A 72,089-nucleotide genomic window follows, 5' to 3' on the forward strand; every position below is an offset into this window, starting at 1 on the left:
ATCTAGGACATTTTGTGAAATCTTTTAAAACCGTGAAAACCTTGAAAGCAAATGCAAAATAAAGCAAGAAAAGAAAAAGGGAAAGAATGAGAAAGCTGAAGGCTCTGAGTACCAATGGCAATTTATTTGTTAAGTGCTTGTGGTGTTTATGTATCAAGCCAAATGCTTGGAAACAAAACACTTACAAGTCAAGGCTAGGCTCAAAGTGCAAAAGCACTCCCTCAAAGCTCAAGGCTCTGAGCATCAATGATTAGAGAGTTAAGAAAAAAAAAGAAAAATGAGCTTAATGAAGTCCTCTAATCAAATGCTTGTGGTGCTTATGTATCAAGTGGTAATACTTGAAAACAAAGCATTTAGAAGTCGTAGCTTTGTTATCAACTCATGGGGCAAAGCACCCAAAAGGAGAAGCTAAATAAGAAAATCAAAAGCTTGCTTCAAGGAAGAAATATAAAAGAAAGATTTCATAAATTGAGCTAGATGGAAGCATCAATCATTTACATTTCTTGTGTGATTGTAGCATGCGTAGAAAACTAGCTTACCATGAACATTGAGTTGCTATTCTTCTTGCCTTGGATTGTCAATCTTTATTGCATGATTCTTTTCTTGCTTGGGGACAAGCAAGGTTTAAGTTTGGTGTTGTGATGACATGTCACCATGTCATGTTTTTCTATGCTTTTTCATACAAGAAATTTATGATTAATGCTTAAATATTGCATTCTTTAGTGCTTAAATGGTACATTTCTTTGATCTTTTGATTTGATAAACTTTGTAGGAAATAAGAAGAAAAAGAATCAAAAAGAGCACAAATAAGCTAAAAAGAAGAAAAGAGAAATTTTGGGCACACTTTGAAATTGGAGCACACTTTGGAGGCTTAGGCCACGCTTCTAAAAGCGTGACCCATGACCAAATCAAGGAAGAAAAGCGTGGCCCAAAGGAAGAAAAGCGTGGCTCAAAACAAGGAGGAAGAGAGGACAAAAAGTTTTGGGTGAAAAGTTAGCCTCAAAGTTAGACCCCTAACTTTGAGGCTAACGTGAGAATTGGAAAATCACCCCCTGGGCTACTCACGTTTGCGCCAACGTTAGCCCCCTAACTTGGAGGCTAACGTTGGCATGAAAAATTTTCTCCTAGGGCTACTCACGTTTGCGCCAACGTTAGCCCCCTAACTTTTGGGCTAACGTTGGCGCCACACACCACAACAGCTTGAAGGGGTATACTTCCAACAAGAATAACTTGAGCTACAGAGCTCCAAATGAGGTGATTCAAGAAGAATTGGAAAGTAGGAATCAAGAGCTTTCCAAGCATATATGGCACTGCATGGTGGACACTAAAATTGAGGATGAAAACGGCCCCGCAATGTGCATAAACGAACATGGTGGCAACCTGCAGTGAGGCCAACTGACCTCTGCACCTTCAGCGGAGTATAACTCGAGCTGTAGAGCTCCAATTGATGTGCTTCCAACGGCAAATGAAAGTAGACATTCAGAGCTTTCCAACAATGTATAATAGTATGGGGTGGACAATACATTTGAGCCTCCAGAACTGGCGTTTTTCGCTAACGTTTGAGGCAAACTTTACCTCAAACGCTGCACACCAAAGCCAGCAACCATGTCCTCTTCAAATGATCGTAACTTGAGTTGTAGATGTCCAATTGAAGGGATTCTAAGTGGGTTAGAAAGCTGACATTTAGAGCTTTCCAACCATATATGATAGTCTATATTGGGCATAAAATTGGCAACATGACAAGAGGACAAAGTTGGCGCCATAAATGTGCATAAGGGAGGCCAACGTTGGAGCAAAAGTTAGACCCCTAACTTTGGCACCAACGTTGGTATCAGCAAATTATGCTAGCTGATATGAAAAGTTAGCCTCAAAGTTAGACCCCTAACTTTGACTCTAACTTTTCCTCCAACTTTTACTCAAGCTTTCATGATTCCAACCCGGTTCAATTCGGTTCTTCTCCAAACTCCAAGAGCAATCAACCAAGGCCTCTCTCAACCCAATTCCATCAAGAGAAAGGGCCCATGATCATCACTCAAAGGCACAAGAAATAGATAAAATAGGAATTTCATTTAAGTGTAATTTGTTTTTAATTTCATTTTCATTTCCATTTTGTAAAGCCTATATAAGGCATCATTTTCATATTTGTGAGGAGGCTGGCTCCACTAGGGAGCATTAGGAGTAGTAGTAGAGAGCTCTCTCTTAGTTTTCTTTCCTGTTTTAAATCTTGGGTTGGAGAATTGAAGGAATTCTATTTCAATCTCATCCTAAGATCTCTCTGCTTTATTTACTGCACACTTGAATTTCAGTTTTGGTTAATTGCTTCTTCATCTACTCCTTCTGCACTTTACATTTCTTTAATTTCTTTGCAATTGCTCTTGTTGAATCTAGGAAGGCATTGAGATCTAGACTTGGTTATCTAGTCTCTTGGGTCCTGAGATCTGAATTCCAATTTCACATTCTCTGTTTAATGCTTTTCATGTTTATTTACGTTTCTGTTTTTTTGATCCGATTCAATCAAGTTATATTCCAATCTTCTAATTGTTGCAATTTACTTTTCCTTGTTTAAATTCTGCAAATCTAATTCCCAATTCCCTTTACAATTTCATGCAATTTATAATTCTTTCAATTTAAGAGTCTTGCAATTTACATTTCTTGCTCTTTAAGTTACTTACCAATTTACATTCTGCACCTTTAATTCTTGCAATTTACTTTCTGTCGGTCACTCTTCACACAATTCACCAATGTTAGCTTGACTAAACTAATCAGCCACTAAAATTGCTTGATCCATCAATCCCTGTGGGATCGACCTCACTCCCGTGAGTTATTATTACTTGATGCGACCCGGTGCACTTGCCGGTTGGATTTGTGTCGGATCGTTTTCCGCACATCACTTACTGGCGAAAAAATGCCAGTAAGGGGCATTTTGGGCGTTAAACGCCAGAATGGGTATCATTCTGGGCGTTTAACGCCAGGAATGGTGCCATTTTGGGCGTTAAACGCCAGAATGGGGACCATTCTGGGCGTTTAACGCCAGGTGTGCAGCATCCTGGGCGTTTAGAAAAACGCCCAGTGATAAAGGAATTCTGGCGTTTAACGCCAGCCAGGGCACCTGGCTGGGCGTTAAACGCCCAAAAGGGGCATCAAATGGGCGTTAAACGCCAGAATGGGTGCCATTCTGGGCGTTTAACGCCAGAAAGGTGGGGGACCACAATTTTGTTTTCAAACCAAATTTTTTCAAACTTTCCTTTTCTTACCCATACTTTTCTACAAAATCACACTTCAACCATTCATCATTCACTTTCAAATCTTCAAAAATCAAAACCATTCTTCAAATCCATTTCAAATCAATTCCAAATATTGTTCACAAACTCACCTTTCTCTCAAATTCTTTCCATATATTTTCAAACTTTTCTCTTTTTTTCGAAATCTCCCCTCCCCACCTTATAAATACACGTTTGTCCCCCTCATTCCACCACACCATTCGAATTTCCTCTTCCTCTCTCTCTCTTCTCTTCTTTCTTTTGCTTGAGGACAAGCAAACCTCTAAGTTTGGTGTGCTTTTCCGTGATCACTAAGCCAAGATTCATCAAGATCATGGCTCCTAAGGGAAAACAAACCAATTTAAGAGGAAAGAAAGAGAATAATCCAAAGAATCTTTGGAACCAAGAGAAGTTCTTAACCAAAGAACATGAAGACCATTATCACAAGATAATGGGTCTGAGGTCAGTGATCCCGGAAGTTAAATTTGATCTGAAAGAAGATGAATATCAGGGGATCCAAGAGCAAATTCGAAATAGAGGATGGGAAGTTCTAACCAATCCTGAGATAAAGGTTGGAAGGAACATGGTTCAGGAATTCTACTCAAATCTGTGGTTAACAGATAAGCAGAGAATGACTGGAACTGCTTACCATACCTACAGAACTATGGTCAGAGGGAAAGTTATGTACTTCCATCTGGACAAAATAAGAGAAATCTTCAAACTGCCTCAACTGCAAGATGATCCTGAATCCTTTAATAGGAGGATGGTGAGAGCAGATAAAGGGTTGGATCAAGTTCTAGAGGACATATGCCTCCCTGGAACTAAGTGGATAACCAATTCTAAGGGTGTCCCAAACCAACTCAAGAGGGGAGACCTCAAACCAATTGCAAGAGGTTGGCTAGACTTCATTGGGCGTTCCATACTGCCCACTAGCAACCGTTCTGAGGTCACCATCAAGAGAGCAGTGATGATTCATTGCATTATGCTTGGAAGAGAAGTGAAGGTTCATCATGTGATTGCTTGTGAGATCTACACAATTGCAAATAAGAATTCCACTGAAGCCAAATTGGCTTACCCAAGCTTGATCTCCTTGCTCTGTAAAGAGGCTGGGGTGAAGATGGGAGTAGATGAATTCATACCCATTGAACATCCAATCACCAAGAAGTCAATGGAAGGACAAATGCAAGACAACTCTATCAAAAGGAGGGCGCAGGAGTTCCTCCCTGAATTCCCTGAAATTGGCTACTGGGCCAACCTAGAAGCATCTATCACCAAGTTGCAAGAAACTATGGAGCAACTGAAGGAAGAACAGCAGAATCAGAACTGCATGCTCTGCAAATTGCTGAAAGAACAAGAGAAGCAGGGGCGTGAACTCCAAGAGATGAAACGCCAAAAGCTCTCCTCTCAAGCTGAGGGAGCATCCACTTCTCAAAATCAAGGTTGTTGAGTCCTAACTCTGTGAAAACCTCTATCATTAGGAGCCTATTTTTGCGTTTTTCTTTTGTTTTCTATTCCTATTTTTATTTTTTATTTTTTTAGTCTCATCTTATATTATATTAGAGTCTTGTTCTTAATTCATAATTAACAAAATTTATGCCTTAAAGTTATGAATGTCCTATGAATCCATCACCTCTCTTAAATGAAAAATGCTTTAATCACAAAAGAACAAGAAGTACAGGATTTCGAAAATTATCCTTGAAACTAGTTGAATTAGTTTGATGTGGTGACAATACTTTTTGTTTTCTGAATGAATGCTTGAACAGTGCATATGTCTTTTGAATTTGTTGTTTTAAGAATGTTAAAATTGTTGGCTCTTGAAAGACTGATGGAAAAGGAGAACTGTTATTGAGGATCTGAAAAATCATCAAAATGATTCTTGAAGCAAGAAAAAGCAGTGAATACAAAAAAAAATTCGAAAAAAAAGAAAAAGAAAAAAATAAAGTTGTGAACCAAGGCAAAAAGAGTGTGCTTAAGAACCCTGGACACCTCTAATTGGGGACTCTAGCAAAGTTGAGTCACAATCTAAAAAGGTTCACCCAATTATGTGTCTGTGGCATGTATGTATCCGGTGGTAATACTGGAAGACATAGTGCTTTGGGCCACAGCCAAGACTCATACACTAGCTATGTTCAAGAATCATCATACTTAACTAGGAGAATCAATAACACTATCTGAGTTCTGAGTTCTTATAGATACCAATCATTCTGAACTTCAAAGGATAGAGTGAGATGCCAAAACTGTTCGGAGGCAAAAAGCTACTAGTCCCGCTCATCTAATTGGAACTATGTTTCTTTGATATTTTGGAGTCTATAGTATATTCTCTTCTTTTTATCCTATTTTGATTTTCAGTTGCTTGGGGACAAGCAACAATTTAAGTTTGGTGTTGTGATGAGCGGATAATTTGTACCCTTTTTGGCATTGTTTTTAGTATGTTTTTAGTAGTTTTAGTTGAGTTCTTAGTATATTTTTATTAGTTTTTAGCTAAAATTCACTTTTCTAGACTTTACTATGAGTTTGTGTGTTTTTCTGTGATTTCAGGTATTTTCTGGCTGAAATTGAGGGTCCTGAGCAAAAATCTGATTCAGAGACTGAAAAGGACTGCAGATGCTGTTGGATTCTGACCTCCCTGCACTCGAAGTGGATTTTCTGGAGCTACAGAAGCCCAATTGGCGCGCTCTCAACGGCGTTGGAAAGTAGACATCCTGGGCTTTCCAGCAATATATGATAGTCCATACTTTGCCCGAGATTTGATGGCCCAAACCGGCGTGGCAATTCAGCCTCAGAAATTCCAGCGTTTAACGCTGGAACTGGCATAAAACTTGGAGTTAAACGCCCAAACTGGCATAAAAGCTGGCGTTTAACTCCAGAAAAGGTCTCTACACGAAAATGCTTCATTGCTCAGCCCAAGCACACACCAAGTGGGTCCGGAAGTGGATTTTTCTGTCATTTACCCATTTCTGTAAACCTTAGGTTACTAGTTTACTATTAATAGGATCTTTTGACATTGTATCTGTACCTCATGACACCTTACACGTTTCTTTGTGCACTTTCCACGGCATGAGTCTCTAAACCCCATGGTTGGGGGTGAGGAGCTCTGCTGTGTCTTGATGGATTAATGCAATTACTACTGTTTCTTATTCAATCATGCTTGCTTCCATTCTAAGATATCACTTGTTCTTAACCCGGATGAATGTGATGATCCGTGACACTCATCATATTCTCAACTATGAACGTGTGACTGACAACCACCTCCGTTCTACCTTAGATTGAGTAGATATCTCTTGGATTCCTTAAGCAGAATCTTCGTGGTATAAACTAGAACTGATGGCGGCATTCAAGAGAATCCGGAAGGTCTAAACCTTGTCTGTGGTATTCTGAGTAGGATTCAATGATTGAATGACTGTGACGTGCTTCAAACTCCTAGCAGGCGGGGCGTTAGTGACAGACGCAAAAGAATCAATGGATTCTATTCCGGCCTGACCGAGAACCGACAGCTGATTAGCCTATGCTGTGACAGAGCATAGAAACGTTTTCACTGAGAGGATGGGAGGTAGCCACTGACAACGGTGAAACCCTACATACAGCTTGCCATGGAAGGAGCCTTGCGTGTTTGATGAAGAAGACAGTAGGAAAGCAGAGATTCAGAAGATGGAGCATCTCCAAAACCCCAACCTATTCTCCATTACTGCATAACAAGTACTTATTTCATGTTCTTTTGCTTTTCACAATCAATCCTGATAATTTCTGATATCCTGACTAAGATTTACAAGATAACCATAGCTTGCTTCAAGCCGACAATCTCCGTGGGATCGACCCTTGCTCACGCAAGGTATTACTTGGACGACCCAGTGCACTTGCTGGTTAGTTGTGCGGGATTGCAAAAGTGTGATTGTAATTTCGTGCACCAACATTCAAAGTGTTCTTGCATGCATCATTGGTTTTGATCCAAAATTTTCATGTTTTTAGTCATTTTGTGGTTTTTCTCTTTCCTCATTAAATTCAAAAAAATCAAAAAAATATATTTTCCTTATTTCACCCATGAAGTTCGAAATCTTTGGGTTGACTTAGTCAAAAATTTTTAAAATAAGTTGTTTCTTGTTAGTCAAGTCAAGATTTCAATTTCAAAATCTTTTTCAAAATCAAATCTTTTCTTTTTTCTTTTATTATTTTCAAAAATTCTTTAAAATTAATTTTCAAAAAAAATCTTTTTCTTACTTTTATCTTTTATTTTCAAAATTAATACTAACAATTAATGTTTTAATTCAAAAATTTCAAGTTTGTTACTTTCTTGTTAAGAAAGATTCAAACTTTAAATTTTAGGATTATATCTTTTGATTTCTTATGAGTCAAGTCATTAATTCTGATTTTAAAAATTAAATCTTTTTCAAAATAAATTTCAATCATATCTTTTCAAACATATCTTTTTCAAATCATATCTTTTTCAAACTTTAATTTCAAAATATGTTTTTCTAACTTCTTATCTTTTCAAAACTAATTTCAAAATTTCTTTCAAAACCACCTAACTACTTTTCTCTCTCTAATTCTCGAAAATCACCTTCCTTTTTTTCAAAATTCTTTTAATTAACTAATCATTTCAAATTTTAATTTTAATTTTATTTCCTCTCTTAATTTTTGAATTCTAACTAAATTTTAAAATAAAAACAAAAATATTTTCCTTTTCCTTTTAATTATTTTCGAAAACTCCTCCATCTCCCCTTCTATTTATTTTATTTATTTACTAACACTTCTCCTCCACTCATCAAAAATTCGAACCCTCTCCCTCTCTCCGAGTTCAAATTTTTCCCTTTCTTTCCTCATTCTTATTCTTCTTCTCTTCTACTCACATAAATGAATCTCTATACTATGACATAGAGGATTCCTCTTCCTTTTCTGTCCTCTTCTTTTTCATATCAGCAGGAGCAAGGACAAGGACATTCTTGTTGAAGCAGATCCTGAACCTGAAAGGACTCTGAAGAAGAAGCTAAGAGAAGCTAAAGCACAACAATCCAGAGAAAACCTTACAGAGAATCTTGAAAAAAAAGTAATGGCCGAACCCAACAACAATGCAAGGAACATGCTTGGTGACTTCACTACACCAAATTATAACTTCCATGGAAGAAGCATCTCAATCCCTGCCATTGGAGCAAATAATTTTGAGCTAAAACCTCAATTAGTTTCTCTGATGCAACAGAATTGCAGGTTTTATGGACTTCCATCAGAAGATCTTTTTCAGTTCTTAACTGAATTCTTACAGATCTGTGATACTGTTAAGACCAATGGAGTTGATCCCAAGGTCTATAAGCTTATGCTTTTCCCTTTTGCTGTAAGAGACAGAGCTAGAACATGGTTGGACTCTCAACCTAGAGATAGCCTGAACTCATGGGATAAGCTAGTCACGGCTTTCTTAGCTAAATTCTTTCCTCCTCAAAAGCTGAGTAAGCTTAGAGTCGATGTTCAAACCTTCAGGCAGAAAGAAGGTGAATCCCTCTATGAAGCTTGGGAAAGATACAAGCAACTGACCAAAAAGTGTCCTTCTGACATGCTCTCAAAATGGACCATCCTGGATATATTATATGATGGTCTGTCTGAATTGTCTAAGATGTCATTGGACCATTCTGCAGGTGGATCTATTCACTTGAAGAAAACGCCTGCAGAAGCTCAGAAACTCATTGAAATGGTTGCAAATAACTAGTTAATGTACACCTCTGAAAGGAATCCTGTGAGTAATGGGACGCCTCAGAGGAAGGGAGTTCTTGAAATTGATGCTCTGAATGCCATATTGGCTCAGAACAAAATGTTGACTCAACAAGTCAATATGATTTCTCAGAGTCTGAATGGATTGCAAAATGCATCCAACAGTACTAAAGAAGCATCTTCTGAAGAAGAAGCTTATGATCTTGAGAACCCTGCAATGACAGAGGTAAATTACATGGGTGAAGCCTATGGAAACACCTATAATCCCTCATAGAGAAATCATCCAAATTTCTCATGGAAGGATCAACAAAAGCCTCAACAAGGCTTTAATAATGGTGGAAGAAACATGTTTAGCAATAACAAGCCTTTTCCATCATCCTCTCAGTAACAGACAGAGAACTCTGAGCAGAGCCCCTCTAGCTTAGCAAATATAGTCTCTGATCTATCTAAGGCCACTCTCAGTTTCATGAATGAAACAAGGTCCTCCATTAGAAATTTGGAGGCACATGTGGGCCAGCTGAGTAAAAGAGCCACTGAAACTCCTCCTTGTACTCTCCCAAGCAATACAGAAGAGAATCCAAAAAGAGAGTGCAAGGCCATAACCTTACTTGGTGTGGCCAAACCTAGAGAGGAGGAGGAGGACGTCAATCCCAGTGAGGAAGACCTCATGGACGTCCTCTAGAAAAAAAGGAGTTATGACGTTAGGATTTTCGTTAGTAAAGAATTTCATAAAAATATAGTTGCGTTGTAAGTATAGATTCTAAACCAACAGAAAATCCCTTCGTACAAACATTTTGGTTGTCACAAGTAACAAACCCAATAAAATTTATAAACCAAAGTATTCAAACCTCGGGTCGTCTTCTCAAGGAATTGCAGGGAAGTATGATTTATTATTGGTTATGGAAAACAATATTTTTGGGTTTGAAAAAGGTTTTCAACAGGAGAAATGAATTGTAGGAATTAATAAATTAATAACTAAGAATTCTCTTGGCAAGGTATGAAAATTAGAAGTCCTATCCCAGTTATCCTTATCAATGGTGATGAGAATTATATTTTTGCTCGCACTTAGTTAACCTTTGCTAAATAAAGGAAAGTCAAGTGGACTAATCAATTTGATCCTAAGGTCCTAGTTAATTCCTAAGGAAAGACTAGAGTTATTGGAATGCGATTCGATTAGCGAAAATAACAATTATCAATCACGATGAGTTTGATAACTCAAGAGTCTCTAATTAATCAATTAAAGCCAAAAGGAGAAAAATCCAAATTAGTTATATCATAAATAAAAGAAACAAATCATAGATCTGAAAATATCTCAAATTATATTAAATAAAAAGTTAGATTGAACATAGAAATCCATAAACCAAATTGGCAACATCAAGTAATCAACTAAAGTAATAAATAAAAGTAGAAAATAAATTAAGGAACATTGAACCTGTGATGAAGAAGATGAAATCCTAATCCTAAATCCTAAGAGAGAGGAGAGAACCTCTCTCTCTAAAAACTACATCTAAACTATAAAGAGTGAATAATTGGAGATCTCCCTGAATGGATGCATTCCTCCACTTCATAACCTCTAATCTGTGCCTCTTGGACTTGGATCTGGTCCAAAAAGGGCTTCAGAAACTGCTGGGAGCATTTTCTGTAATTTCTGGTGTGTGGCGTCTGTCACGCGTCCTCGTGGGTCACATGGTCGCGTCATTCGAAGTTTTCCTTGTCACGCGTTTGCTTTGATCATGCGTCCGCATCATCTGTGTTCTGCTTAAGGCGCACGGCCGCGTGGGTCACGCGATCGCGTCACTCCCTTTTTGCGTTGGGCATGCGGACGCGTCGTCCATGCGTTCGCGTCGCTGCCAGTTTCTTCAAAAACTCTATTTTGTGCTTTCCTTCCATTTTCGTATGTTTTCTTTCCATCCTTTAAGTTATTGATGCCTTAGAAGCTCTGCAACTGCTCAACACACAAATCACGGTATCGAATGGTAATAAAGGGTAATTAAAATAATTACTTTTAAAGCATAGAAAACATGTATTTTACATATATCACATAATAAGAAAGGGAAAGCAAAACTATGCAACTTACATGAATAAGTAGGTGAAGGGTTGAATAAATCACTTAAATTGAGCACAATATATATCATAAAATATGGGTTTATCAAGTTCCCATTTGAGGAACCTAAGGAATCTGAGGCTCATCTAGAGACCATAGAGATTCTATTGAACTTACTTCTGCCATTCATGAGCTCTAATGAGTATTCCTCCTCTGAAGAGGATGAAGATATTACTGAAGAGAAAGTTGCTAAGTACCTTGGAGCAATCATGAAGCTGGATGCCAAGTTATTTGGTAATGAAACTTGGGAGGATGAACCCCCTTGCTCAACAATGAACTGAATAACTTGATTAGACAGACATTACCTCAAAAGAAAGAGGATCCCAGAAGGTTCTTAATACCTTGTACCATAGGCCCCATAACCTTTGAGAAGGCTTTGTGTGACCTGGGGTCAGGCATAAACCTCATGCCACTCTCATTCATGGAGAAACTGGGAATTTTTAAAGTTCAAGCTGCAAGAATCTCACTAGAAATGGCAGACAAATCCATGAAAAAGGCTTATGGACTAGTAAAGGACGTGCCAGTGAAGGTTGATGGCCTTTACATCCCTGCTGATTTCATAATCCTAGACACTGGGAAGGATGAGGATGAATCCATCATCCTTGGTAGATCTTTCCTAGCCACAGCAAAAGCTGTGATTGATGTTGACAGAGGAGAGTTGGTCCTTCAATTGAATAAAGACTACCTTGTATTCAAGACTCAAGGTTCGCCTTCTGTACACATAGAGAGGAAGCATGAAAAGCTTCTCCCACTACAGAGTCAAACAAAGTCCCCACATTCAAACTCTAAGTTTGGTATTGAGAGGCCACAGCCAAACTCTAAGTTTGGTGTTGAGAGGCCACAACCAAACTCTAAGTTTGGTGTTGAGAGGCCACAACCATGCTCTGATCATCTGTGAGGCTCCATGAGAGCCCACTGTCAAGCTATTGACATTAAAGAAGTGCTTATTAAGAGGTAACCCAATTTTTTTCATCTATGTTATTTTATATTTTCTTTAGGTTGATGATCATGTGGAGTCACAAAAATAACTGCAAAAATCAAAGCAAATTCAAAAACAGCATTAAAAATAGAACATCCTGGAGGATAAGCTTACTGGCGTTTAAACGCCAGTAAGAGTAGCAGAATGGGCGTTAAACGCCAAGTCTGGCACTATTCTGGGCGTTTAACGCCAGAAATGGGCACTAGACTGGCGTTTAACGCCAGAATAGGGCACCAACCTGGCGTTAAACGCTAGGAAAGGTATAAAACCTGGCGTTTAACGCCAGAAACAAGCAACAGTCTAGCGTTAAACGCCAGGATTGCACATTAAGGGCATTTTTGCACGCCTAAATGGAGCAGGGATGAGAAGTCTTTGACCCCTCAGGATCTGTGAACCCCACAGGATCCCCACCTACCCTACCTCTCTCTCTCTCCCCCTCACACATCTCTATAACACTCTACCCAAAACACCACTCACCTATCAAATCCTATGCTCTTTCCTATTCTCTTCACCAATCACTTCCATCCCTCTTCCCCAAAAACCCCACCTACCTCCAAAAATTCAAAACACTTTTCCCTCCCAAACCCACCCAATTCCATTCGGCCACTCTCTCTCTCTTTCCCTATACTCCTTCATTTTCACACATCACAAACACTCTCCTACCCCCTTGGCCGAACCTATCGCTCCCTCTATCTCCTCCATTTTCCTCTTCTTCCCCTTCTTTCTTTCTTCTTTTGCTCGAGGACGAGCAAACTTTTTAATTTTGGTGTGGTAAAAGCATTGCTTTTTGTTTTTCCATAACTATTTATGGCACCTAAGGCCGGAGAAACCTCTAGAAAGAGGAAAGGGAAGGCAAAAGCTTCCACATTCGAGTCATGAAAGATGGAAAAATTCATCTCAAAGGTCCATCAAGACTACTTCTATGAAGTTATGGCCAAGAAGAAAGTGATCCCTGAGGTTCCTTTCATGCTAAAAAAGAATGAGTATCCGGAGATCCGACATAAGATCCGAAGAAGAGGTTGGGAAGTTCTCACCAACCCCATTTAACAAGTCGGAATCTTAATGGTTCAAGAGTTCTATGCCAATGCATGGATCACTGGGAACAATGATCAAAGTATGAACCCGAATTCAAAGAATTGGCTTACAGTGGTTAGGGAGAAATACTTAGATTTTAGTCCGAAAAATGTAAGGTTTGCGTTCAACTTGCCAATGATGCAAGAAAACGCACGCCCCTACACTAGATGGGTCAACTTTGATCAAAGGTTGGACCAAGTCCTCATGGACATATGTGTGGAAGGAGCTCAATGGAAAAGAGACTCAAGAGGCAAGCCGGTTCAATTGAGAAGACCGGACTTTAAGCCTGTGGCTAGAGGATGGTTGGAGTTCATCCAACGCTCCATCATTCCTACTAGCAACCGATCCGAAGTAACTGTGGATCGGGCCATCATAATCCATAATATCATGATTGGAGAGGAAGTGGAAGTTCATGAGATCATACCTCTAGAACTCTACAAGGTGGCAGACAAGTCCTCTACTTTGGCAAGGTTAGCCTTTCCTCATCTCATTTGTCACCTATGCAATTCGGCTGGAATTGATATAGAAGTAGACATCCTCATTGAAAAGGACAAGCCCATCACAAAGAAAAGGATAGAGCAAACAAGAGAGCTCACTCATGGACCAACTAAGGGTGGAGCACCAAGAGCACTCCATCATTTTCCATGAAATTAGAGAAGATCAAAGAGCCATGAGGAAGGAGCAACAAAGGCAAGGAAGAGACATAGAGGAGCTCAAGAGCACCATTGGTTCTTCAAGAGGAAGACGCCACCCTCACTAAGGTGGACCCGTTTCTTAATCTCCTTGTCTAATTGTCTTTCTGTTTTCGGCTTTGAGCTTTATGTTTTACTATGTTTTGTGTCTTTACTACATGATCATTAGTGTCTAGTGTCTATGCCTTAAAGCTATTAATAATTCCATGAATCCTTCACCTCTCTTAAAGGAAAAATATGCCTAATTACAAAAAAACAAGAAGTACTTGAATTTCTAATTTTATCTTGAAATTTGTTTAATTATTTCGATGTGGTGGCAATACTTTATGTTTTCTTAATGAATGCTTGAACAGTGCATAATTTTAACAGTGAAGCTTATGAATGTTAAAATTGTTGGCTCTTGAAAGAATGATGAACAAAGAGAAATGTTATGGATGATCTGAAAAATCATGAAATTGATTCTTGAAGCAAGAAAAAGCAGTAAAAAAGAAAAAAATTAGCGAAAAAAAAGAAAGAGAAAGAAAAAGAAAAAGCAAGCAAAAAAAGCCAATAGCTCTTTAAACCAAAAGGCAAGGGTTAAAAGGATCCAAGGCTTTGAGCATTAATGGATAGGAGGGCCCAAGGAAATAAAATCCAGTCCTAAGCGGCTAAATCAAGCTGTCCCTAACCATGTGCTTGTGTCATGAAGGTCCAAGTGAAAAGCTTGAAACTGAGTGGTTAAAGTTGTGATACAAAGTAAAAAGAGTGTGCTTAAGAACTCAAAACACCTCTAATTGGGGACTTTAGCAAAGCTAAGTCACAATCTGAAAAGGTTCACCCAGTTATGTGTTTGTGGCATTTATGTATCCGGTGGTAATACTGGAAAACAAAGTGCCTAGGGCCACGGCCAAGACTCATAAAGAAGCCGTGTTCAAGAATCAACGTACTGAACTAGGAGAATCAATAACACTATCTAAAATTCTGAGTTCCTATAGATGCCAATCATTCTGAATTTCAAAGGATAAAGTGAGATGTCAAAACTGTTTAGAAGCAAAAAGCTACTAGCCCCGCTCATCTAATTAGGACTAAGTTTCATTGATATTGTGGAATTCATTGTATATTCTCTTCTTATTTTTCTATTTTGTTTTTAGTTGCTTAGGGACAAGCAACAATTTAAGTTTGGTGTTGTGATGAGCGGATAATTTATACGCATTTTGGCATTGTTTTTAGATAGTTTTTAGTAGATCTAGCTACTTTTTAGTATACTTTTAGTAGTTTTTAAGCAAAATTCACTTTTCTGGACTTTACTATGAGTTTGTGTGTTTTTCTATGATTTTAGGTATTTTCTGGCTGAAATTGAGGGACTTGAGCAAAAATCTGATTCAGAGGCTGAAAAGGGACTGCTGATGCTGTTGGAATTTGACCTCCCTGCACTTGAAATGGATTTTTCAGAGCTACAGAAACCCAAATGGCACGCTCTCAATTGCGTTGGAAAGTAGACATCCAGGGCTCGAGTTTTGACGATGCAAACTGTCGTTCAAACGCCAACTTCCTGCCCTATTCTGGCATTAAACGCCAGAAACAGGATAGAAGCTGCAGTTAAACACCCAAACTGGCATAAAAATTGGCGTTTAACTCCAAGAAAATTCTCGCGATGCATGGTTGCTTCTCCTAACAACAGAGCCTTCCATTCCGTGAGATCAGAGTCTTCGTGGTATAAGTAGAATCAATTGGCAGCATTCTTGAGATCTGGAAAGTCTAAACCTTGTCTGTGGTATTCCGAGTAGGATCTGGGATGGGATGACTGTGACGAGCCTCAAAAGCAAGGCTGTTGGGCATAGTGACAAACGCAAAAAGGATCATTGGATTCTATTCCAATACAAGTGAGAACCGACAAATGATTAACCCTACGTAACCCGTAGCTGGACCATTTTCACTGAGAGGACGGGAGGTAGCCATTGACAACGGTGATACCCGAACATACAACTTGCCATGGAAAGGAGTATGAATGATTGAATGAAGATATTAGGAAAGCAGATATTCAGAAGGAATAACGCATCTCCATACGCTTATCTGAAATTCCCACCAATGAATTACATAAGTATCTCTATCTTTATTTTATGTTTATTTATCTTTTAATTATCAAAACTCCATAACCATTTGAATCCGCCTGACTGAGATTTACAAGGTGACCATAGCTTGCTTCAAGCCGACAATCTCCGTGGAATCGACCCTTACTCACACACTACAAGAAAAAGGCGTATTTGTAACAAAAAATATTGTTACAAAACGTCGAAATTTTGAAACAAAAGTTTTTTGTAACAAAAAAAGGGTCCATTGCAGTAAGTCCCGTTACAAAAAGTTTTTGTAACGAAAAATGAATCTGTTACAATTCAATACCATATTTTGTAACAATTTTTCCTGATACAAAAAACCAAAAACTGTTACAAAAGTGGTAACAAATTTTGATCTTGAAGGTATTTTTTGTGACAGTCAATTTTTTTTCTATCAAAAAATTTTGTTACAAAATGTAACATGATTTTGTAACATTTTTTCCTTTAGTTACGAAAGTAAATTAATTATTTTGTAACAACTTTTTTTTATTACAAATTACATGCATAATTTACTAAATTATTTTTTAAATTAACTAATATATTAACGCTTTTAATAAACAAGTTTACATGTATATAATATGCAAAAACATACATAAGTCAAACAAGATCCTTTTAGCTAAAATTGTCTTGAAACAAAATAACATTAGCTAGTGAGTACATTGATTAGTTCAACCAAAACATAAAAGTTCTAACATAAAAGTTCAACCAAAACATAAAAGTTCTAACTTCTAACATAGATTAGTGTCTCTATGCATCAAAACATTCTTGAGCCCTCAAGGTAGCATATGGTCACCATTTCAGCACTCCTGTAAATAAGAAAAACCGAAATAAAAAAGTTAGAAACAAGATATAACACTAATTATAATTTTTTCACTAAGTTTTATCCAAAATGTTTAGAAAAATTTCGACAAAACCTCCCCTAAAACTTGGATATTTCCACCGTCCACGGTTCCAACAAACACAACCAATTCACAACTTGCACCCTTTCAAACAACACAATGCAGTTTAATTGAACAACCAAATAGGACAACAACCAAATAGTGAATAACAAAACCCAAAGCTTCCAGCTTCCAACAACCAAAACAGTGAAGCACTTAGCCGGATAATCAATCAATTGAGCTTAGCAACAGTTGAAAACCAAAAGCAATTAAATACCAACTCAATCAATTAATTGAATCAAAGATGAATATTGAAAACAGCTTAAAATAAATTCCGGCAACATTTCAGCAGTAAATTTGCCTATTTCACAATTTCAATCAATCAATTCAAATTCCATATGAATTCTTTGACAGTTAAAAACACAAAAAAAAATCATAATGAATTCATAGGAAGAAAGTAAATAAGCCAATTCCAGCAAGAAAACATGAGGAAACAATTAAAACCAATCCAACCAGCAAGAAGCAGAGCAGCACTCAGCAGAACAGCAATCAATGGCCCATCATACAGCACCCAAAACAGTAAAATGAACAAAGGTAATGGATTTAGGCAGCATTCTATTCATTGAAGCCCATAACCATTACACTTGCAAGCAGCAGGAGCATAGCAGTTTATCCATTAATTCAACAAAAAATCAATCAGGTCAAACTAAACGATTTCAGCAACAGATTTATCAATAAAACCAATCTCAGTTCAGCAACCATCATCTATTCCAACACAAACAATAATAACTCAGCAGCATTTTCTTTCTCATTGAATTTAACAATCATTCAATAAGCAAGCAATGAGGGGGACAAATCAGCAGCAACCAACAGCAAGTATAGAGCAGCAATAACAACTTAATGTAAGAAATTATTCAACAACAAATGCACACACAAATACAAAGATTACTTAAATGACTCATCATGCTTATCCACATAAGTCTGCAGTGAAACCACTTACCGTTTCACTTAAGAGGCTTGTAACAACAGCTTTTTTATCAACTTCTTTCTCATTCTCCCTTTCAGGCTCACTGTCAGTATTGGTAGAAGGTGAAAGTGCTGAAGCACCAAACATGGCTTCGTCATGAGCAGCTTGGATTTGTTCCTCCCTTCTTGCCTTGATAAGAAAATGGATTCGATCTATGTTTAGTCTTCCATACATAAATGATGCATGTATGTTAACAAGGAACAAAACTGACTATTCATGAATATAAGAAGAGGAATATACCTCTATTTTAGAATACTGGAAACTCTGGCCAATTTGCTTGACCAAGGAAGCATCATCTTCAGCCACTGCAGATAAGTGGGCAAATATAATTAGTTCAATTAAGTTTCAGGCTTCAAGCCAAACCCCAAACCAGTACTCATTATCATTTATAAGAAAAAATATCATTGGCATTCAATAATTAAAAGAATCACCATGACTAAGCAATGCAATGAACAATTAAAATCAGTAAGTATTGGTGGTATTAACAAGCACACAACAACAGTACTCAACATTGGATTAATTAAAAATGAAGTTTACATTATCAGGATTCAAGACCCTATATTCAAGCCTAGGATTCATCTAAAACCACATTTCTAACTTTCAATTGACTAACCAAAGTTGCCCAAGAACTCTTAATTCAATACATCACAATTTCATATCATCGGTGCAACGTAACCATAGCAACATTCCATACACAAAATCAACATCAACAAGTACTAGCAGCAAGTATAACTTCAAAATACACAACATCGTCAATAATTACTACATTAAATCATTAAACTAATCACCAACTACAGCCATGATTCAACTCAATTCCAACAATTATTCACACAAAGCAACCATAAACCATTTGCAGTTACTCATTTATATTTATTAGCATTCATAACTTAAATCATTTATTTTTAAAACAAATCTCCTATCATAAATCGACTCAGCCACACGAGTTACACCAGCAGCGATAACCCGTCAGCGGCAACAACAACAGCATTCATTTCTTATTGCAACATCAATGACCACAGCACCTGGAGAAAATATTGGATTCAAATTGAATGAAAACAACAAGAAATAGTGCGAGTTAGTGCCATCGGTGGTTCTAGTAGTGTTCTTTGGTGAGGAAAATGGCAGGTCATGGCTAAGCAAGGGAGTTACAGTGGCTACCTCAAAAGTTTCATCAATAAGGACGACAGTTTGGTTCACCACCATCAATGACGCACAGCTCAACGGTAGACTCCACCTGGGGTAATGGCGGTAGAGCAACAACACAGATGCAATGGTGACGACAGAAGATCTGACCGGAATGGAACCCTTGGCGGCGGTAGGACCTGACAAAGCTAAACCCTGGCAGTGGCAACAGTGGTGGCTAGGGTTTGGCAGTGGCGGTAACCCTAGCGACAGCGAAGGCGGTGGTGCTGTGCGACAGCGGCGACGCTACCTCCCTCTTTGGCTTTCACGTTCTCCTTCCCTCTTGCGTCTTCGCTCTCTCGCGTGCTACCCTTTCTCTCCTCATCTTCTTTGCAATGGTGACGACCATGATAGCGGCAGCAACAGCAGTTTGGAATAGCGAACAGCGATGGTTGAAGCTTCAACGGTGACGGAGGCAAGGCGCGGTGACGACGGCGCGAGACAACGCCCTTTCCTCTTCTCCTCGATCGCGGCCTTCTCTCTCGATCTTTGTTTCTCTCCTCTGGGTCTGGCGGTAGCGACGGCAACCGACGCAAGGAGCGGCACAGCGCAGCGATTCTCCTTCCTCTCTTCTTTCTCTGTTCCGTCACTCTCTTCCTCTGTTCTCCGTTTCCCCCTCAAGCCTCCTATTTCCTTTCTTTTTTTATTTCTTTTCTCCTTTTGATTTTTGTTGCTGTATGTTAGCATTTTGGAAGAAAAGAGAAGTGGTGTGGCGGTGAAGAAAGCTAAGAGTGGCTTATTGCAGAGTGAACAGGTGGTGGAAGGGTATACGTGTGTGTGTGGGGGTTGGGTAGAAAGAGGTTAGGGTTAGTGAATTAGGAATTAGGGTTTAGAATTAGGAATTTAGGATTTGAGTAGAGTTTTGATTTAAAATCTAATTTAATAAATATAATTAATTTTAAGAACACTATTTTATTTTTCAAATTACAAATTATTTATAATTAAATAATTTAATTTAAAATTATAAGTAAATAAATAAATTTTCTTTTAATTTATAATATTAATCAAAACTTTAAATTATTTCAATTTAAATTATATACAAAACTTTCTTTCATCTTCAATTACTAAAATTTTGAATTTTAATTAAGCAAAAACCATTAATTTTAGTAAATCATAAATATCTAATTATAATTAAAATTTATATAAAATCAAATTAATTTAAAACATGAAATTTCATCATCTTTCTCAAAAGAAAATTATATATATAATTATAAATAATTCATTATTTATTTTTTAAAAATCTGGGGGCTTACACTAGAGTTCCTGGGTAAAAGGGGAAAATTATGGGTTAATTAGGGTTAGGGTTTATAGGGTTTAATTTGGGAATTAGGGTTTAATTTGGGACAAAAGCAAAATTAATAAATTTTGGGTATATTGGGGTTGGTAAATTTTTAATAAAATTAAAGTATATTGTATAAATTTAAAATCTAATTTAATCTCTTAAAATTACTTTAAAAATATTACTCAATTATCAATTTATTAATCAGCTTTTAATCAAGTATTCTAAGTTAAAATTAGAAATAATATAATTTATTTTCTGTTTATAAAAATTAAAGTATTAAATTCTAAAATCTCAATTATTTAAATTAGATCGTATAAAATTCTTATTATTTTATATTTGCTAAACTTTATTACTACAATGTATCCCTTTTTACAGCTTTTAGTATTTTGTTTTTTTTCTTTTATATTTAGTTACTTTTATTTATATTTATAATTTAATAAAATTTCTTTAAGTGACATAAATTAATTTCTAGTTAATTTTAAAAATCTGATTATTAATAAAAATTATATATTAATTATTTAAAAGAATATAAAATAATATTTATAACTTTTAAAAATTAATGAATACATATATTATGTAAAAATTTTTAATTTTTGAAACAAAATAAAATTATTTTTAAAAAAATATATACACATTTTTTTATTTTTAAGGTATTTAACATTTTGAAAAAAGAATTTGTTATAAAATATACTTATATTTATAATAAATAATTAACTTGTTACAAATAATATTGAATTTGTAACAAATTAATTTTTTGTTACAAAACAATTAGAGTTTTTGAAACAAAAAGTTGTTTTGTTACAAAACAATTAGAGTTTTTGAAACAAAAATAAAAATTGTTACAAAATGTTTTGAATTTTTGCAACTTATTTTTTTTTTGTTACAAATTATTACAATATTTTGTAACAAAACATTATATCGTTACAAAAACTAACATAATTTGTAACAAAATAAAACAGATTGTTACAAAATATTATCATATTTTGTAACAACTTGTAATGTTGTTACAAAATATTATTCTTTTGTAACAATAAAAAATTGTTATTACAAAATACTATTTTTTTGTAACAATTTTAAATTTGATACAAATTTTTTGTTACAAATGTTCCATTTTCTTGTAGTGACATAAGGTTTATTACTTGAACGACCTAGTACACTTGCTGGTTAGTTGTGTGAAGTTGTGAAAAAGAGTTGAGATTAAAATTGTGTGTACCAAGTTGTTGATGCCATTGAGATCACAATTTCGTGCACCAACCTCTCAAGGCTGTGGAAAGAAATATGGGATATCAATGTTCCACAAAAATCAGGACATTCCTTTGAAAAGTTATACACAATATTATTCCAGTGAAATTCAATGTGTATAAAAAAAGAGTAACCTAACAATCCTATTTGTCCTCTTTGTTTGCAGGAAGAAGAAATGACAGAATATGTCATTTTTCTTTGTGGATGGACTAGGGCTACTTAGTTCGGGTCGCAAGTGCAATGCATTCCATTAGCATATTCTATTACGTCACTGGATATATGGCTACTTAGCATGATGGACAAACTAAAAGGAAGCAAAAAGTGAGGAATTTGATATTGGATGGAGCAAAATGGGAATAATGGCTTGGAATATCTGAAAAGCAAGAAACTCAATAATTTATCAACACTAAATACCTGACCCACTAGCAACTATAATTCAAGCAAAGTCACAAGAGACAGAGATAATGCAAACATGTAATAATAGCCAAAAATAACAAGAAACAAAACAGATAAATAGAAAGAAATTACTAATCTTCTGGAGATCCCTCTTTCTGGCTAGCTCAAAATAAATGTAAATGCATCCTTTAATAAGGAATTTGGCAAGGAGTAGCAGAACATCTGATCAGAGGCAGCAATAATAACTTAAGAGGAGGAACAACAAAGAATGTTAGCTCAAATTCAGCCTTGGTAGTTAAAGCAGAAGCAATAAGAGAATCCCTTATTTTAATAAGAAATCTAGACATCTAAAGAGTGATCATTGAGTCAGATAATCATACTTTGGTGCAATCTATCAAATCAAATACAAAGCTCTGAAAAATAGATGTTATCCTTAAGGATATCCAATTTATTCTCAGAGACCTCCCCTAAGGTAGAATGACATGGACCCCAAGAGAGGACAATATACTAGATCATACCATAGTAATATTGAAATACTCAGATCAACTTCCTCATGCTTGAGTAACAGACTGCTTCATTCTATTGAAGTCATTCTCAAAGAAGCGGCCCAAATGGTGTTCAAGCAAACAGGTAATTAGTATCCCAGCTACCTAATCAATTGGGACCGGTAATCAGAGATACCATCTCTTTCTCTCCCTCCCTCATTGTTGGAAGTAGTTTGATCCACATCCTTTTCTTCGATGACATGGAGCAGTAGCTATCATTTCTTAGGTCGGTGGAAGAGTTTTTGGTCAGATATTTAAGAATAGTAGATGTTTACGACAGTCATGCTTTATATCGATTATGAACTAAACAGGAGATCATATTCCATCCAAGTGTCGGCGATGGAAGCACAACAATAGCATCAACATCCTCATGGTGGAACCATTAATGCCTCAAGAGTTTATCATCTAGCCTCTATTTTGCATGAGAATTAGGAATTAGTTAGAGATATTAAGGTCAATAAGTGGAGCTTTAATTTCAAATGAGGTGGATTTTTGTAAACTGGGTTTTTTTTATTGCATTGGTTGGGTAACTAACTTAATTTAATGACCAAAAAATAAATCAATCAATGTACTTATGTTAAAGATTTAAGGGCTAGTGAAAAATTTATAAGTCTTATAAATTATTGGAAGGGTTTCTGGTGAGGCAAGGTACAAAAATGGCATTTCTGTCTACTAGTGTTTGATACCATTCAGATTTAAGTTGAAATATTGCAATGGTTAAGATTATGCAAAGCAGTGCTGATGTGAACACAGTGTGGTTAGGGTCTATGGTAGGCCTTTAACTAGTTAGGTAATTGAGGCATAGTGAATGTTGAATTTTCTCAAAGCTAGCTTGGAGTGAAAGTCTGAGAGAACACTTTAATTGGCCACACTTTACTTTACAAAATTAATTTAATCCCATTTCCTGGGCTTCCTTTTAGGACCATCCTTACTTACACACCTATATAGGTATTAACCCATTATCTCAATAATCAAATGTATTTGCAATTCCAAACCACACCTTCAACCACAACACGTTCATAAAATCACCCTTAAACCCTTCACTGAAGCATCACAAGACACTTCAAATGGTTCATGAGGTTCAGGCAACACAAGCACTGGTACTGTGGTCAACCTCTCTTTTCAGAGTTTGAAAACTCTCCTCATATTCGGACATCCATATAAATGGCATATCTTTACAGGTCAACTTAGTCATAGGTAACACAATCTGCGAGAAACCCTTGATAAACCTTCAGTAATAATCAGCTAATCCCAAGAAACTCCTCACCCCCATAACAAATGCTGGTCATCACCATTCAATCACTGCTTAAGGTTTTATACCTTCTCGGCTTACCACATGCCCCAAGAATTTTGCTTCTTCCTTCTAAAATTCACACTTGGAAAGCTTTGCATAAAGCTTCCTCTCCTTTAAAATCTGCAAAATTATTCGCAAGTGCTCTACGTGCTCCTCTACAGTCTCGAAGTATATCATAATATCATCAATAAACACTTCGACAAATTTGTCTAAGAAAGGTCCAAATACCCTATTCATGTAATCCATGAACATGGCAGGGGCATTGATCAACTCGAAGGACATCACCGTATATTCGTAATGACCAAAACGAGTTCTGAAAGATGTCTTAGGAATATCTTCTTCTATCACCCTTATTTGATGATATCTGGACCTTAAGTCAATCTTGGAGAAAACTTCGAATCCTTGCAACTAATCCATCAAGTCGTGAATTCTCGACAACGAATACTTATTCATCACCGTCACCTTATTCAATTGCCTGTAATCCACCCACAGTCGCATACTACCATCCTTCTTTTTCACTAACAAAATGGTGCTCTCCACAGAAAAACACTTCGTTGGATAAATATCTTATCCATTAGTTTCTCCAACTGAACCTTATATTTTGCCAGCTTCAATGGTGACATCCTATAAGGCACAATCGAGATTGGTCCTACTCCTGGCACTAGTTCTATCACAAATTTTATCTCTCGAGGAGGGGGAAATTAAGGTATATCCTCAGGAAATACCTTGAGAAATTCATTCCCTACCAGAATCTAATTTAAATTATGTTCATCTCTCGATGAGCTAGTGGCTAATAGCACATACCCCTGACATTTACTTCCACTACAAATTCACCATTACTGGGTTCAAATAGTAACCCTAGGCTACAATCGGCCCTTCCACTACCCTTCCATTAGCAAATGCTCAAAATAGTATAATAACACATGATACTTTGAAAACCAATCGAAACCTAAAATCAAATCAAGTCCAGTCAAAGGCAAGCATATCAAGTCATGAACAAATTGTCTATTTTCTATTAGAAAAGGAACTTGTTGACAACCTAACTTAGTTATCACAACCTTGGAGGTTGAAGTATGCACATACAAGTCATAGGCTAATTCAGATAATTATAACCCTAATTCCTCAACTTTGTCAAATGAGATGAATGAATGTGATGCTCGAGTGTCATTCAAAGCAATTAAGGTTTAGTTACCAATTTCATAGTTACCTCTAATCAAAGTATCGGACCTAGCAGCATCATTCGCAGTCACAGCGAAGACTCGATCCTGTTGTTGAGCTTTACTAGCATCCTGAGTCCCCCAACGTGGACAATTCTTGGAGATATGCCCTGTCAATCCACAACTATAGCATAAACCCAACTCGGCCCTACACGAATTGTCTGGATGGTACCTTCTGCACCTTTGACACTTTAAGTCATATGATTGAGTCCTTGCCTGCTTTCCTTTACCATTACCCCATCGGTTGTTATTCCTTCGGAAATCATTTCGGCCTTGAGTATGTTGCAGCACATAGCCCCTTCTCTTGAAACTTTGAACCCTCAACAGTCACTCTTAGCCATAACAGCCTTCTTTGAGTATTCTTCCATTACTCTGCTTTTATTTACCAACTCAGAAAAGACTCGGATCTCCTTAGGCAGAATGGCACTGATATCACTCTGAAGTCTACCTTCGTACTTAATGCACTTCTACTCTTGATAACCCTCTAGAGCACGTTGGCAAACTTTAGAAAATTGGCACAGCTAATCAAATTTGTTAGTGTACTCAGCCATAGTCATAGAACCTTGCTTCAGCTGCATCAGTTCCAACTTCTTTACCTCCCTAACTGAGTTTGGAAAATACTTCATGTAGAAATCAATCTTGAATGCATCCCATGTAATAGTAGCATCACCCTGCTGCAACAAATGGCGAGTTCCTTACCACCAGAATTGAGCTTCTCCATCCAACCGATACGCAACAAACTCCACCTATTGGTCCTCTGGCACTTGCTAAGCTTACAAAGCTCTCTCCATGGCTTGAAACTAATTATCGGCCTCAGTGGGATTGGCTGTACCCCTGAAAGTTGGTGGATTCACCTTCAAGAAGGTGGCCAAAGTCATTGGCCCTCTATTGCCCCCATTAGGCCTATTGCCTCCTCTGCCATTTCCATTCCCGACCTACTATCCCAACACCTCAGCAGTAGCTTACATGGTAGCAACCATGTTCTCCAAAGTGGTCACAAAGTTAACCGGATTGTCGACCTTGTCCACGTCCACGAGATGCTATTTGGGTCATGTTCACACCAAACAATTGATATCAAGGTGACCAGTCTCAATATCTCAAGTCTAGTGCATTAAAGTCCCAAAAGCATGATCATGAACAATTATGCTATATTTATCAATAAAATATCCTAAATAGCACATAAACACAATCCAAATATCCTCAGAAGCATAGTCAGTCAGAACTACTTTGATACCATAATGTAACACCCTACCATACAAAGCCTTATGCTATAGTCGTAAATCAGAGGTGGTGAGACATTACGACACCTAAAAGCAAAATACATACATAGTATTCAAAGGATAATAATATAACAAGAAGCCTGTGAAAAAAAAGATAAACGAAATAATATTGTTACCACACACTGGTGTACAAAATTGTGATCATCAACAATGGCGCCAAAGACTTGGTAGCGCTCTCAAACGTGAATCACACTTAGTCACAACTCCGCATAACTAACCAGCAAGTGCACTAGGTCGTCCAAGTAATACCTTAGGTGAGTAAGGGTCGATCCCACGGAGATTGTTGGTATGAAGCAAGCTATGGTCATCTTGTAAATCTCAGTTAGGCGGATAATAAATGTTATGGAGTTTTCGAATAGAAAATAAAGCAGAAAATAAAGATAGAGTTACTCATGTAATTCAATGGTGGGAATTTCAGATAAGTGTATGGAGATGCTTGTCCCTGTTGGATCTCTGCTTTTCTACTACCTTTCTTCAATCCTTCTTATTCCTTTCCATGGCAAGCTGTATGTAGGGCATCACCATTGTCAATGGCTACATCCCATCCTCTGAGTGAAAAAGGTCCAAATGCTCTGTCACAGCACGACTAATCATCTGTCAGTTCTCAATCATGTTGGAATAAAATCCCATGATTCTTTTGCGTTTGTCATCACGCCCAACAATCGCGAGTTTGAAGCTCGTCACAGTCATTCAATCCCCGAATCCTACTTGGAATACCACAGACAAGGTTTAGACTTTCCGGATTCTCATGAATGCCGCCATCAATCTAGCTTATACCACAAAGATTCTGATTAAGGAATCCAAGAGATATGCGCCCGGTCTGAGGTAGAACGGAAGTGGTTGTCAGTCACGAGTTCATAGGTGAGAATGATGATGAGTGTCACGGATCATCACATTCATCATGTTGAAGTGCAACGAATATCTTAGAACATGAATAGCTGAATTGAATAGAAAATAGTAGTAATTGCATTAAAACTTGAGGTACAACAGAGCTCCACACCCTTAATCTATGGTGTGTAGAAACTCCACCATTGAAAATACATAAGTGATGAAGGTTCAGGCATGGCCGAATGGCCAGCCCCTAAAACGTGATCACAAGACCGAAAAATACAATCCAAGACGACTAATACACTAGTAAAAAGATCTATTTATACTAAACTAGCTACTAGGGTTTACTAAAGTAAGTAATTGATGCATAAATCCACTTCTGGAGCCCACTTGGTGTATGTTTTGGTTGAGCATGATCTTTACACGAGCTGAGGCTTATCTTGGAGTTGAACGCCAAGTTATAACGTGTTTTTGGCATTCAACTCTGGTTCGTGACTTGTTTCTGGCGTTTGACTCTAGAATGCAGCATAGAGCTGGCGTTGAGCGCCAGTTTACATCATCAAATCTCGAATAAAGTATGGACTATTATATATTGCTGGAAAGCTCTGGATGTCTACTTTTCAACGCCGTTGAGCGCGTGCCATTTGGAATTCTGTAGCTCCAGAAAATTCATTTCGAGTGCAAGGAGGTCAGAATTCAACAGCATCAGCAGTCCTTTGTTAGCCTTTTATCAGAATTTTGCTCAGGTCCCTCAAGCTTTGGATCACAACTTTAACTACTCAGTCTCAAGCTTTTCACTTGGACCTGCATGCCACAAGCACATGGTTAGTGACAGCTTGATTTAGCTGCTTAGGCCTGGATTTTATTTCCTTGGGTCCTCCTATCCATTGATGCTCAAAGCCTTGGATCCTTTTTACCCTTGCCTTTTGGTTTTAAGGGCTATTGGCTTTTTTTGCTTGTTTTTTTTTGCAAGCTTTTGCTTTTTCACTTCTTTTTCATTGCTTTTTCTTGCTTCAAGGATAATTTCAAAATTCATGTACTTCTTGTTCTTTTGAATTAGAAACATTTTTCATTTAAGAGAGGTGAAGGATTTATAGAATTATTTATAGCCTTAAGACATAGTTACTAAATACTAATGATCATGAGGTAGAGACACAAAACATAAACACACATATAGCATAAAAATCGAAAAACAGAGATATAAGAACAAGGAAGTTAAGGAATGAGTCCACCTTAGTGAGGGTGGCGCCTTTTGAAGGACCAATGGTGCTTTGAGCTCCTCTATATCTCTTCCTTGCCTTTGTTGCATGATCCCTAGTGATTTTGGTGCTTCTATCCTTAGTTGCTCCCAATAATTATGTGGAGGAAAATGTAACTAATGACAAGTCATCGTATACCCATTTTTCAAGCTAAATTTCACTTGTTTCACTAGTTTTCATGTACTTTCTTGCATTCTAGGTAAGTAATTTGGAATGAAAATGCATGACTTCTTTAAATCAAACAACCACCATTTAATTGATGCTAAATCATAAGGTTTGGGCTAAAATTAATTATTTTTTAATGATTTATAAACTTTGTGAATTTGGTGATACTTTGATTGGTTGTTTTAATTAATTGTAGGCGAAGAAAAGAAGAAAAGAAGAAAGCGTGGCCTAAGAAGCGTGGCCCAAGGAAGAAAAGAGTGTGGCAAAGAAAGGTGAGAAGCGTGGCACAAGAAAGGAGCACAAAGGAAAATTCCAATGAGGCAATGTTTCAATGCTCTGCTCACTTTGTGAGCTGAGCATTATTTGAAGCAAAGAAATAAGGAAAGGAAAAACAATGCTCAGCTCACCAAGCGAGCATTGTCGAAAGCATTGAAGAAATAATCAAAGGAAATAAGTTGCCAATGCAAATTTTGGCTAAGTTGAAATCTGGGTGCTCACAGCATGACCATGCCTCCTTCCAAGGACTATAACTTGAGCTACATATGTCCGATTGATGTGCTTTCAGTTGCGTTGGAAAGCTGACATTCAGAGCTTTCCAACGATGTATGGCAACCTATATTTGGCATGAAATTGAGGCACGAGTGAAATGCATCTTTAAGGGCTAAAAACAAGCAAAAATAGACCAAAATGCTTCCACCAAGGCTTGAAGAGGGAAACACAAGGAAACCCAAGGAAATTGCACCAGCATGCTTCTCTCAAGTTTCGAACCAAGGACCTCCCCTTGGAAGCCAATGCTCAGCTCACAAAGTGAGCATAGCGCTACTTCATGGGCATCACGCAAGCACAAGACACGGACCAAGGGAGGGCAACGCGCAACAATTTGGCACGGTCCAGCATCACAAGGCCCGCACAAATCCACACAAGGCCTCAATGCTCAGCTCAACTTGTGAGTTGAGCATCCTCCTGGGAGCAAATTTTCACATGGGCCAAAATTCAACTAAAATCCAATTTAATTCAATTCTTCTCCAAATTGAATCAAGGCCAACCAAACCCATTTCTCCTCAAATCCAAAGCAAGCAAAGCCCACATCATCACTCAAAGGCACAAGAACAAGCTAGAATTAGGATTTTCATTTTAATTTGTTTGAATTTCATTTTCACTTTGTAAAGCCTATATAAGGCATCATTTTCATCTTTGTAAAAAGGGAGCCCCATTAGAGAATACTGGAGGGTAGCTCCATTAGAAAGCTCTCTCTCTTTAGTTTTCATTTTCTATTTTTGAATTTTGGATTGAGGGGAGAAGGAATTCTGTTTCCCTCTTAGTCTAAGATTTCTCTTGGTTCTTCTTCTGCAAACTTTCACGTGAATTGTGATTTGAATCAAAGTTCTCTTCATTGCTTTCATCTTTAATTTCCTGCATCTTCTCTGTTGGATCAAGGAAGGATTGGAGATCTAGACTTATTTTCTAGTCTCCTCCACCCCTGAGATCTTCAACACCCTTTTAAATTGCTGCAAATTAAGCATTGCTTTTCTGTTTTTAATCTTTCAAGCGTTTTTACTTTCTGTTGCATTGCTTCCAATTTACATTTCCTGCAAGTGCTCTAAGTTCTTGTTCACTGCAATTTTACTTCTCTGCTTACATTGTTCCCAATTTATTCTTCCTGTACTTTTGTTCCTCTGAAATTTACTGTGAGCTTGATTTAAATTTTCCTGCACTTTAAGCTTCCTGTTACTTGTTCTCAAGATCTCCTTGATTGCTTGCTTCGTTGCTCTCTTTAATTTCCAGCACCCAACCCCCTTTACATTTGATGCAATTTACATTTCTTGCAATTTAAGTTTCAGCTATTTTACTTTCTTGCACTTTAAGTTTCTGCAATTTTACTTTCTGCACTTTAATCTTCCTTGCTATTTACATTCTGCTGCAACAATTCTCACTCACCAATGTTTGCTTGACTAAACTAATCACTCACTAAAGTTGCTTGATCCATCAATCCCTGTGGGATCGACCTCACTCTAAGTGAGTTTTACTACTTGATGCGACCCGGTACACTTGCCGGTGAGTTTTGTGTTGGATCATTTTCCACACATCAGTAACCCCTGAGGTATCTCAGGAATTTCTTGATGAGGGAATTCCTCATGCTCTCTTGATGTGCAGTCAAATGCTCTATTACTGAGCTATGGACCCTTGAGATGAATCTCTCCATCTCCAATGACTCAGAGGTGGAAGCAATTGTCTTCCCTTTTCTTTCTTCTTCTTTTTTTTTTGAGGTTTCTCTGGCCTTAGGTGCCATCAATGGTTATGAAAAAGAAAAAAAGCTATGCTTTTACCACACCAAACTTAGAATGTTGCTCGCCCTCGATCAAAAGAAGAAAGAATAGAAGAAAAAGAAGAGGATATGGAGGAGAGGGAGAGAGGTGTGTATTCGGCCATGTAGGGTGGGTTTGGGTGGGAAAGAGATGATGGATGTCAGTGGTGAAGAGGTAATGGGGAAGAGAGTTATTGGATTGTGTGAAAAAGAGAGAGAGGGTGAGTTGAGGTAGGTGGGGATCCTGTGGGGTCCACAGATCCTGAAATGATCCTGTGGGTTTTACAGATCCTGAGGTGTCAAAGATTTACATCCCTGCACCAATTAGGCATGTAAAATGCCTTTGCATACAATTCTGGCGTTTAAACGCTGAAGTGGTGCTTATTTTGGGTGTTCAACGCCCAATTGCAGCATGTTTCTGGCGTTGAACGCCAGTTCCATGCTTGTTTCTGGCGTTCAGCGCCAGCTCTCCTCAGAGTATATTTCTGGCGTTCAAACGCCAGGATGCTGCTTGTTTCTGGCGTTCAACGCCAGATCCATGCTCTGTTCTGGCGTTGAACGCCAGCCAGATGCTCCTTACTGGCGTTTGAACGCCAGTAAGTCCTTCCTCCAGGGTGTGATTTTTCTACTACTGTTTTTGATTCTGTTTTTAATTTTAGTATTTTTTTGTGACTCCACATGATCATGAACCTAATAAAACATAAAAAAACAATGAAAATAAAATAAAATTAGATAAATAAAAATTGGGTTGCCTCCCAATAAGCGCTTCTTTAATGTCAATAGCTTGACAGTGGGCTCTCATTGAGCCTCATAGGTGATCAGGTCAATGTTGTAGACTCCCAACACCAAACTTAGAGTTTGGATGTGGGGATTCAACACCAAACTTAGTGTTTGGCTGTGACCTCCCAACACCAAACTTAGAGTTTGATGGTGGGGGCTTTGTTTGACTCTGTACTGAGAGAAGCTTTTCATGCTTCCTCTCTATTGTTAAAGAAGAAGATCCTTGAGCCTTAAACACAAGGTAGTCCTCATTCAATTGAAGGACTAATTCTCCTCTGTTAACATCTATCACAGCTCCTGCTGTGGCTAGAAAAGGTTTTCCAAGGATGATGCATTCATCCTCTTCCTTCCTAGTGTCTAAGATTATAAAATCAGCAGGGATGTAAAGGCCTTCAACCTTTACCAACACGTCCTCTACCAATCCATAAGCTTGTCTTACTGACTTGTCTGCCATTTGCAATGAAAATATGGCAGGCTGTACCTCAATAATCCCCAGCTTCTCCATTACAGAGAGTGGCATAAGGTTTATGCCTGACCCCAGGTCACACAGAGCTTTTTCAAAGGTCATGGTGCCTATGGTACAGCGTATTACGAATTTTCCAGGATTTTATCTCTTTTGAGGTAAAGTTTGCTGAACCCATGTATCTAGTTCATTAATGAGCAAGGGAGGTTCACCTTCCCAAGTCTCATTACCAAATAACTTGGCATTCAGCTTCATGATAGCTCCTAAATATTGAGCAACTTACTCTCCAGTTACATCTTCATCCTCTTCAGAGGAAGAATAGTCTTCAGAGCTCATGAATGGCAGAAGAAGGTTTAATAGAATCTCTATGGTCTCTATACGAGCCTCAGATTCCTTTAGGTCCTCAATAGGGGACTTTTTCTTGCTTGAGAGATGTCCCATGAGGTCTTTCTCATTGGGATTCATGTCCTCTCCTTCCTCTCTAGGTTCGGCCATGTTGATTATATCAATGGCCTTGCACTCTCTTTTTGGATTCTCTTTAGTATTGCTTGGGAGAGTACTAGGAGGGGTTTCAGTGATTTTCTTACTCAGCTGGCCCACTTGTGCCTCCAGATTTCTGATGGAGGACCTTGTTTCATTCATGAAACTTAAAGTGGCCTTAGACAGATCAGAGACTAAATTTGCTAAGTTAGAGGTACTCTGCTCAGAATTCTCTGTCTGTTGCGCAGAAGATGATGGATAAGGCTTGATATTGCTGAGCCTATTTCTTCCACCATTATTAAAGTCTTGTTGGGGATTTTTATTGATCCTTCCATGAGAAATTTGGATGATTTCTCCATGATGAATTATAGGTGTTTCCATAAGGTTCACCCATATAATTTACCTCTGTCATTGTAGGGTTTTCAGGATCATAAGCTTCTTCTTCAGAATATGCCTCTTTAGTGCTGTTGGATGCATTTTACCATCCATTCAGACTTTGAGAAATCATGTTGACTTGATGAGTCAACATTTTGTTCTGACCAATATGGCATTCAGAGCATCAATTTCAAGAACTCACTTCCTTTGAGGCGTTCCATTATTCATGGAATTCCTCTCAGAAGTGTACATGAACTGGTCATTTGCAACCATGTCAATAAGTTCTTGAGCTTCTGCAGGCATTTTCTTTAGGTGAATGGATCCACCTGCAGAATGGTTCAATGACATCTTAGAGAACTCAAATAGACCATAATAGAATATATCTATCATAGTCCATTCTGAAAGTATATCAGAAGAACATCTTTTAGTCATCTGTTTGTATCTTTCCCAAGCTTCATCGAGGGATTCACCATCTTTTTGTTTGAAGGTCTGAACATCCACTCTAAGTTTGCTCAGCTTTTGACGAGGAAAGAACTTAGCCAAGAAGGTCGTGACCAGCTTATCCCAGGAGTCCAGGCTATCTTTAGGTTGAAAATCCAACCATGTTCTAGCTCTGTCTCTTACAGCAAAAGGGAAAAGCATGAGCCTGTAGACTTCAGGATCTACTCCATTAGTCTTAACAGTCTCACAGATCTGCAAGAACTCAGTTAAGAACTGGTAAGGATCTTCTGATGGAAGTCCATGAAACTTGCAGTTTTGTTGCATTAGAGCAACTAATTGAGGTTTCAGCTCAAAATTGTTTGCTCCTATGGTAGGAATTGAGATGCTTTTTCCATCAAACTTGGACGTAGGTGTGGTATAATCACCAAGCATCCTTCTTGCATTATTGTTGTTAGGTTCGACTGCCATCTCCTTTTCTTGTTCAAAAATTTCAGCAAGGTTGTCTCTGGATTGTTGTAATTTAGCTTCTCTTAGTTTCCTTTTCAGAGTCCTTTCAGGTTCTGGATCAGCTTCAACAAGAATGCTTTTTTCCTTGTTCCTGCTCATATGAAAGAGAAGAGAACAGAAAAAGAAGAGGAATCCTCTATGTCACAGTAAAGAGGTTCCTTATTATTAGTAGAAGAAGAAGAGAATAAAGAAAGGAGAATTCAAACACAAAGGTAAGGATAGGGGCAGTGATTTGAGATGAAGAGAGGTGAAGAGAGGCGTTAGTAAATGAATAAATAAATAGGAAAAGATGAGAGAGGGAGAAATTTTCGAAATTAAATTTTGAAAAGGAGTTAAATGATTTTCGAAAATAAAGATAAGAAATGAAATTAAAATTAAAATTTAAAACAATTAATTAATAAAAAAAAGAATTTTTTTGAAAAAGAGAGAAGTATTTTCGAAAATTAGAGAGAGAAACGTTGTTAGGTGGTTTTGAAAAAGATAAGAAACAAACAAAAAGTCAAATAGTTAGTTGAAAAAGATTTGAAAATCAAATTTGAAAATATAAGAAGATAAGAAGTTAGAAAAGATATTTTAAAATCAAATTTTTGAAAAAGATAAAATTTTGAAAAATATATGATATAAAAGATATGATTAAAAAGATATGGTTGAAAAAGATTTAATTTTTAAAATTAATTACTTGACTAACAAGAAACTAAAAGATATAATTCTAGAATTTAAAGATTGAACTTTTCTTAACAAGAAAGTAACAAACTTCAAATTTTTGAATCAATCACATTAATTGTTTAGCATAATTTTCGAAAATAAAGATAAAATTAAGAAAAAGATTTTTGAAAAATATTTTTAAATTTTCGAAAATCATAAGATAAAAATGAAAAAGATTTGATTTTTGAAAAAAAAAAAGTTTTGAAAAGATAGGATTTTTAAAATTGAAAATTTGACTTGACTTATAAGAGATAGCTAAGTTTTAAAAATTTTTGACTAAGTCAACTCAAATTTTCAAAAATTAAGAGGGAAAAAAAAGGAAAAGATATTTTTTTATTTTTTATTTTTTTGAATTTAATGATGAGAGAGAAAAACATGAAAATGACCCAAAATATGAAAATTTTGGATCAAAATACATGATGCATGCAAGAACACTATGAATGTCAAGATGAATACCAAGAACACTTTGAAGATCATGATGAACATCAAGAACATATTTTTGAAAAATTTTTGATGCAAAGAAAACATGCAAGACACCAAACTTAGAAATCTTTAATGCTTAGAAAATATGAATGCAAAGATGCACATGAAAAACAACAAAAGACTCAAAACAAGAAAACATCAAGATCAAACAAGAAGACTTACCAAGAACAACTTGAAGATCATGAAGAACACCATGAATGCATGAATTTTTCGAAAAAATGCAAGGACAAGATAAATATGCAATTGACACCAAACTTAAAACATGACACAAAACTCAAACAAGAACAAAAAATATTTTTGGTTTTAATGATTTTATTATTTTTTTGTATTTTCTTTTATTTTTTTTCGAAAAAAACATATAGGAAAAGAAATTAAGAGATTCAAAATTTTTAATAAGAATTCCAGAAATCTTTCAATGTTAGTCTAAAGCTCCAATCCAAGGGTTAGGCATGGCTTAATAGCCAGCCAAGCTTTAGCATACATAGTTCAAGCATGTGAAGAGGAAGCCTCAGTTCAAAAGAAATTGGATATGGCTTTATAGCCAGCTTGGATTCAACATGCTTCGTGAAACTCTAGAATCCATTCTTAAAAGTTTTGAAGCCATAGAATAATTTATTTTTAATTAAAATTTTTTCGAAAATAGGAATAATTTTTTTTTGAAAAATTTTTGAAAAATTTTTGAAAATAAAACAAAAAGAAAATTACCTAATCTGAGCAACAAGATGAACCGTCAGTTGTCCATACTCGAACAATCCCTGGCAACGGCGCCAAAAACTTGGTGCACGAAATTGTGATCATCAACAATGGCGCCAAAAACTTGGTGCACGAAATTGTGATCATCAACAATGGTGCCAAAGACTTGGTAGCGCTCTCAAACGTGAATCACACTTAGTCACAACTCTGCACAACTAACCAGCAAGTGCACTGGGTCGTCCAAGTAATACCTTACGTGAGTAAGGGTCCATCCCATGGAGATTGTTGGTATGAAGCAAGCTATGGTAATCTTGTAAATCTCAGTTAGGCGGATAATAAATGTTATGGAGTTTTCAAATAGTAAATAAAGCAGAAAATAAAGATAGGGTTACTCATGTAATTCAATGGTGGGAATTTCAGATAAGTGTATGGAGATGCTTGTCCCTATTGGATCTCTGCTTTCCTACTGCCTTCCTTCAATCCTTCTTATTCCTTTCCATGGCAAGCTGTATGTAGGGCATCACCGTTGTCAATGGCTACATCCCATCTTCTCAGTGAAAAAGGTCCAAATGTTTTTTCACGGCATAGCTAATCATCTGTCGGTTTTCGATCATGTTGGAATAGAATCCCTTGATTCTTTTGCGTTTGTCATCACGCCTAACAATTGCGAGTTTGAAGCTCGTCACAGTTATTCAATCCCTGAATCCTACTCGGAATACCACAGACAAGGTTTAGAATTTCCGGATTCTCATGAATGCCGCCATCAATCTAGCTTATACCACGAAGATTCTGATTAAGGAATCCAAGAGATATGCGCCCGGTCTGAGGTAGAATGGAAGTGGTTGTCAGTCACGCGTTCATAGGTGAGAATGATGATGAGTGTCATGGATCATCACAATCATCATGTTGAAGTTCAACGAATATCTTAGAACAGGAATAACTGAATTGAATAGAAAATAGTAGTAATTGCATTAAAACTTGAGGTACAGTAGAGCTCCACACCCTTAATCTATAGTGTGTAGAAACTCCACCGTTGAAAATACATAAGTGATGAAGGTTCAGGCATGGCCGAATGGCCAGCCCCCAAAACGTGATCACAAGACCGAAAAATACAATCCAAGACGACTAATACACTAGTAAAAAGATCTATTTATACTAAACTAGCTACTAGGGTTTATAGAAGTAAGTAATTAATGCATAAATCCACTTTCGGAGCCCACTTGGTGTATGTTTTGGCTGAGCTTGATCTTTACACGAGCTAAGGCTTATCTTGGAGTTGAACGCCAAGTTATAACGGTTTTTGGCGTTCAACTCTTGTTCGTGACTTGTTTCTGGCGTTTGACTCTAGAATGCAGCATAGAGCTGGTGTTGAGCGCCAGCTTACGTCGTCAAATCTCGAATAAAGTATGAACTATTATATATTTCTGGAAAGCTCTGGATGTCTACTTTCGAACACCGTTAAGAGCACGCCATTTAAAGTTCTGTAGCTCCAGAAAATCCATTTCGAGTGCAGGGAGGTCAGAATCCAAGAGCATCAGCAGTCCTTTGTCAGCCTTTTATCAGAGTTTTATTCAGGTCCCTCAATTTCAGCCAGAAATACCTAAAATCACAGAAAAACACACAAACTCATAGTAAAGTCCAGAAATGTGAATTTAGTATAAAAACTAATGAAAACATCCCTAAAAGTAGCTAAATCCTACTAAAAACTACCTAAAAACAATGCCAAAAAGCGTATAAATTATCCGCTCATCACACACGAAGTATCAAAGCTAAGGAGCATTTGATACAGAAGCATACATACATACATACATACATACATACATAAGATTTATGATAACATACATAAAAAGTACTAGTCTCAACCTGCGAAGAAAAGGCTGGCTAGAATATTACAAAACCAAAAGTGTTCAAAATAACATCTTGTTTCTCCAAAATAAAATCCTCTAAGAGGAATATACAAAATATTTTTCAAAAGTGGAGAATAAATACTAAGTAACAAAATACATCTCAAAACACAAGTCTTCTTCGCTTGCCAAAAGGAATCCTGCACACTTCGCGAGGTGCATCACGTCCTGTATCTGAAAAACAGAAATTTTCACAACGGGTGAGAACCCGAAAATTCCCAGTAGGGTAATGGTTCTAAATAAAGACTATATATAGAGACACGAACCTGCTAGACAATCTTAATCTTCAAATTTATAGGGTTCAAGCCTAGGATTTAACTAATCCCAACAGGGTTGATATGCTAAGTCTTAGCCCTTATTAGTTTTCTCTAGCCTCAATTCTTTCCAACACAAAGTCATTATTGCTCTCAATATTATAGTTGTTCATTTTAGAAATTCAGTATCCAATTTAGTAGTAACAAATACAATTAATAGTCAACGCAAATCAAACACAATTAATAAACAAGTATAGCAAGTAAAATAATTAATAATTAAAAGAATATTCAGATAGGAAAATCAAATATAGTATGCACACTCAAATGGGTTCAATATGGGATTATTCATCTTGTCTCCAGTGACTGTTACGTATCGCGGTCCCGGCTGAGCTGTACTCTTGGTCTCAAGTGGGTGTTATGTATCACCATCTCCACCGAGCCTTATGCACCATATCTTACGTGAGCATTACGTATCACCATTTTCACGAGATTGGGTTCAATATCACATTAGAATACACAATCATCTTAGTTATAATCACATTTTCAATCAATTTCATAAGTCTCCATATTCAGTAACCCCATTAGTTTATCAATTTCTTATCACATCATCTTGTGAGCGGGACTAATGACCATCCTCACCACAGATAGGATAAACCTCCATCCCACGACAATTTTATCCGGTTAGCCAAGTGTTATTTCGGGAATAATTTAATTTAACTCATTATGATCCTTCCCAATGTATTTAAGGCTTATCAATTAGTTATTCAATTCCATACAAAGGTTAAAGGGGTTAGAACCTCGCATGAAAGACAGAATAGTTCAAAAACATCATTTCTAAAAAATAATGGAGTTGTGTGTACGCACATCTTGCGCGTACGTGCAGAAATTGACTCAGGTAAATGGAAATTCTCAACACACATGGTGTGAACTGATAAATCCATATTTGACGATAAATTTTGGTTTGATTTGAGTGGATTTCATCATATAAACCCACATTTATTCACCTAAATAGCATGCTTTTGTGTTTTCTCTCAAAATTATATCCAATTATGAAAATGTGCTATTTTGTGCTTATTTTAATCAATTTTATTCCACTTTCATTCTATTCAATGCCTTGATAGTTTTGATGAGTGATCTCAGGTATAATAGGTTGGAATGGCTTGATAAGAGTGGAGGAGAAGCATGCAGTTGGGAGAACATATGAAGAAAATAAAGAAGAAGCACACAACCAAGTGTGCGTACGCATAACATCCTGTGCGTACACACAAGAGGAAATCAGTGAAAGAACGAAACCATCGGTTAAGAATTTTTTCTCGGTAAAAGAGAAATAACTTCGTTGCAAGTATAGTTCTCAACCGACAAGTAATGCTCAATAAAAGTTTTAATGTTGGTTGTCACAGGTACAAACCCCAATAAGAATTAACCGAAGTATTCAAACCTCGGGTCGTCGTCTCACAAGAAATTGTAATAAAGTGATCAATTATTGGCTATGAAGGAACAAGGGGGGTTTGATTTAACAAAAGGGCAAGAAAATAATTGGCAAGAAAATAAAGCAAACACCTAAAGAAAACAAGTGATAAAGAGAGACATCCATGGCAAGGATTGAGAATATAGGCTTTCTATCCTAGTCACTAATCATAACAATAATTAACAAGAGCTTATCTTATTTAATCATCTCCAACAATGGAAGAAGGTACAATGTTATCTTCACACAAGAGAAAGTCAAATAAGACTAGTTAATCTCAATCCAAAAGTCTTAATCAACTTACTAATTGAATTAGAAAAAGATTAGCGTCAATGGAAACAATATTAACTAACAACTCTAGGTTACCAACATAAGTTGGGTATTCATGATCCAAGATTGCCTAATTCCTCTTTCCAAGCCAAGAATGCTAAAAAATCTACTCTAACATCCAACCAAGCATTTTATCAAACACTTGGAAGGCATAAAAAGAAAGCATCATAAAAGTGCAAGAATAATAAATCTACCAACTACTAGTTGCAAGAAAATAATAATGACAACTCAAATCAATAATAAAAGAACATCAAACATCAAAATGCATTAAATGAAATTCAAATCCAACAATAGTTCATAAACATGAAAAGAGGCATAAAAAGGGAAATTAACAAGAAGAAATTTAAGATGAAAATTAACCTAAGAACCCTAATTCTAGAGAGAAGAGGGAGCTTCTCTCTCTAGAAAACTGACCTACATGATGCTAACCTAAAACTAATTGCTCTCCCATTGTCCAATCTTAAATTCTACATGAAATAGTCTCATAAATGAGTTGGATTTGGGCATGAAAAGTTCAAAAATTGCCCATCCCAGCGAATTCACTTTAATGAGGTCACGTGCCTGATGTCACGCGTGTGCGTGGACGACGCGTGTGCATTGTTGGCAAATTCCTCCTCACGCGCACGCATAGCTGATGTGTGTGCGTGGCTTTGCAAATGTCCTTCTCACGCGTATGCGTGGATGACGCGTGCGCGTGGCCCTTAGTTCTCCAAATGCTCGTTTCTTCATGAATTCTCCACCTTGCATGCTTTTCTCTTCACTTCTTCCATCCAATACTTGACTTATGAATCTGAAATCACTCAACAAACATATCAAGGTATCAAATGGAATTAAGGTGAATTAAAATTAGCAATTTAAAGGCCTAAAAAGCATGTTTTCACTCTTAAGCACAAAATTAGGGAGAATCACAAAACCATGTTATTTCATTGAATAAATATGAGAAACGTTGATAAAATCTCCTAAATTAAGTGATGCCAGGGCATCTAGGCCAGTTTCACTGACCTTTTCTTTACTGTTTTAGGATAGTTTCATGCATTTTCTTAGTGAATAAGGCAAGTTTTGGATGAAATTACACTTACACATTGATTCAAGCAACTTTTGTGAACTTTGCACAATTTCATGAGTATTTTGCTAGAATTGTATGATAAATTAATGATGCGTAATCTCATGACTTTGGCAAGAGCTTTGATGCACTTTAATTGCTTGTTTTCAGGGCAAAGGAAGCAAGGGAGAACTACGTTAGTATTCACGTTAACCTAGTTAACGTGAACACTAACGTGGAATGGTAAAGCTTGTAATGTTAATGAGAAAAGTGATCACCAATAACGCCTGCGAAGCCACCCAAAGCTCACGTTACTTGCCACGTTAACTAAGTTAACATGGTAGTTAACGTAGAAGAAGAAGGAACTCCAACGTTAATGGTAAAAGTGAACACCATTAACGTTGGAGAACTTGGCAATGATCCACGTTAAGAGTCATGTTAACTTAGTTAACGTGAACTCTAACGTGGAAGAGGAAACACAAGCCAACGTTAGTGACACTCACTTCTGTCACTAACGTTGGACCATCTAACATTGCATATGTTAACTTTCACGTTAAGCTTATTAACGTGAAAGTTAATGTGGAGTTGAGATCAAGGAACCAACGCTAATGACACTCACTTTTATCACTAACATTGGGAGAAGGCTTCACTACTACGTTAAGAGCCACGTTAACTTAGTTAACGTGAGTTCTAACGTAGAGAACATGGCATTTGGAGCGTTAGTGACAAAGGTGAGTGTCACTAACGCTCTCGAAGGAGGATTACACCTACGTTAAGAGTCACGTTAGCTATGCTAACGTGGACTCTAACGTAGGAACATAGGGGCACTAAGCAACGTTAATGGGAAAAGTGAGTCCTATTAACGTTTGCGAAGGGGTATAAGCCAACGTTATTAGGAAAAGTGAGCCCCAATAACGTTTGCCAATCTTTGAGAAAGCAACGTTAGTGGTCACGTCAAGACCACTAACGTTGGATTTAACGTGGATATATGAGGTTGGAACGTTAGTGGAAAAAGTGAATGCCACTAATGTTTTCGAGCCCATAATGGAAATCAACGTTAAAACTCACTAATTACCCAAAGCCTAAATCATTTTTCTCTGCAAGTTGGGCCCACTAAAGATGAGAACTGCTTCAACTCAAGATCCAAAGCCCACATCCAAGACTTGAAGAACTCGGTAGAAGATCAAGAGGAGTAGTATATATAGGAGTAGTTTTGAACTTTAGAGAAGCTTGGCACTTTTGGGAACTACTCTCTATAGATTTACTTTTCTGCACTTTTAGCATGTATTCTTCTTTTCTGCCATTTTCCATTTCTAGAGCTATGAACAACTAAACCCTTTTCATTGGGTTAGGGAGCTCTGTTGTAATTTGATGGATCAATTATAGTTTTCATTCTTCTTCTTCTTTTTTTTCTCTTGATCTTACTAGAAAGCTTTCGATCTTAATTCAATTGGTTAGTTGTCTTGGAAAAGAAACTCTCCATAATTGGATCTCATTTGAGCCTTGAAAAAGGGATTAGGAGATCATGCTAGAAATGCTTTCTCATGTTAGACCAAATTGGGGTCTGGGCAGATATAGTGACATGTAATCCTCCCAACACTTTGATTTGGAAATACATGTGGTATAATCAGTGACCACACTTCATCTCTTCCCATGAGCAATTAAATCAAGGAATTGGGCAATTGTTCAAGTTTAGAGAGATTGGATTGCCAAGGAATTGGGATCCAATCACTTAAGATTGCCAAGGAGATCAATGAATGCATTGATTGAGGAAGAGATGAGAATGAACTTGATCCAGAGAATACAACATCTCCTGAACCCAATGATTTCCCCATTTCGGATCTTACCCATTCTCTTTACTTTCTGCCATTTAATTTCATGCTCATTACCCCAAATCCCCATTTAAGATTCTACATTTTAATTTCTGTTACTTACTTTTCAGTCATTTAAATTTCTGCATCTCAATCTAAACTCTGTTTAGCTCAACTAGCACATTCTTCTAACTAAAGTTGCTTGACCAATCAATCCTTGTGGGATTCGACCTCACTCTATTGTGAGTTTTACTTGATGACAATTCGGTATACTTGCCGAATGGAAATTTGTTGAGAGACAATTTTTCATGCATCAAGTTTATGGCGCCGTTACCGGGGATTGATTTTGAATCAACAATGATTAAGTTTGAAGATCACTAGATTGAGCATTTTTCTTTTTGTTTAGTTTATTCAGTTAATTTCTTTTAGTTTACTTTAATTTCTTCCTCAACCCCTGCACCCTCTTTTATTTCTTTCGTTCTTTCTTCCTTTGATTACTATTCTGCTCACTAACCCACTAACTATTTGATAATTTGCATCACTCACACTAACAAGTACTCTAACAAGAATAGTTTCTTTATTTTATCTCCTGTTGTGCAATCTGTTTATTGTATGACAGGGAGAAGAGAAGGAGCTTCAACATCCTTTGATTCAGAACCTGAAAGAACCCTTTGGAGACTAAGAAGGGAAGCAAGAGGGAAAAGGATTATTGGTGCTGAGGAAGAAGAGGAAGAGTATTTTGAACCTAACATGGAAGAAAATATGGAGAACAATCATGAAGAAGAAGCTCATAATCATGTCAGAGAAGACCATGCAAACCGGGCTGGGCAAGAAAGGAGAGTCTTAGGATCCTATATCAATCCTGGAAACTATGGAAGCAGCATTCAGAAGCCCACCATACATGCCAACAATTTCGAGCTAAAACCCCAGCTCATCACTCTTGTGCAAAATAATTGCTCATTTGGAGAAGGTGCTCAAGAAGATCCTAATCAACATTTGACCACCTTCCTGAGGATTTGTGACACAGTAAAGTCCAATGGAGTCCACCCAGATGTCTATTGGTTGCTCTTGTTCCCTTGTTCACTCAGGGACAAGGCATCCAAATGGCTTGAATCCTTCCTAAAGGAGAGCTTAACTAATTGGGAAGAAGTGGTGAACAAGTTTCTGGCAAGATTTTATCCTCCTCAAAGGATCAATAGGCTAAGAACTGAGGTGCAAACTTTTAGACAACAAGATGGTGAGACACTTTATGAAGCATGAGAGAGATTCAAAGACCTGACAAGGAGATGCCCACCAGAGATGTTTAATGAGTGGGTTCAACTTCACATCTTCTATGAAGGTCTTTCCTATGAGTCAAAGAAGGCTGTGGATCATTTATCAGGAGGCTCTCTAAACAAGAAGAAAACCATTGAAGAAGCCATAGATGTCATTGAAACAGTTGCTGAAAAAGACTACTTCTTTGCTTCCGAAAGAAGTAACACCAGAGGAGTAATGGAGCTAAACCACATGGATGCATTGTTAGCTCAAAACAAGATGATCACCAAGCAGCTAGCAGATCTTACCAAGAAGGTGGAGGAGAAACAAGTTGCAGCAGCCATCACCTCATCATCAGCTCAAGAAGGAGTAAACATAGGAGAAGAAGGTGATTGGGAGCAAGCCAACTATGTTGGAAACTCACCTAGACAAGTCCATGATCCATACTCCAAAACTTACAACTCTGGATGGAGAAATCACCCCAACTTTGGATGGGAAAGCCAACAAGACCAAGGACAAGATCAGAGATGTCACAACCTCAACTTCAACAACATTGCTACTCATCAAAACACCTCACAGAGATATTACCAACATCCATCTAACCAACCTTCTCAACCACCTAATCTCAACCCACCATCATCAACAGATGATAGGCTCTCAAAGATTGAAGCTCTACTTGAAAGCTTATGCAGAGAAGTCCAAGATAATAAAGTGTTTAAGGAAGAAGTGCGAGCCAATATCAAGAACCAAGGAGAAAATATCAAGAGATTGGAGTCCCAAGTAGGGTATTTATCTCAACAAATTCCCAAACCCACTGATGGATTCCCCAGTGATACAGAGAAGAATCCAAGAGGAGAAACAAAGAAGGTGAGATGGGAAGAATGCAAAATGATAACTACAAGTACTGAGGGGAGTATGAATGGAGTAGAACACCTCCAGAATAACCAAAAGGAAAGCCAGGAGGAAGGAGATGACAAGTCATCATATACCTATTTTTCAAGCTAAATTTCACTTGTTTCACTAGGTTTTATGCACTTTCTTGCATTCTAAGTAAGTAATTTGGAATGAAAATGCATGACATCTTTAAATCAAATAACCACCATTTAATTGATGCTAAATCATGAGGTTTGGGCTAAAATTAATTAATTTTTAATCATTTATAAACCTTGTGAATTTGGTGATACTTTGATTGGTTATTTTGATTTCTTGTAGGTGAAGAAAAGAAGAAAAGAAGAAAGCGTGGCTTAAGAAGTGTGGCTCAAGGAAAAGAAAAGTGTGGCAAAGAACATGAGGAAGTGTGGCACATGAAAGGAGCACAAAGGAAAATTCTAAGGAGGCAATGTTTCAATGCTCTGTTCACCTTGTGAGCTGAGCACAATTTGAAGCAAAGAAACAAGGAAGGGAAAAATAATGCTCAACTCACCAAGTGAGCACTATCGGGCATTCATCAAAGAAAAATCAAAGGAAATAAGTTGCCAATGCTTGCCCCAAGGTTTGAACCCATGACCTAAGGGAAGGGGGGAAGCGCTACTCCAAAGGAAAACAAGCCAAAAATTGGCAAAATGCCACCTCCAGGATTCGAACTCAACACCTCAAGGAAGAGAGGAGAGAGAAGCGCTACTTCCTTCACAAAGGAAAATTCAGCGCATGCTTCTCTCAAGTCTCGAACCAGGGACCTCCCCTTGGAAGCCAATGCTCAGCTCACAAGGTGAGCAGAGCGCTACTCATGAATGCACACAAGCATGCTTGACACGGACCAAGGAAGGAGTGCACAACAATTTGTCACGGCCAGGGAACAAAGACGCGCACAAGGCATGCATACAAGGCCCCAATGCTCAGCTCACCTTGTGAGCTAGGTGACCTGAGCATTCCCCTGGTGCCTTCCCCAACATTGCACGCTACAAAAGATCCCCACAAAAGGCTTCAATGCTCAGCTCCCCACTTGAGCTGAGCATCCTCTTGGCAGCAATTTTCACATGGGCCAAAAATTCAATAAAAATCCAATTTAATTCAATTCTTCTCCAAATTGAATCAAGGCCAACCAAACCCATTTCTCCTCAAATCCAAAGCAAGCAAAGCCCACATCATCACTCAAAGGCACAAGGATCAATTAGATTAGGATTTTCATTTTAATTTGTTTTAATTTCATTTTCACTTTGTAAAGCCTATATAAGGCATCATTTTCATCTTTGTAAGGAGAGCCCCATTAGAGAATATTGGAGGGCAGCTCCATTAGAAAGCTCTCTCTCTTAGTTTTCATTTTCTATTTTGAATTTTGGGTGGAGAATTGAAGAAATTCTGTTTCAATCTCACCTTGAATTCTCTCTTGTTCTTTTACTGCATAATTCAATTTTCATTTGCTGTTTTAAATCTTCTTCTTCTGCGATCTGTTCCTTTACTTTTCTGCAATTATTCTCTTGTTGGATCAAGGAAGGACTTGAGATCTAGACTTGTTTTCTAGTCTCATCCACCCCTGAGATCTTCAACATTCTTTTAAATTGCTGCAATTTAGCATCTGTCATTGTCTGCTTTCAATCCTTCAAGCATTTTCACTTTCTATTTCATTCCTCTTCAATTTCCTCTCCTGCATTCTGCAATTTCACATTTATGTTCACATTTAGCTTGCTGCAATTCTCATTTACATTTCCTGCACGATTTTAATTCCTCTGTAATTGCTCTAAGTTTTGATTCACTGCAATTTTGCTTCTCTGTTTACATTGCTCTCAATTTACTTTCATGCAATTTAAGCTTTCTGCAATTGTTCTCAGCTTTGATCTACTGATCTCATTTAATTTCCCTGCTCCCACTTCCCTTTACATTTGATGCAATTTACATTTCTTGTCATTTAAGTTACTTGCCAATTTACATTCTGCAACTTTAAATTCATTGCCATTTACTTTCTGTTGGCTACAATTTCACACAATTCACTTCAATGATAGCTTGACTAAACTAATTACCCACTAAAGTTGCTTGATCCATCAATCCTCGTGGGATCGACCTCACTCTAAGTGAGTTTTACTACTTGATACGACCCAGTACACTTGCCGGTGAGTTATGTGTGTGTTGGAAATTTGTTTTTCCACAAAAATACCATCAGAAGGAAGCTATACAACTCAACTTACATCCAAGGAAGAGCTAAAGAAGAAGGAGGTGTTGAACCCATATGCACCTTTTCCCCACAAGCTAAAAGGTGGTGTAGCAGGGAGAATGTACTCAAGGTTCCTTGATATGTTTGCATCTCTTGATGTAAATATACCATTTATTAAAGCTCTCCAGCAAATGCCTTTCTACATCAAGTATATAAAGGAGTTACTAGCCAGAAAAAGTCCATTGAAGGGCGGACAAACAATAAAGATGAACAGGGATTGTAGTGCTCTCATTCAACCAGGGCCACCCACAAAGAAGGAGGATCCAGGGAGTTTCCACATTCCTTGTGCCATAGGAAGAACAATGATTGACAAAGGGCTTTGTGACTTGGGAGCAAGCATCAACTTAATGCCTCTCTCCCTCGTGAAGAAGCTCCAAATCAATGAACTAACTCCTACTGATGTAATCATCAGGTTGGCTGACAAAACTCAAAAGCAAGTAATAGGAGTGGTTGAAAATGTGCTGGTTAAGGTTGGGAGCTACTATCTTCCCACAGATTTTGTTGTTCTAGAAATGGATGAAAATCCTATCTATCCCATCATTCTGGGAAGACCATTCCTAGCCACATCCAGAGCACTCATAGATGTAGAGCGAGGAGAGCTAGTGCTGAGAATACATGATGAGCAGCTCACTTTCAATGTTTTCAAACTCTCACAAGAATCAAGTTAAGAAAACAAAGAATTAAGAGAAGAGCAGCATGAAGCACTGACGCAAGAAACAAACAAGGAAGCATAAACAACACAATTGGAAACCACATTAGATGGGAAGCCACCTATTCAGAAAGAACCACCTTCAAAGGTAATCCAAAGGGAACCAGAACCACCAGATTCACGCAGAGGCAACAATAAGGATCCCTTAAGGAAAGGAGCTATAGAGAACAAGTAGGTGTATCAAAAGATACAAAGAAGAAAGGTCCAAGAGGATGGAGAAATAAGAAAATTCCTACAGAAAATTTCTCACCAGGTGATGAAGTGATCTCTGCATACTTTCCATCTATACCACCTCACCTCCCCACTATTCCATCTCAGCTGCCTCCTGTGTACACTATCAACAAAATTTTATCTTTGGAGCATATGGAGCTTATCAACAAAGCCAATGGACATAGGTTCACTGCAAGAAGAGAGGATTTCAAGCACCACCAACCACCCTGACAAGGGTCAACCGTCAAGCTAATGACGTTAAAGAAGCGCTTCATGGGAGGCAACCCATGTTCTATACCTCTTTTCTTAATTCTCTAATAATAAGTAATAAAGGAATTTTCATGGAATTTCAAATCAATTTTGACAACTAATATAAAGCTCCTCTACATGCAACGTATAGTACATGATAAGTTTGGTGTTCAAAACACATCAAGTGAGGTTTGAACACACCATATGAGGAAGATTTATTCCCCAAACTTGTTGCACCATGTAATCACAAACAAGTTTGGTGTACCAACGTGCATGCATGGAAGCTTAATGGTTGATTGACTTACATTCATAGAAGGCATTTAGTCATGTAAAAACAAAAGAAAAATAAATATTTTGTTAGTTCATTTTCTTTTTCCCACCAAAAATTTCAAATAACCCATCACATTTTCTTTTCGTATATAGGGAATCAAAAAGTACATTGATGGTACTTGATGGGGCAATTGAAGAAGGGAGATTCGGCCAAGGGAATTTCACACTTGTCTTCATGGGGAATGTCCTTGGAAGTATTGCCATGCAATATTGGGAATGGATAGTTTTGAAGACCGAACCAAGGCCCCCATAAAGGAGGTGATCCTTATGCTCATTCAATCCAAAACCCCAACCGTCCAGTATCAAACAACACTATCAATCCACACCCTTCAATCAATTGCCATCTCCTATATAAACCCCTTCACACAATCTCTCCATACATACTTATTCCCACTCCCTTCTTTCGGTCATACACACATCACCCTTCACCAAGGCTTCACATACACCCTCCTAGCCATCTTGAGAACTAACCAATATATCAACTATCCTACATGGCATCATCAAGTTCCAAAAGGTGAAGAGGAAAGGAACCCATGGAGTATCTTTCCTTCGACGCTGGGAGATTCAAAATAGCCTTCCATGAGCTCGAGTTCGAACGAATAAAGGATAAGAAGATGGAGGATGCCGGTTTCTGGAAAAAGCTTATGGGGAAGCACAAGGGGAATGGAGACCCAAGTAATCAAGGAGAATCCCAAGGTAGCAGGAGAACATGAGCATACTAACAAGTGAAAGGTGGTGAAGTTCCTTCTTAGTTTATCTATTTCAAAAGCTTTAAATAAGGAAAATCATGTATGAAATAGAACATGCTTCCATGGTAGTTTAGGACTTTCAATTATGCATTTAAGTTTTATTGCTTAAACTAAGTGTGCTAGCCTAATGCCTTAAGTGTTCACTTTCACCTTTCTTACTTGTATGCCTATCTCTTTAAGTTAATCAAAAAGAAAATATTATGAAAAGAACAAGAGTGGAGTTATTTTATGAAGTGCATTCTGAATGTTTGTGGAAGGTTGATTAGTAAGCTAAGTTGGTTCACCAAAGAAGGAAAGAAAGCAACTATCTATCCTAAGTCCTTTATTTGAGACACACCCTTTGAGACTAGCTAAACAATAAGATCCCAAAAAGAAAAGAGAAAGAGTAATAAAAGTGAAAAGAAAAGAACCATAATAAGAAACAATGCTAGGCATCAAGGGTTTCAAAACTGAGGCATATGTTTGTGGTGTTTATGTACAAAGGATATACTTGGACGAATAAGCTCTCAGGGGTGCATTATCACTTGGTAACTTGGATTAACTAATCTGGGATTATCAGCTGAAAGTCCACTATCAAGAGTAACCTTTGATACAAAACACTTAGTAACCCAAAGAGGTGCTGGACACCAAGGTCTCAAGAAAGGAAAAATAACAAACCATATGCCTGTGGTGTGTATGTATGAGGGAGAGAGACTTGAGGGAGTAAGTCCTTAGGGGTGTCTTAACACCTAGCACCTTAAAACCAACTAGTTTGGGAGTGTTGACTGAAAGCTTATCATAAAGGCTTGAAACCTAGAGGGAAAGAACCTAAGTTGCTATGCATGAAACCCCATAAACCAAGAATGCTACTTCTATCTTATCTTCTTGTTATTTCATTTCATTCTTCTTATGCTTCTGTACATGCTTAGGGACAAACAAGCTTTAGGTTTGGTGTTGTGATGCCAGGGCATCTACGCCAGTTTCACTGACCTTTTCTTTACTGTTTTAGGATAGTTTCATGCATTTTCTTAGTGAATAAGGCAAGTTTTGGATGAAATTACACTTACACCTTGATTCAAGCAACTTTTATGAACTTTGCACAATTTCATGAGTATTTTGCTAGAATTGTATGATAAATTAATGATGCATAATCTCATGACTTTAGCTAGAGCTTTGATGCACTTTAATTGCTTGTTTTCAGGGCAAAGGAAGCAAGGGAGAACTACGTTAGTATTCATGTTAACCTAGTTAACGTGAACACTAACGTGGAATGGTAAAGCTTGCAACGTTAATGAGAAAAGTGATCACCAATAACGCCTGCGAAGCCACCCAAAGCTCACGTTACTTGCCACGTTAACTAAGTTAACATGGTAGTTAACGTAGAAGAAGAAGGAACTCCAATGTTAATGGTAAAAGTGAACACCATTAACGTTGGAGAACTTGGCAATGATCCACGTTAAGAGTCACATTAACTTAGTTAACGTGAACTCTAACGTGGAAGAGGAAACACAAGCCAACGTTAGTTGATGACAAGTCATCTTAGCCTAGTTTCACTAGTCTTTTTCTTTTGTTTTCACTTGAATTATGCACTTTCTTGAGGTCTAAGCAAGCCAATTTGGGTAGATTTTCATGCTTCCTTTGATTGAATCAACCATAGATGAATTAATGCAATTTCATGAGGTTTTATGCTATATTTGTTGCATATTGTGAAAGAATGAATATCTCATGATTTTGAGCATAGCTTTGATGTGTTTGGTTGATTAATGATAGGTGAAGAAAGCTTGGAGAAAGGTTGAAGCAAGAAGGAATGGCTAGGAGGAAGACAGGACAATGGAATAAGTGAAAATGAACCAGGAAGCAAAAAGCTGGACCAAAAGTTAGCCTCAAACTTTTGCACAAACTTTTGGGTGAAAAGTTAGCCCCAACGTTAGCCCCTAACTTTTGGGCTAACGTTGGCACATGAAAAGAACACCCTGGGCATCAAAAGTTTGCGCCAACGTTAGCCCCTAACTTTTTGGCTAACGTTGGCGCATGAAAAGAACACCATGGGCACCAAAAGTTTGCGCCAACGTTAGCCCCTAACTTTTGGGCTAACGTTGGCACATGAAGAATGCACCCTGGGAGCAAAAGTTTGCGCCAACGTTAGCCTCTAACTTTTGGGCTAACGTTGGCGCCATAAGTACACATAAGGAGGCCAACGTTGGAGCAAAAGTTAGACCCCTAACTTTTGCCCCAACGTGGATAGCAGCAAAGCATGGAGGCTGATATGAAAAGTTAGAGTAAAAGTTAGCCTCAAACTTTTACTCAAACTTTTACTCAAACTTTTGCAAACCTTCAACCCAGTTCAATTGGTTCACTTTGGTTCCTCTCCAAACTCCAAGAGCAATCAACCAAGGCCTCTCTCAACCCAATTCCACCAAGAGCAAAGGCCCAATTCAAGGCTTGAAGATCATTTGAAGAAAGTGTATAAATAGGATAGAATTCAAGTTATTCGGGGGGATTTTTCTTTTGAGCTTTTTCTTTGATGTTTTCAGAATAGTTTTTGGGTCTTGAGTGATTTTGAGTTTCTTAGTCTCGGGGAAGGAGAATTCACTTCTCTTCCTCTTAGTTTTATTGCTTTCAATTTCAATTACAATTGCTTGGATCTTGGGTTGGAGAATTGAAGAAATTCTGTTTCAATCTCATACTTGGATCTCTCTGTTTCTTTACTGCTTAATTAAATTTAAATTTTCTGTTAATTGCTCTTCATCTACTTTCTTTGCAATTTACATTTCCCTTGCAATTGTTCTTGTTGGATCAAGGAAGGTAGTGAGATCTAGACTTGGTTTTCTAGTCTCTGGACCCCTGAGATCTGAATTTCCCACTTCAATTCTCTGTTTACTACTTGCTATGTTCATTTACTTTTCTGCTTCATATCCGATTCAATCCCAAACCCCTTTTACTCTTCTGTTTGATGCAATTTACTTTTCCTTGTTTAATTCCTGCAAATCCAACTCCCAATTCCCTTTACAATTCAAGCCATTTACATTTCTTGCAATTTAAGATTCTGCAATTTACATTTCTTGTGTTCTAAGTTTTTGCCCTTTAATTTCTTGTTCTTTAAGATTCAGCACTTTAATTTCTTGCCCTCTTTAATTTCATGCAATTTACACATTCCCTTTACTTTCAATGCAATTTAATTTCTGCAAATCACAAATCACTCAACCAAATCTTGATTCGCTTGACTAAATCAACCACTAAACCAAAATTGCTCAATCCTTCAATCCCTGTGGGATCGACCTCACTCCCGTGAGTTATTATTACTTGATGCGACTCGGTGCACTTGCCAGTGAGTTTTGTGTCGGATCGTTTTCCGCACATCAAGTTTTTGGCGCCGTTGCCGGGGATTGAATAGATTGACAATGATTAAGTGAGGTGATAGTTTAGATCAAGCACTTTTACTTTTCTATCTTTTAATTTTCAATTAACCCACTAACTGTTTGATTTTTTGCTTAAACTAACTAGAACTTCAATTCAGCATTAGATTGAAGTGTCACTAGTTTAGTGTGTTTCTTATGCTCTGCTTGTATGTCAGGTACAAGAAGAACCACACCCAATCTTCATGAACAAGACGAAAGAACTCTCAGGAGGTTAAGAAGAGCTGAAAGAGGGAAAAATATTGTTGGAGAAGAGGAATCCGAAGAAGAATTCCAAGATATGGAGGAACATTCAACCAATCCACTTGGTGGAGCAGACAACAACAATAACAACCCACCCCAGAGGAGAGTTTTGGCCTCCTATACCTTTGCAAATCCTATATATTGTGGAAGCAGCATCTTAGCTCCAAATGTCAATGCAAACAATTTTGAACTAAAGCCACAACTCATCACTTTGGTTCAAAACAATTGTTCTTTCGGTGGAGGACCACTTGAAGACCCGAACTAACACCTATCCACTTTCTTGAGGATTTGTAACACTGTCAAAACTAATGGTGTGCCTCCTGACAGCTACAAGCTATTGCTATTCCTATTTTCTCCCAGGGACAAGGCCACTCAATGGTTGGAATCTTTTCCAAGAGACAGCATCAATAATTGGGATGATTTGGTAACCAAGTTCCTTGCCAAATTTTACCCACCTCAAAGGATTATAAGGTTGAAGACAGAGGTACAAACATTTACACAAATGGAGGCTGAACCCATCCATGAGGCATGGGAGAGATACAAGGCTCTAATCAGGAAGTGTCCTCCTGAAATATTCACTGAGTGGGATAAGCTGCAGAATTTCTATGAGGGCTTAACATTGAAATCCCAGGAAGCTTTGGATCATTCAGCTGGAGGTTCTCTGCAACTCATGAAAACTGCAGAGGAAGCTCAAAATCTCATTGATATGGTGGCTAACAACCAATATTTCTTTGCTCATCAAAGAAACCGCCAACCAACACAAAGGAGAGGAGTAATGGAGCTAGAAGGAGTTGACTCAATCTTGGCTCAAAACAAGATGATGCAGCAGCAAATTCAACAACAATTTTAGCAAATGACCAAGAAGATTGATAGCCTCCAAGTTGCAGCAGTTAACACTAGCCATCCATCAACTACATGGGGGCAAAATGAAGAAATTCAAGAGGAGCAACAGCAAGAACAAGTCCAGTACATGCATTCTAGTCCAAATGAAGTCTATGGTGATACTTACAACCCCTTATGGAAAAATCACCCCAACCTCAGATGGGGAGACACTCACAACCAAAACCAACAACCATGGCAGAGGAACTCAAACCAAAACAACCCAAGAAACAACCAAAATTACAACCATCAGCAAACTAACCAAAACACTTATAGAAAACCTCAAAACAACTACCCCAATCTCAACCAGTACCAATCCAATAACCAACCCACTAACCAAAATGTCCACCATCCACCACTCACATCTCACAGTAAATTTCTGTTGAGAGACCTTCAAGCTCACTGCCCAGTGACACAATCCCAAATCCCAAGGAGGAATGCAAGGCAATACAATTAAGGAGTGGGAGAACGTTGATGAGCAACAATGACACTACAAAGAAGCAAACAGAGAGCATCAAAGAACCAACAGAGGATGAGAAGCAAACAAAGGCAGGTGAAGCCAAGGATCAAGAGGTGATACCAAACAAAAGCACTGAGAAACTTAAAGAGAAGGGCAACCAACAAAGACAACAGCAAGTAGGGAAAAGTATTACACCTCCACTGCCTTATCCCCAGAGGTTCAACAAGGAAGCTCAGGACCAACATTTTCATAAGTTTCTTGAGATTTTTAAGAAGTTGGAAATCAATATTCCCTTGGCTGAAGCACTTGAGCAAATGCCTCTGTATTCCAAGTTTTTGAAAGAACTTATTAACAAGAAAAGAAGTTGGCTTGAGAAGGAAACCGTATTACTCACCGAGGAATGTAGTGCTGTGATTCAACGGGGCATTCCACCAAAACTCAAGGATCCGGGAAGCTTTGTAGTATCATGCACCATTGGCAAAATAATTCTCAACAAAGCTCTCTGTGACCTTGGTGCCAGCATCAATTTAATGCCTCTTTCAATGATGAGAAAGCTTGCTATAGAAGAGCTTAAACCCACCAGGATGTCATTAGTCATGGCTGACAGATCAATCAAGACACCCAATGGAATTGTGGAGAATCTGTTGGTGAAGGTTGGGGAATTTATCTTCCCAGCAGATTTTGTGATTTTAGATACTGAAGAGGAAGGAAACGACTCAATCATTTTGGGAAGGCCATTTCTACACACGGCAAGGGCCATCATTGATGTAGAAAAAGGAGAAATGATCTTCAGGGTCCATAATGAACAAATGGTCATAAACGTTTTCAAGTCAATGCAACACATTCCTGAGCAAGAGGACTACGTAAGAGTTGATATGATAGAGAGTTTGGTGGAAGAAATGCTGGAAGAAAATTTTCAGGAGCAAGAAGGAAATCAAGGGGCAACAGAAGAACAAGTAGCTGAGACTTCCATTGAGCAAGATGAAAAACAAGACAAGAAGGAAGAAGTACGAAAACAAGAACTGAAACCACTACCCCCCCCATCTCAAATATGCATTTCTAGGCACATCAGAAAGCTTTCCAGTGATCATTAATTCATCCCTGACAAAGAAGGAAGAGGGAGAGCTCCTTGATGTACTCAAAGCTCACAAAGATGCTTTAGGATGGACCATTGATGACTTGAAAGGAATCAGCCCTGCAGTATGTATGCATAAAATCCTCTTGGAAGATAATTCCAAACCAGTAGTTCAACCTCAAAGAAGGCTAAATCCCACAATGAAGGAAGTTGTCCAGAAAGAAGTAATGAAGTTGTGGAATGCAGGGATAATCTTCCCAATATCTGATAGCCCATGGGTGAGCCCGGTTCAGGTTGTACCAAAGAAAAGAGGAATGACGGTCATCACCAATGAGAAGAATGAGTTGATTCCTACTAGAACGGTGACTGGATGGAGGATGTGCATAGACTATAGAAGATTGAATGATGCCACTAGGAAGGACCATTTTCCTCTTCCATTCATTGATCAGATGCTAGAACAGTTGGCCGGTCATGCCTATTATTGCTTTTTGGATGGATATTCTGGGTATAATCAAATCGTGGTGGACCCCAAGGACCAAGAGAAGACTGCCTTTACATGCCCATTTGGAGTCTTTGCATACCGAAGGATGCCCTTTGGGCTTTGCAACGCCCCTACCACATTTCAAAGGTGTATGCTATCCATTTTCTCTGATATGGTCGAAAAATTTCTAGAGGTCTTCATGGATGACTTCTCTATTTTTGGTGATAATTTCAATGCTTGCCTGAACCATTTAACCCTTATCTTGAAACGGTGCCAAGAAACTAATTTGGTTTTAAACTGGGAAAAATGCCATTTCTCCTTGGCCATAAAGTTTCAAGAAAAGGGATAGAGGTTGATAAGGCAAAGGTTGAGATAATAGAAAAACTCCCTCCACCAATTAATGTGAAATCTGTTAGAAGTTTCTTGGGACATGCCGGATTTTATAGAAGGTTTATCAAGGACTTTTCAAAAATAGCCAAACCTTTAAGTAATCTGTTAATGCTTGATAACCCTTTTGTGTTTGATGAAAACTGCCGGCATGCCTTTGAAACCTTAAAACATAAACTCACAACAGCACCAATCATCACACCTCCAGATTGGGAATTACCTTTTGAACTCATGTGTGATGCAAGTGACCTTGCAATTGGTGCTGTACTTGGGCAAAAGAAAGGAAATCTGCATCATGTTATATATTATGCAAGTAAAGTGTTAAATGATGCCCAAAGAAATTACACCACAACAGAGAAAGAGTTGCTAGCTGTAGTTTATGCATTTGATAAGTTTAGATCATACTTGATCGGATCCAAAGTTGTGGTTTATACTGACCATGCTGCACTTAAGTATTTGATGTCAAAGCAAGATGCTAAACCGAGACTCATCAGGTGGATATTGCTCCTACAAGAGTTTGACATTGAGATAAGAGATAGGAAGGGCACTGAAAACCGGGTTGCTGATCATCTGTCAAGGCTACCACATGAAACAATTCAAAAAGCTTCTCAGCCCGTAAATGAAAGCTTCCCAGATGAGCACCTCTTGCAGATCCAGCAAGCACCTTGGTTTGCTGACATAGCAAACTACAAAGTTGGAAGGAAGATACCTCAAGAGTTCTCTAAGCAACAAGTGAAGAGGTTAATCAATGAAGCAAGGAAATTTTCATGGGATGAACCCTTCCTATTCAAAAGATGCTCTGATGGAGTAATCAAAAGGTGTGTTCCCGAGAGTGAAATAAGGGACATCTTGTGGCATTGTCATGGTTCAGCTTATGGTGGACACTTTGGCCCAGAAAAAACAGCTGCAAAAGTACTGCAGAGTGGCTTCTATTGGCCAACCATCTTCAAGGATGCCAGAGAATATGTTCACCAATGTAATGAATGTCAGAAAGCAGGAGGATTAACAAGAAGGAATGAGATGCCTCAAAACTTTATCTTGGAGTTAGAATTGTTCGACCTATGGGGAATTGACTTCATGGGACCCTTTCCCCCTTCCTACTCTTTCAGATTCATCTTAGTAGCAGTGGAGTACGTCTCAAAGTGGGTGGAAGCCATAGCCACAACTACTTGTGACGCACAAATCGTCCTCCAATTCCTTAAAAAACACATTTTTACAAGATATGGAGTGCCCAAGGGGCTTGTTAGTGATGGTGGTGGTCACTTTTGCAACAAACAGATGGAAAAACTCCTCCACAAATATGGAGTAGTCCATAAGGTAGCCACACCCTACCACCCTCAGACTAACGGCCAAGCTGAACTGGCAAATAGGGAATTAAAGAAGATCCTAGAGAAAACAGTGGGAATCACGAGAAAAGGTTGGGCTAGAAAGCTAGAGGATGCATTGTGGGCATATAGGACAGCTTTTAAAACTCCTATTGGCAAGTCACCCTTTCAGCTTTTGTATGGCAAATCCTGCCACCTCCCTGTAGAGCTCGAACACAGAGCTTTTTGGGCCACTAAACTCCTCAACCTTGATCCCCAAGCTGCAGGAGAGAAAAGGCTGTTACAACTAAATGAGTTAGATGAATTCAGGCTAGACGCTTATGAAAGTGCCAAGATATACAAGGAGAGAGCTAAGAGGTGGCATGACAAGAAGATCACAAAGAAGGAATTCAAGCCAGGACAGCAAGTGCTCCTGTACAATTCAAGGCTTAAACTTTTCCCTGGCAAACTAAGGTCTAAGTGGACTGGGCCATACGTGGTAACAAAGGTTTTTCCCTATGGGAGTATTGAACTGCTTGATGAGGCAACAAAGAATCAATTCATAGTGAATGGTCACAGAGCAAAGTTGTACTTGGGAGGACAATGGGATAAGGAAAAAGAGGTCCAGAACCTACAACCCTCTTGAAAAGAATTGAAAGATGTCAAGCTAGTGACAATAAAAGAGCGCTTGTTGGGAGGCAACCCAACCTGAGGTAGTTTTCTTTTCATAGCTTTTTCAATAGAAGTGTTGAATAATTGATATGTATTGCAAGGAACTAAGTTTGGTGTTGCACACCAAAAACAAATTAAGGGAGAATGTAGGATTCTAAGTTTGGTGTTCCACCAAGACCTCATTCAGAAACACATTCTAACTTCTTGCACATTGCTAGTTTCAAGCAATCAAACAGATTATTCAACCATATAACTGCTTTTTAGTCCTAACTTTATAACCTTTAGCAAGAACATAAAAGTTTGCCCAGAGCTAAACTGTTGAATCAGAGGAAGTAGCAAGGAATTAAGTCTGGGAATTAACTACCAATTGAAGACATTGTGCATCATGACTCAAAAAGGGGCACAACAGAAGGAAGAACAAAGGAACTGCAAACCAATAGGTTGTATCTATACTTAACCTTTGCTGTTGAGAAATGTTTTGAGTTATGTTCTGTTAAAGTGTTCACTTAGTTCAAACAGATTCAATTTTCTCTTAAAATAAGTAAGCTAGTTTAAGTTTGTGCTTGTGTGTTTACTTCTACTTGACTAAAAGCATGTTTTGTCCCCTGCATCTTTAATTCAATAAAAGAAATGTTTGAATGTGAAGAAAGATAGTCCCTGTCAGATAGAAGTATAATAAAAGTAAGTGGTGGTATGTGTGTGATTGTATAATAGCTCACTTTTAGTGAATAAAGAGCTAGGATATCTCCTTCCAAGTGTAAAGTGACCTACTGTCTATGAATTTCAATTAAATAAAAATCCTTGGATAGAAAGAAAAACAAAAAGAAAGAAAGAAAAGAGATAGCCAAAAAGTGGCAGAAAAAAAAAGGGAAACAAAAAGAAACAAAGCTGGACACCAATAGCTTGAACCTTAAAATATATGCTTGTGGTGTCTTTGTACTAGGATCTGCTTGGATTAGTAAGCTCTTTGGAGTGCATCAACACTTGGTGACTTGGATTAACTAATCCGGGATCATCAGCTGAAAGTCCACTATCAAGAGCAACCTAACTACAAGGCATTTAGTAACCCAAAGAGGCGCTGGGCATCAATGTTTTAAGAAGGAATGTGAGCCAAGTGTCTATGGTGAATAATGTGTCAAGTATAAAGAAAAGAAAAAGAACTTGCTACACATGACACTCAAATAAAGCTTTTGAACAAAGTAATAGCCAAGGATAAAGGAATAATGAGAGGTTATAGCAGTATGGTACTTGAAGCTTAAAGGAGACTTTCTAGGCCTAAGAGTCAATAAGAAGTGAGTGTTTGCATATCCACACAAAACCCCATGAACTACCAATAATACTCTGCTAGCATGAACATCCTCTTCCATTTCATTCTTTCTTCTTAATAATTCATTTCTTGCTTGGGGACAAGCAAGCTTTAAGTTTGGTGTTGTGATGACAAGTCATCTTAGCCTAGTTTCACTAGTCTTTTTCTTTTATTTTCACTTGAATTATGCACTTTCTTGAGGTCTAAGCAAGCCAATTTGGGTAGATTTCATGCTTCCTTTGATTGAATCAACCATAGATGAATTAATGCAATTTCATGAGGTTTTATGCTATATTTGTTGCATATTGTGAAAGAATGAATATCTCATGATTTTGAGCATAGATTTGATGTGTTTGGTTGATTAATGATAGGTGAAGAAAGCTTGGAGAAAGGTTGAAGCAAGAAGGAATGGCTAGGAGGAAGAGAGGATAATGGAATAAGTGAAAATGAACCAGGAAGCAAAAAGCTGGACCAAAAGTTAGCCTCAAACTTTTGCACAAACTTTTGGGTGAAAAGTTAGCCCCAACGTTAGCCCCTAACTTTTGGGCTAACGTTGGCACATGAAAAGAACACCCTGGGCATCAAAAGTTTGCGCCAACGTTAGCCCCTAACTTTTTGGCTAACGTTGGCGCATGAAAAGAACACCCTGGGCACCAAAAGTTTGCGCCAACGTTAGCCCCTAACTTTTGGGCTAACGTTGGCACATGAAGAATGCACCCTGGGAACAAAAGTTTGCGCCAACGTTAGCCTCTAACTTTTGCGCTAACGTTGGCGCCATAAGTACACATAAGGAGGCCAACGTTGGAGCAAAAGTTAGACCCCTAACTTTTGCCCCAACGTGGATAGCAGCAAAGCATGGAGGCTGATATGAAAAGTTAGAGTAAAAGTTAGCCTCAAACTTTTACTCAAACTTTTGCAAAACTTCAACCCGGTTCAATTGGTTCACTTTGGTTCCTCTCCAAACTCCAAGAGCAATCAACCAAGGCCTCTCTCAACCCAATTCCACCAAGAGCAAATGCCCAATTCAAGGCTTGAAGATCATTTGAAGAAAGTGTATAAATAGGATAGAATTCAAGTTATTCGGGGGGATTTTTCTTTTGAGCTTTTTCTTTGATGTTTTCAGAATAGTTTTTGGGTCTTGAGTGATTTTGAGTTTCTTAGTCTCGGGGAAGGAGAATTCACTTCTCTTCCTCTTAGTTTTATTGCTTTCAATTTCAATTACAATTGCTTGGATCTTGGGTTGGAGAATTGAAGAAATTCTGTTTCAATCTCATACTTGGATCTCTCTGTTTCTTTACTGCTTAATTAAATTTAAATTTTCTGTTAATTGCTCTTCATCTACTTTCTTTGCAATTTACATTTCCCTTGCAATTGTTCTTGTTGGATCAAGGAAGGTAGTGAGATCTAGACTTGGTTTTCTAGTCTCTGGACCCCTGAGATCTGAATTTCCCACTTCAATTCTCTGTTTACTGCTTGCTATGTTCATTTACTTTTCTGCTTCATATCCGATTCAATCCTAAACCCCTTTTACTCTTCTCTTTGATGCAATTTACTTTTCCTTGTTTAATTCCTGCAAATCCAGCTCCCAATTCCCTTTACAATTCAAGCCATTTACATTTCTTGCAATTTAAGATTCTGCAATTTACATTTCTTGTGTTCTAAGTTTTTGCCCTTTAATTTCTTGTTCTTTAAGATTCAGCACTTTAATTTCTTGCCCTTTTTAATTTCATGCAATTTACACATTCCTTTTACTTTCAATGCAATTTAATTTCTGCAAATCACAAATCACTCAACCAAATCTTGATTCGCTTGACTAAATCAACCACTAAACCAAAATTGCTCAATCCTTCAATCCCTGTGGGATCGACCTCACTCCCGTGAGTTATTATTACTTGATGCGACCCGGTGCACTTGCCGGTGAGTTTTATGTCGGATCGTTTTCCGCACATCATTAGTGACACTCACTTTTATCACTAACGTTGGACCATCTAGCATTGCCTACGTTAACTTTCACGTTAAGGTTATTAATGTGAAAGGTAACGTGGAGTTGAGATCAAGGAACCAACGTTAGTGACACTCACTTTTGTCACTAACGTTAGGAGATGGCTTCACTACTACGTTAAGAGCCACGTTAACTTAGTTAACGTGAGTTCTAACGTAGAGAACATGGCATTTGGAGCGTTAGTGACAAAGGTAAGTGTCACTAACGCTCTCGAAGGAAGATCACACCTACGTTAAGAGTCACGTTAGCTATGCTAATGTGGACTCTAATGTAGGAATATAGGGGCACTAAGCAACATTAATGAGAAAAGTGATTCCCATTAACGTTTGCGAAGGGGTATAAGCCAACGTTATTGGGAAAAGTGAGCCCCAATAACGTTGGGCAATCGTTGAGAAAGCAACGTTACTGGTCACGTTAAGACCACTAACGTTGGATTTAACGTGGATATATGAGGTTGGAACGTTAGTGGAAAAAGTGAATGCCACTAACGTTCTCGAGCCCACAATGGAAATCAACGTTAAATCTCACCAATTACCCAAAGCCTAAATCATCTTTCTCTGCAAGTTGGGCCCAATAAAGATGAGAACTGCTTCAACTCAAGATCCAAAGCCCACATCCAAGACTTGAAGAACTCACTAGAAGATCAAGAGGAGTAGTATATATAGGAGTAGTTTTGAACTTTAGAGAAGCTTGGCACTTTTGGGAACTACTCTCTATAGATTTACTTTTCTGCACTTTTAGCATGTATTCTTCTTTTCTGCCATTTTTCATTTCTAGAGCTATGAACAACTAAACCCCTTTCATTGGGTTAGGGAGCTCTGTTGTAATTTGATGGATCAATTTTAGTTTTCATTCTTCTTCTTCTTTCTTTTCTTTTGATCTTAATTCAATTGGTTAGTTGTCTTGGAAAAGAAACTCTCCATAATTGGATCTCCTTTGAGCCTTGGAAAAGGAATTAGGAGATCATGCTAGAAATGCTTTCTCACGTTGGACCAAATTGGGGTCTGGGCGGATATAGTGACATGTAATCCTCCCAACACTTTGATTTGGAAATACATGTGGTATAATCAGTGACCACACTTCATCTCTTCCCATGAGCAATTAAATCAAGGAATTGGGCAATTGTTCAAGCTTAGAGAGATTGGATTGCCAAGGAATTGGAATCCAATCACTTAAGATTGCCAAGGAGATTAATGAATGCATTGATTGAGGAAGAGATGAGAATGAACTTGATCCAGAGAATACAACATCTCCTGAACCCAATGATTTCCCTATTTCTGATCTTACCTATTCTCTTTACTTTCTGCCATTTAATTTCATGCTCATTACCCCAAATCCCCATTTAAGATTCTGCACTTTAATTTCTGTTATTTACTTTCCAGTCATTTAAATTTCTGCATCTCAATCTAAATTCTGTTTAGCTCAACTAGCACATTCTTCTAACTAAAGTTGCTTGACCAATCAATCCTTGTGGGATTCGACCTCTCTCTATTGTGAGTTTTGCTTGACGATAATTCGGTATACTTGCCGAAAGAAAATTTGTTGGGAGACAAGTTTTCATGCATCAATAAGCACAAGATAAATCACAAAATTGGGGGTTTATCAATCAGCAAGTGTGCGTATGCACACACTATTATGCACAAGTCCCTACGCATGATTTCATTAAAAAATCACGTAGCTCATGATTTTAAGGGCTTCCAGGCCCATTTCTGAAGTTGTTGAAGCTTATAAGGAGGGCTAGCAATACCATACAATACACAGTATACTTAGGCATAGTTTTAGTTAGTTAGAAGGTTGTTTTAGGTTAGGTTTTCTCTCAAAATTTCTTAGGATGTAATTAAGGTTTATATTTCAAGTTTTTATTTTTCCAATTTTGATTTTGGATTCTAGCTATTTCCATTGTAAGTATTTCTTAATTTTCTCTTTCATTTCATTATTTGTTCTACACTTTCTTATATTTTAGTTTACTTTATCAATACATATATGCTTTTGCAATTTTGACTTCTCATTAACGAATTTGATGTTTAGTAGTTATTTTATGTTTGTTGAATTGCCATTGTTGATTTTGTTCTTTGGTTATTCATAGTTTTGAGTATTTTTACAATTTTGTCATGTTTTCTGAATATGCCTACCATGTGTTTGATGAAATGCCAATTTTGATTATGGGATAAATTTTCACCCCTTGGCTTGGGTAAATGAGTATATGGAATACTAGAGTCATAATGTCCGACATTTAGTGATAATTTTTGGGTTGTTAGTTGTTATTGTTTCCACTAACACTAGCTGTTTACTAAGGTAATTAGTAAGTTAGCTAGGATTTGTGGATTAATAACAATTTTGCTCACTTGACTTACTCTTCAATGTTAAGGGTTGACTAGGTGAGATTAATCCATCATAATTATCATAGTTGTGGTTATGGCAAGGAAACGATTCCATAAGTCATCCCAAGTCAAGGTTCCATTTATGTTTTGAACCACTCTTCACTCACTTTAAAGCTTTACTTGTCCATATTACATAGATAATTCTTTTATTCATTTATTAGTTTATTAATTGCAATTTTGATTGTTCTTTTATTTCTTAATTGCTTGCTTCATTATTGAAAAACCCTTTCATTTTGACAACCAAAATTGTACGCTCATTGTCACCAGTTCCTAAGGAGAACGACCTGAGGTTTAGTTACTCTCAGTTATTTTTATTTGAATTAAACTTTGATTGGGAGTGTTACTTGTCGGTTTGGACTATGCTACCAACGAACGAAGAGATTGTCTTACTAAATTTTTAAACAGTCGTAATCCTCTTCACATCAAATTTTTGGCGCCGTTGCCGGGAAACTAAGTGGAATAAGTGCTATAACTTTGGTTGTTGTGAATATGTGAATATGTGAATAGATACTTTTTTGGGTTTTTTTTTTGCTTTTGATATTAATTAGGATTTTGTTTCTTTTGTTACTTGATGTCTTTTGTTTTTATTTTCTATTTTTCTTTGTGAGTTGTCACCCTCTTGGCTTGGAGTTTAGTTATTATAATGTTGTAGGGAATGGAGATCTCAATGATGGTGTGCACCATGGGTTGAGCTATCACATGAGGGAGGAGCCACACTCATATGGTCAATCTTAATGGCAACCTCCCAATCCATACCACCATGATCATACTTCATCCTATAGTGCATATCAATCACCATATTCCTATGAAACCTACTCTCAACATTATTCTCAACCATAATACCCTCATGTCTCATTACATCGCTAAATACCTCATTGGAATCCACTTCCATATTCATCTCACAACCCTCGTGGACACCTTATGAACCACCATCACTACAACATCACTACTCCCATAATCACCTTGACCAACTACCTCCATATACACAAGTTTAATATCCTCACCCTTATGAACCAACCCCCATTTATGAAAACTCTCTCCCATATGACGAGCCTTCTGTTCCACCACAAACTTCCTTGGAAGATATTAAGCAACAAGAATCGGTCAAGCGTCATCAAGCTATCATAGCTACCTTGACCGAAGTCTTAACTCGCTTAGACTCACCACATTCATGCCACAACCAAAGTAACTTCGTGGAAGAATGTGAAGAACCAACCTCAATTGAAGAGTGTGGGATGAGGGAAAGTTTGGAACCCCAAGCGGAAGATGAAGAGTTGAAGCATGATTCGTCACAAGTGGAAGAGATTGAGCTAATTAAAGTTAAAGAAGTGGTTGAAGAATTGGGGAGGATTGAACAAGAGGTGGATGTGATCAAAGAGGAGAGCAAGGGAGTGGAAATTTTAAGGCTATTGGAAGTCTCCTGATGAGCGGATATTTTATACGCTTTTTGACATCATTTTCATATAGTTTTTAGTGTTAAATTCACATTTTGGATTCTACTATGATTTTGTGTGTTTTTATACAATTTTAGGTATTTTCTAGCTAAAATTGAGGAGCTGGAGAAAAATTCTTATTTAGAGACAGAGAAAGCACTACAGATGTTGTCTGGATCTGACCTCCTTCCACTTGGAAGAAATTTTCGGGAGCTCTAGAAGTTCAATTGGAGCATTCTCAATGGCTATGGAAAGATGACTTTCAGAGCTTTCCAAAAATGTATCATAGTCGATACTTTGCTTCAGATTAAAAGGTCCAAAACTGGCGTCTAATGTCAGCCTCCTGCCCCCTTCCAGGCATCCAGCGCCCAAGGAGAAGAGATTAGCGTCTAAACGCCCAGAGAAGACCCTGGTGCATGAAAATTACTTCACACTATGTAATTTCGCACAACTAACCAGCAAGTGCACTGGGTCGTCCAAGTAATACCTTACGTGAGTAAGGGTCGAATCCCACGGAGATTGCTGGTTTGAAGCAAGCTATGGTTATCTTATTGTTCTTAGTCAGGATACCAATTGTGATTATCAGTTGACTTGCAAATGAACAAGGGGACATGTATTACGTAATACGAAATTGGAATAAAAATTGTAATTAATGTTGAAAGATTCGAAATACTTATTATGCAATAATGGAGAATATGTTGGAGTTTTTGAGATGCTTTGTCTTCTGAATTCCTGTAACATAGTGCTTCCTCACTTTCAAAAGTGCAAAGTCCCTTCCATGGCAAGCTGTAGGTAGGGTGTCATCGTTGTCAATGGTTACTTCCCATCCTCTCAGTGAAAATGGTCTAAATGCTCTGTCACAGCACGGCTAATCATCTGTTGGTTCTCGATCATGTCGGAATAAGATCCATTGATCCTTTTGCGTCTGTCACTACGCCCAACACTCGCGAGTTTGAAGCTCGTCACAGCCATTCAATCCTTGAATCCTACTCGAAATACCACAGACAAGGTTTAGACTTCCCGGATTCTCATGAATGCCGCCATCAATTCTAGCTTATACCACGAAGATTCTGATTAAGGAATCTAAGAGATATTCATTCATTCTAATGTAGAACGGAGGTGGTTGTCAGACACACGTTCATGGATTGAGGAAGGTGATGAGTGTCACGGATCATCACCTTCTTCATAGTGAGGCGCGAATGAACATCTTAGATAGGAACAAGCATGTTTGAATGGGAAACAGAAATAATTGCATTAATTCATCGAAACGCTGCAGAGCTCCTCACCCCCAACAATGGAGTTTAGAGACTCATGCCGTCAAAGAGTATAAAATTCAGATCTAAAAATGTCATGAGATACAAAATAAGTCTCTAAAAGTTGTTTAAATACTAAACTAGTAACCTAGGTTTACAGAAAATGAGTAAACTAAGATGGATAGTGTAGAAATCTACTTCTGGGGCCCACTTGGTGTGTGCTAGGCTGAGACTTAAGCTTCTCACGTGCCTGGGCTGTTTCTGGAGTTGAACGCCAGGTTGTAACCTGTTTCTGGCGCTGAACTCCAACTTATAACCTATTTTTGGCGCTGAACGCCATACTGCAACATGGAACTGGCGTTGAACGCCAGTTTACATCATCTATTTTCGCGCAAAGTATGGACTATTATATATTTCTGGAAAGCCCTTGATGTCTACTTTCCAACCCGATTAAGAGGGAGCCAATTGGACTCTTGTAGCTCCAAAAATTCTATTCCGAGTGAAGAAAGGTCAGAATCCAACAATATCAGCAGTTCTTTTTCAGCCTAAATCAGATTTTTGCTCAGCTCCTTCAATTTCAGCTAGAAAATACCTTAAACCACAGAAAAACACACAAACTCATAGTAAAGTCCAGAAATATGATTTTTGCCTAAAAACTAGTAAAAATCTATTAAAAACTAACTAAAACATACTAAAATCTACATGAAATTACCCCCAAAAAGCGTATAAAATATCCGCTCATCAGACCCCCTAGCCAGTGTTCAATGCCCTAGAGGTCTCCTAGCACGTGGATCGCATCAAATCTTAGCCCAAACACTCACCAAGTGAGCTCCAGATGTGGATTTTAGCACTAAAAGATTGTTTTACCCTTACTAGTCATTAGTTTAGTATTTAAAGTAGAAGATCACTCTTTGTTAAGGATCTTCGGCTACTTTACACATTATTTTCAATTTTACCATTGTATTTCCTTTCAGTATGAGTTTTTTAACCTCCTAGGTTGAGGGAAGGAGCCCTGCTGAGTTCTATGAATTAATAAAAGCATTACTGTGTCTCTTCAATCCGTGTCTAATCAATTCTAAGATGTATATTCGTTCTTCAACATGGTAAATGGGATGATCCGTGAAAATTAGCACCGTTCATCATACTAAGACCGCGTGCCTGACAACCACCCGTGTCTACTTAGATTCGTGTGAATACGTGACTGGAAAGTATGAACCGCAAGCTTGATTATACATCTCTCAGATGGCTAATCCATGACTTCGTTAGGGACATCTCGAGACACCAGTTCAGCCGATTTACGGGGAGATTAGGGTCTCTGTGGTAGAGGCTAGAATCCAAAGGCGCAGCATTCTCTGATCCGGAAGATTCGACCTTGTCTGTGGCGTTTTGAGTAGGATCATTAAGGAGAATGGACTGCAAGAGCTTTACCCTCAACCAGACTGGATGCGCATTAACCCTGGTATTTAGATTTGGAGGAGTATTGGTGGCTGCTCAAACCAGTGTTAATCACATACAGCCTGCCATTGAAAAAATCATTCACAATTGAAGAAGACAGTAAGACCAGAGTTAATCCAAAAGGACAAAGCAACTCCAAGCCTTAAACATTCTCTTATCCTTATAATCAAACCTTGTAATTCCATCTTCCAAATCAAACTAATTCTTCTATCTGTCTGACTAAGACTTGCAAGATAACCATAGCTTGCTTCAAACCACAATCCTCGGGGATCGACCCTGACTCGCTCAGGTACTTGGACTACCCAGTGCACTTGCTGGTACAATTGTACGGAGTGTGGGGATTCGTACACCAAGTTTTGGGCGCCATTGCTGGGGACTATTCGAGTTTGGACAACTGACGAATTAACTTGTTCCCTAGATCAGGTATTTTTTTAATTTTGTTTGAGTCTTTCTATTTTCTTCTTCTTTTTTCGAAAAAATTCAAATTTTTTTCAAGAATCCCTAGCTTTCTTAATTAATCTTTGTTTTTGGTTTGAGTCTTTTGAATTTTTGAGTCTTTCTTCCAAAAAAATCTTCAAAATTAGTGTCTTTTATTTGAATCTTATATCAATCTTTAAGTTTGGTGTCTTTTGTATATTTTTTCTTTTAAATTTTTGAAAATTTTGTGTTTGGTTTTCAAAATTTTTAAGTTTGGTGTCTTTTACATGTTCTTTAAATTTTGTTCTTGGTGTTCTTCCTAATCTTCAAAGTGTTCTTGTTTTTCTTTTTGTTTTGATCTTAAAATTTTCAAGTTTGGTGTTCCTTGGTGTTTTTCTTCAAATTTTCGCATATTGGGTGTCTTTAGATATAAAAATTTTAAGTTTGTTGCATTTTTGTTATTTTTCTCTTTCCTCATTAAATTAAAAAAATATCTTTTCTATCTTTAAATTAATTAAATTTCTGAAAATCTTAATTAAAAATTTAGATTTTAATTTCAAAATTTTTATCTTATCTTATCTTAGTTTTTAATATAAAAAATCAAATCTTTTTTTCGAATCTTTATCCTATCTTGTTTCAAATTGAAAATTCAAAATTTAAAATTCAATTTCAAATTTCAAATTTTAAAATCAAACCTTTTCAAAAATCAAATCTTTTTCAAATCTTTATCTTATCTTGTTTCAAATTCAAAATTCAAAATTTAAAAATTTCAAAATTCAAATTTCAATTTCAAAATTTAAAAATTTCAAAATTCAAATTTCAATTTCAAAATTTAAAATTTAATTCTCAAAATTCAAATTTTAAATTCAAATCTTTTTAATTTTAAAACTTATCTTCTCTTAACCTCCTTATCTTATTTTTCTTACCTAACTTATCTTATCTTTTCTATCTTATCTCCTTTTAAATTTTAAAATTAAATCTTTTACAAATCTTTTTAATTCATATCTTATCTTGTTGACTTTTCAAATATTTTTAAAATCAAATCTTTTCTAATCTTCTATCTTATCTTAAATTCAAATCTTTCTTAATTAGTTACTTATCTTCTCTCTCTTTTTTTTCAAAACTTCCTAACTGATTCATCTCTCTTCTAATTTTCGAAATTCTTCTTCTATTCTTCTCTCTTTTTTTTTTAAATTTATTAATTAATTTTCAATTCTTTTTAATTAATTAACATTTATTTTTAAATTTACTTAATAAATAAAATAAAAATAAAAATATTTTAATTACAAGTCACATCTTTATCCCTCACTCTTTCTCTTCTTCTACCCTTCTTCATCATGAACCCAAATAGGAATAAAGAGTTCAGAAGAACTCTGGGGTCTTTTACAAATCCCACTGCTGACTTCTATGGAAGAAGTATTAGCATAGCTCACATAAAAGCAAGTAGCTTTGAACTAAACCCTCAACTCATTCCCTTAGTACAACAAAATTGCCAGTACTCTGGACTTTTATTGGAAGAACCTACTGAGTTTCTGCCAGATTTCTTAAAGATTGTTGACACGGTACACAATGAGGGAGTAGACTAAGATGTCTACAGACTATTGCTATTTTCTTTTGCTATATATAAAGAACCAGGCAAAGAGGTGGTTAGATAACCAGCCCAGATCTAGCTTGAAAACTTGGAAACAGTTAGTAGACAAGTTTTTAAATCAATACTTCCTTCCAAAGAGGATGACCTAGCTGAGGCTAGACATCCAAGGCTTCAAACAAAGAGATGGTGAATCTCCTTATGATGACAGGGAGAGGTATAGAAGGATGCTAAGAAAATGTCCCATTGAAATATTTTTAGGATGGGTACTGTTCCGAGGGTTACCTGAAACTATAGGTCATTCTCAGACGAGATCTTCTGTGTGGGTCGGAGCTGCTGTATCCGACTTGTTGGACTTGATGATGGTGTTGATCCTTCGTCCCCGGAGGGTGGGGGGTACCTGCAAGGGACTCCGATGCTTAAGTTAGCAAGGGTATTAAGCAGGTATTGAGTAGAATCAGAGTATGAGTTATACCTGGGTGCTCCAGTGTATTTATAATGGTGTAGAGTGACCTCTTCAGGTAAGATAAGTTAGTTATCTTATCTTATCTTATCTTATTTTTGACTGGGGTCATCTTATCTTTCAAGGGAACCGCCTTTATCTCTACGGGCTTGGGCTGCCCTTGGATTTGGGACGTGTTCCTCCGTTTGGGCCCTTTGTTTGGGCCTTCCTGTGACTTGGCCGAGCTCTTTGGAAAGAGGTTGGGTTGTCCTGACCTGAAGAGGTCGGTCGCTTTGTCTGTAGAACATTTCGGGTCGGTCAGCTCAACCCAGGGTATGAACAGTGCCCCTGCTCGAGCTCGGTCTTTTTCTAGAGGTTGAGTCTTGGACTTCGAGCCTACTCGGGTAAAGCCGAACTCGAGCATTTTGTCGCTTTATTTTTGTAGAGCTCCTTTTTGAATGCGGAACATTTCTGTTTCTTTAAAAGCGCGCGCTTTTGCATTTGGCGCTCCTGCTTTGGAAACGTGCGAGGGTTTAACACCCTCATTAATTGGCTTTTAATGCCCCATTTCTCTTGGTTTTTTTGTTCAAATTTTGTATCCAAGAGACGGTTTTTCTTTTCCTTGTAACTTCCCCTCTTTTTCGTCGTTTCCTATCCTGCCTTTCTCATTTTCTCTCTGTGACATTTTTGGCATTTCACTGGTGCTCCTGCTTCGCGGTCGATCCTTGCTGCTCTGCTTTGCTTTTTAGCTTTTTCTTTCGAAGCTTTCCTCCTTCCTCCAGTTGGTTTTGGTTTTGCTTTCACCATTTATTTCTGCTACTTTATTTTCGATTCTTTGATGAGTCTCTGATTTCGGAAATTTTGAACCTTTTTCTTAATTTCTGCACTTGGCTTGTTGCTGTAATGCCTATTTCCTGGTCTTCTTTTATATATGTTTTGGGTGTTTTTCCTGGTTCTGGCTTCTGTTTAGGGCTTTGTGTGTTGTCGTTGATTTCCGTACTACTATTTCGAAAAGAGTTGCTCCTTTGATAACTTGTTTTTTGTCTGATGACTTTTCTTTGATGGAGACGATGGTTTTTTGGTGACTTTTCTTTGACCTTCGCCTTTTTCTCCTTGGGACGTTTGTTTTGTTTGAAAGAGGGTTTTATCTTTATAGCTTCTTCTGAGACTTCGTTCTGTCATTGCCTCCAAAGGATGCCCCTGGACCTTGGTGCGTGTCCTGGGGTTTTCCTTTTTATCCCTTGTACTGCGCTGGATTATGCTGTCCGAGTTGTTTTGGTTTCATCTGGGATGTTTTTATCTTTTTAGTAATCCAATCCTTTTCTTGTTTGTGGATTAGTTGACCATGTCTTCCCGAAAAAATGTTGTCGAGGCATCTTCTAAGGTTCTCGAAGGGATGTCCGATTGGCTGGATTCTTTTGTTTTGCTGTGTGTTGCTTTAGCTGATTCGGAGTTTTGTGTGACGCTAAGAAAGCATCATCGTGTCTGTAGCAACGAGGATCAGTAGGGAAATTATGAGTTAGTAGCACCTGATTCTGATGATAGAGTTTGCTTCCCAGTTCTGACCCAGGGGGAGCGTCCCTTCTTTTATGCTTATGACTTCTTTTTTAGCCAAATGAACATCACCTTCCCTTTTACTTCTTTTGAAACCGACCTGTTATGGTTTTGTAACGTAGCCCCTTCGCAGCTTCATCCGAATTCCTGGGGCTTCATCAAGATATTTCAACTTGTTTGTCAA

The sequence above is a fragment of the Arachis stenosperma genome, chromosome 9, assembly GCF_014773155.1.
Source record: "Arachis stenosperma cultivar V10309 chromosome 9, arast.V10309.gnm1.PFL2, whole genome shotgun sequence".
NCBI classification, from domain to species: Eukaryota; Viridiplantae; Streptophyta; class Magnoliopsida; order Fabales; family Fabaceae; genus Arachis; species Arachis stenosperma.